The sequence below is a fragment of the Pristis pectinata genome, chromosome 15 (assembly GCF_009764475.1).
Source record: "Pristis pectinata isolate sPriPec2 chromosome 15, sPriPec2.1.pri, whole genome shotgun sequence".
Classification (NCBI taxonomy): Eukaryota; Metazoa; Chordata; class Chondrichthyes; order Rhinopristiformes; family Pristidae; genus Pristis; species Pristis pectinata.
Window position 1 is genome coordinate 14,674,457 of NC_067419.1, and position 72,089 is coordinate 14,746,545.

The following is a 72,089-nucleotide window of genomic DNA, read 5'->3' on the forward strand; positions in this document are numbered from 1 at the left end:
CAGTACATCCTAAGGGGCCCAAAACTGCACACAGTATTCCAAATGAGGCCTCACCAGTGCCCCATAGAGCCTCATCAACACTTCCTTACTTTTATACATTATACCTCTCGAAACGAATGCCAACACAGCATTTGCTTTTCTTACCGCCAATCCAACCTGGTGGTTAACCTTTAAGGTATCCTGTACGAGGACCCCCAAGTCCCTTTGCACTTCTGTACTTTGAATTTTCCCCCCATCTAAATAATTGTTACATACAAGCTTTTAATTATTTTTTAACTAATGATTTATATCTCTTGAGTTGCTGGTTCATCAGTCTAGGATTGCTTATCCATTATGCTGTTTTACCCTCAGATGCCATAATGAGATAGCAGATAGGGCTAAGTAGTGCTGAGCAGGGCTAAGAATCTCAAGAGCCTTTATGAGATCTAACACACGCACTCACCTTCAGGAATTACAGGGCCCAGACAAGGTCATCGACTATGTGGGTCACGTATTGTTATTCACCAGCAACCTTTTTCAAGGAATACAATTTGGCAGTACTTGAGTTGTTTTAAAAGATTGACTTTGGATATTGTAACAATAGGGTGTTTGGAATGCTATATATGCAGTTCAACAAGCAAAAGCTTTGTAGGAAGCTGCATTTGTTAAAGATATTGTTTTGGGGGTGTAAAGTAAGTGGTCTTTTTTTGTTTGGACTTTGATTTGATAGCAATTCTTAATGGTGACAGAGCTCCCCAAGAATCTTTATTTAACAATCAAGTTATAATCTAACAATTGTTAGCCAAAAATATAACCCAGGTTTACTAAATGTACGCTCCACCAGATCAGACAGCTGAACCTTCTTGCTAGACTTTCTAAATCTCCGAACTCTTTTGAATCTGTGTTAGGCTAGGCTAGGACAAATCCATATTTGGTGGTATCTTGCATGTGACCTGTGCCCTTTTGACATCTTTTGTCTAACATTACATTCATTTTCTCTGTACCTTCACATATTTTTCAGCATACATGCATTTAGTTTATCTTTTAACAATCTCAAGGGAATCTTGCTGAGTTCAGCAATTCATCTGAGTTAATAGAGTATCAAAAAACTGGGGTGTCTTGGGTAAATTGGTGTCTCCTTTGCTCTATTTACAGGTCTGCTTGTTTCATCATAAATGGTCACTAACCTTGCACTTTTAACTATGATTGCAAAACTGCTATGTGCCCTGCAAAGCTTTCTGCAGTGAAAAGTAAGCCCTCTCTGATATCTGGTCTAAACACATGATGGTTTTATCTATCAATAGGTGGGTACAGTCAATGAACTTTGTTTAAGGGAGATTGATGTATTAATATATGATGCCTGCTTCAAATATTCAAATGAGTTTTTTCCCTTTCATTTCTTTTGGTTGTTAGAATTCTCTTTGTGATCCTTTGCAGATAAAACCACCTCAGCTGCTGGAATTTGAGGCAAGTACCTCACCAAATGAGTGGAAGCACCAGATGGAGAAATTCTAAGAAAGCTAGTTCTGAGAAAGGGTCCCTGACCTGAAACATTCACTGATTTCTTCCTCCCCAGATGTGGCTTGATTGGCTGCGTTCTTCCAGCATTTTCTGTTTTCATTTCACATTCCAGCACCTGCAGTTTTATTTGTTTATCAGTGGGAAAAATTCTCTCTATTGAGTCCGCAAATGCTAATAAACAGCAAAAAAACAAAAAATGAAGATGCCATGATATCTGTTTGGTAACTGAGGTGGAGAACTTAATTAATCAATGTGAAACTGAAAAAGCCTTTGAGAATCAATCCAGTATTCTGCACATTGCAATGATGTACAGATTGAGGCTCTTCAGAAGGTATCAGGGAAATAGGGAGACATTGGTGTTGGTATTGGTTTATTAGTGTCACTTGTACTGAGGTACAGTGAAAAACTTGACTTGCATACCAATCGTACAGGTCAATTCATTACAGTGCAATTACATTGAGTTAGTACAGAGTGCATTGATGTAGTACAGGTAAGGACAATAACAGTGCAGAGTAGTGTCACAGCTACAGAGAAAGTGCAGTGCAAGGTCACAAGGTAGATCGTGAGGTCAGAGTCCATCTCATCGTATAAGGGAACTGTTCAATCGTCTTAGCACAGTGGGATGGAAACTGTCCTTAAGCCTGGTGGTATGTGCCCTCAGGCTCCCTTATTATCTACCTGATGGGAGAGATGACCCGGGTGTGTGGGGTCTTTGATTATGCTGGCTGCTTCACCAAGGCAGTGAGAGGTATAGACAGAGTCCAAGGATGGGAGGCTGGTTTCTGTGACGTGCTGGGCTGTGTCCACAACTCTCTGCAGTTTCTTGCTGTCCTGGGCAGAGCAGTTGCCGTACCGAGCTGTGATGCATCCAGATAGGATACTTTCTATGGTGCATCGATAAAAGTTGGTGAGTGTCAAAGGGGACATACCAAATTTCTTTAGCCTCCTGAGGAAGTAGAGGCGCTGGTGAACTTTCTGGGCCGTGGCATCTATGTGATTTGACCAGGACAGGCTATTGGTGATGTTCACTCCCAGGAACTTGAAGCTCTCAACCCTCTTGACCTCAGCACCATTGATGTAGAGAGGTGCATGTACACTGCCCTCTTTCCTGAAGTCAACGACCAGCTCTTTTGTTTTGTTGACATTGAGGGAAAGGTTGTTGTCATGACACCATTCTACTAAGCTCTCTATCTCCTTCCTGTACCCCGACTCATCGTTGTTTGTGATACGGCCTACAACGGTGGTATCATCTACAAACTTGTAGATGGAGTTGGAGCAGAATCTGGCCACACAGTCATGAGTATAAAGAGAGTAGAGGGCTGAGGACACAGCCTTGTGGGGCACCAGTGTTGAGAATAATTGTACTGGAGATATTGCTGCCTATCCTCACTGATTGTGGTCTGTTGGTCAGAAAGTCAAGGATCCAGTTACAGAGGAAAGTGTTGAGTCCAGGTCTCGGAGTCTGGTGACGAGTTTGCTTGGGATTATAGTATTGAAAGCATTGCTACATACTTGACTGAACTCAGTTCAGGCTGCCAATTATGAGTTCAGAGATCTTCAGAATTTAGATAATTCTGTAGGGTTTGGAATCCTGTTGGGTTTTGGAATTATCTAAGGCTAGAGTTCTTGGATAACCAACAACACAATTCAGATCATGCAGTCAAACAGAAATGCAAATGAGTGGCTACAGTGTAAAGTGTGCAAATATTACAGCAAATGGCATGAAAGCCTGAAGGAGAAATGCTCAGCTTATGGATAAACACGCCACAAGCATTAAAAATGTGAATCACTTTTCACCCTAGTGCAGAAGCAGGAAGACTAGCACCAAGCAAGGCAGTATAAAGCAGCAAGGCCAGTTCACAATGTCAGAGTATGATGAGGCCATACTCAAGACAATGAACTCTGAAAATGAGGAAATGGAACAATTCAGCAGAGAACAGAAGAAACAGAATTACAAGTATAGTTAATCAATGGTGTTACAAGTAATATCACTCCTAAAAAAAATTGTAAGGAAGCTTTAATAGATAAAAGTATTAACAAAGTACAATTGTATGACTGTGGTGCCACTACGCAAGACAAGCTGAAAACGAAAAATCAAAATTGCAGAAAAGAGCATTTGTTTCCAACTACCTTCAACATGCCTTTTTTGGAGATATTAGCAGCTGAAGATGCTTCTTGAAATCAACACCACTCCTGAAGAAAAGTATTGAGCTAAGGTTGCTGCAGACCTCTTTACAGTTGAGACACTACCTGGTGACAGTCCAAACATCTCCTGGACTTCATACTGAAGGAGGTATACATATAAGTTCTTAGACTGGAAATGTGCTTTTAAAATTCTATGCTCCTGGCAAAAGTGTTTATATAAAGAAGTAACTAGTTATATGGACACGAATGCACATATATTTATCTTGGTTTATTGGGAAACGAGGAATATAGACTCTTCAATTGTATTGTATGTGGACATCGAAACACAAACAAAATGTAAGGGATGTAGAACCATCCAGCACTGTACAACAGTTATGCAATATTTATAACCATCAAGTAGTTCTGGGTCAGAGGATGTTGCCAAGTTGGAGGATAACAATATTGTTGGCTTGTAAGTAGCTCAGAAATAATTGGATAAAATTGGATAAAATACCTCACTGAGAATCCTCAGAATATGACAATTAGTAATTATTTCAACGAAGAACAGCAACTTGGGACAGCAATACACAGAGCATACGATGGACCTTACTACCGTATGTTTTTAAACGGGACTGTGATTTAAATGGTCTCTTATATTGTGTAAATGGATGACCAGCCTGAGGATATAACTAAGTAAACAGTCTATTTCACCCATCAGACCTTTCATTTTTATACTACTTTGTGGCCAAAGCTCACATCCTTACAATTACTACTGCATACCCCTTTCACCAGTTTCCGAGGCAACAGATTGGTTTACCTGTTCACTCAATTATTTTGCTACTGTTCTTAATCTTAGGCATACTATATGGTTTCCTTCAATCTAACAGGAAACCCTGCTAAAGATGGGGGTAATTATCTAAGTGCTTTCAACAAGCACTCAGCTAATGAATCATGTTGTAGAACTGCTTCATTTAACGCATTCTCAGCTTCCTGATTTATCCCGTTCGATAACAAGTGGGCTGTAACAAGTCTTCACTGTGGCTTTGAAAAGCAGGCAGCCAATGGCATGATATGAGAGACTTCAACCAAGCTGTATTGTAGGGCATCCTCTGTTCTATTCAGACAGCTGAAGCTTTGCTACGTGTTCCATACAGATTAAAAGTAACACCGCCTATAAAAAAAATGACAACAGAAAAGGCTGTGATAGGTCGCAAAATGTTCAGAAATGGAAATTCAATCATTAATGGCAATAAACTAGCAGAACATTTTAATCTTTTTTACATCAAGTCTTTGCACTTTTATAGTTAATTGACCACCTTTTCATTATTGAAAACTAGCAGATGGATTTTGACAACAGCCTATGTGGCAAGGAACATAAAGTTTGGCCTAAAAGGAGAAACAAGCAGCTAAATGGGAGACTCTTCTGGGAGGATACAAGACAGCAATTTGGCCAAAGGATGCAGATGTTGTACACTGAGGAAGTCAAGAGGTGATGGGGTGACAAAGCCAAGGGGTCTGGTGAAGCCACATTGTAATGAATGGTAACACAACATTTATATTTAGCGATGGCATAAAGAGAATGCAACAGCATTCTTCAAGAGTCATGACTTTGCATTGCTGATTGTTCAGATATCTGCCAGCAAAGCCTGAACATATTCTCTTTCACCACGGGTCAATGTGCGAGGTAGATATTGTAATGGCTGTGAACGGCAAAAGTGGAAGATGTGAACAACAGGAGCATCTGGAGGCCAGCAAGAGGTTGAGAAGTAGTGAATGTTAAGCTATATTAGGTCGCGGTGTCCCATGGGGAAAGAAGCTCCAGAGCTGGGGTTAGTAGAAGAAAGCCCATTATGAATAGCCCAAGTCAAAATCATCTCTTGGCCATCTCAGAACGATGGGGCTATTCACAAACCTTGACTAAGCTAGTCAGAGGAAGAGTCTGTAATCTGTTTGAACCATGAGATCCAGTTCACAGGAGTTTCAGGGGATCAGCTGGGCCATTAGAAGAGTCCACAAACAAGAGAAGCAAAAGGCTCACACAACTTGCTTAAGATTGATCAAGTCTGGTGCAGACTTTACTGAGATGAGACTGCATGAGTTCTGGGAGAAACTCAACATCCACACAACTTGAGTTTACATCATTACTGAATGGACGGAAGTGCAAATGAGTTGAATGCTTTAAGAGATGACAGGACTGCAATATGGAGACAGATTAATAGATCTGACAATCCTGTGAAAGATGTCACAGTGCTTATGAACCCATAACATCAACCCAATGCAGCAAAGTCAAAGTGCAACAGAATAGCCTGGAAACAGTCCTGGCCAACATGGACAAAGTAGTATATAACTAACTTCTGGAGTAGTTAATAAACCATTAGCCTCTCTGTTAGGTTTTTGTGAACTATTTACATATTGATGAACACCATCTTCACATTAAATATGTATTCACAGATGTGAAAATGATTATACTGAAGTGACCTTCTCAGGTAAAAGTGCCTCCAGCACAATTTCAAAAAAAATGGAGCAGAGAAATTGTGCCTGGTGTTCTAGCCAATATTTATGCCTCCATCAACATCACTGCAACAGATTAACTTATTGTGATCATATTGTCTCATTCGCAGTATTCAAACTGCTGCTGCTCCTTTCTACAACAGTGAAAAGGCTAAAAGATACTACATTAACTCTACAGCTTTTAAAAATGTTCTGAAAAGTCACCATAAGTCCAAGACCTCCTTTAAATCCAAGAATAACAATACAAAACATTAGAAGCTGGGTTACCCAGGACCTGGATCTTCAACTCAGTTTATTGTGTAATACTGGTTCCTGTTCTAATATCAGGGCAACAGAAGCAAGCATGAGGCCATTAAAATAATTATATTCGACAGCTGTTCCAAGAGTGGTTCACTGAAGACCTATGTCACTAAACTACAATGGAGACCAAACCAGATCTGCCTACTTAACAGAGTTAGGATCTTCTCCTGTGGTACCTCCTTTAAACCTTTCTACACTTAGAATCAGAAGGTCTGAAAGACTACATGATACAGTTAATGCTGGGCACCATCATCTCCTCTTAAAGCTTGGAGTTAAAAATGAAATTAAGGCACAGCGACAGTTAGGTACAATACCACCAGTCAAGCTGCTAATGGGAGATGAGGAGGTTCAATCCACGGTTCGTGCTGAAAAATCCTCAACGCTGGCTGGAACACCTCAATCTAATTCTTCAAATAGAGACTTGAGCTGTCTCCTGTTGTATACATGTTTCTACAAATATACCTGGTTTTCAAACTTAGAAATGTACCAACTAGTCTTCTGTCCTGCAAGCTGCAACATTTAAACAACAAATACAACATAAGCTAATAATTTACATGTGGCTCAAAACTCCATATATTTGCATTTTTAAAAATATGCATTAAAGTGCCCATTTTGAAGTGATTGCATGCACTTTTAGCAGATGTCACATCGACAGGGAAATTGGACTGGGCGCTTCAGGCTGTCACTCTTACATAGGTTTCATTTGCTATTTTATTTCCCACATATGGTGATGTCAGTGGGTATGGCTCTTTTCAATAGTTTAATGATGGACATTTGATCAAAAAATCTCAATCTGTACATTCACAATAAATTGAGTACAAGACACATGGTAGACAATGCGATTTTAAAATGTCTTCCTCTGGATTTTCTTAATTTTCAAGAAGACCCTCCAGTGAAAATTTTATTTATTATAATACGGGCCAACCCATCTCTGTAAAATCCAAAGTTTCTGGGGAAAAGTAAATGTTTCACAGAACCCTCAGTCTGTGGCCCACATTCACCACTGCTCATGTTTTGCATCACCTGCAATCATAGGGCACCATCCACTTGCTCTTTGGTCAGAATGTGGAGGGTGTGCGCACGTCAGCAGGAGACTACGCATTTACTTCCCCCTCACTACTCTCCATAGCTGGTGTGACCCACAATGGCTGCCTCTCCAGCAAGCAGCTGTAGTTGGTGAAATGTGCACAGCAGCCTTCAAGAAGTGCAGACCATGATAATGATTACTAAAAGCTCAAATCTGTAGCAGTGGTAGTTCTTATCATCTGCTAAACCAAAAGATCCTACCTGCTACACTGATTATTTTGCAGTATGGCCAAGCCCGAACCATCTCTTAAGTGAAGATTTTGAAATTTGAAGAGCTGGTAAGCATCCATCTTGTAAAAGAAGCATCTTTTCTACCTGTGCCAACAATTGCAGGCATTTTCCTTTGTGGGTTCTTGCTGCTCTCTTACCAGGAATCTTTCATTCTGTGACCCATCCACTCCATGAATTAAGTGCCTATAGTGAAAATACTTACCCAGCACTTCTTCATCTGGTGGTTTTCAAATCGGTTTCAATTTAATCCTTGAATAGCTTTTGACCAGTAATGGCTTCAGAATCAAAATGGTACTCAAGTTTCCTTTCAGTACTCACAATATTTCATACACAAGATTGAAAGAACATCTGGCCAGCTGCTAGTAGGTTTTGAAGATGACAGTGTCAGAAAATCTATTTGGTTACTCAGTCTTTACTCTCAGTATTCCTGGATCATGGTGCTGCAAACAATTCAGTGGACAGAGGCTCAAAGCTGTGTAAAGGCACCTGCCATAACATATGCAAGAATCTCTAAGAGGAAAATAAATCACTTCAAGTCTGACCCATACCCAATGATAGAAAGAGTCCGTAAAATAAAAACAGGAAGTTAACTCATTTGGATTGCAGCTCAGATTCTAATGACCAATTCAGAGATCATGTCTAACCCAAAGACTGATGCTGGAAGTGGGGTTGATGACACCTCACAGTCGACAGTCTCTTCAGACACATCTTCAGATGGTCATTCTGCACCACTTTTCATCTGTCAGCTTTCTCATTCAGAACTGTTGTTATCCTCACAGCCCATGTACCAGGAATTGCCCACACACCAGCATGAACAAATTTTAAAACTGCATGTTAGCATTAATCAGAGAATTTAAAAAGTTGCACCAAGACGAATACTTTGGCAGATCCAAGAAATGAGAGTTATCACCAGAGATTAAAACACAACAAATATAAAATAGGGGTTAGAGAAAAGAGAAAGGAAAATGAGACATACCATAAATACCTACCTGGCCCTAAAGTATAAGAATTAAACTGTACCACATTCTAAAAGAACTCTAATGCTCAATTATCAGTGAGTAGGAAGTCTGTATGACTTGAAGGTGGTTGGATTTATGCCATGAAGCGAAAGTCAAGGAACTTATTCATGAAGTGTCCAGTGGCCTTGAAAACAGTTTCAAGGCTCTCTAGGCTGATGCTATCACTGGAAGTGTCTATCCACCAAATGATTTCAAAGCACGTCAACATTCAGCTAAGCTGCATTGAAAGCTTAATGCTTAGGAATAACACAGTAATTATAAAAAGCAATTCTGAAGACAACGCAGAGTAGAACTTATCCAAACCACGAAAATGTAACTAAGACCCCACTAGTTTTTACAGTGGTAACTTACAAGCTTAAATAGCAGTCAATATGTCTTTAATAAACTGTCTGACAGCCAAAACAAAGCAAATAACCACAAGCTATCAGGCATTAGTAAACTGTTGCATGTAAACACACTGCAAATTTTTTTTATACTTTTGTAATTATTGCAATGTTAAAAACTTAAGCTCAGTACAATAAAACAATTACAGATGCAAGTCAATTTATCAGTTTAGATAATTATACATTCTGAAAATACAACAGGCATTAGAACAGCCAGAAATAATCTAGCTACTCATTTCTTCTTTTGTAATAAGAAAGAAGATATTGTTTAATACTTAAACACAAGAAAGAAGTTTCAATTGTTTTGCTGAAACCAAATAACCTTGGACAATTTAACTGAGGTACTAGTTAAATCAAAATGAGGTAAATTTTCTTAGCTTATCAACAACATTGAAAAAGGAGTAACAGCGTCAAATAGATATGCTCTGCAATAACATATACTTCCTGTATAAACTTCAAAACATCTGACCATAATCAGGAATTTAATAAGACAAATGGACAATAAACCTCCTCAATTCTATTCTTGGTGGAGAATAATTATAAAAGCAGTTATAATGCCATTGAAAACAACTAAAGGTTTAAACACTGTGACAGAGGACACAAGTCGTTCATAAATTGAATAATCTTTTGTTAAAAAAGCTGAAGTCAAGTTCGCCAAACAAGAAAGGAACAAAAAACTTCATTGTTACAAGTATTAGGTTTTGACTTGGACTTTCTCCATTGCTTTGTGGGGCTTTCCAGAAATTGGCAGAAGACTAACAAGAACAGCATGCTCTCCTGATGAGGAATAGGTTTTATCCCGGATCATAATACGACAGTTATAATTAGGTAGAATTTTGGCATCTGTCACAGATTTAAAAAACTGATTAGCACTCAGTGAAAAGATCCATTGGCTTATTGAACAATTTTGTTTAGAAAGACAAGAGACTACAGATGCTGGAATCTGGAACAAGAAACAGAATGCCAGAAGAACTCCGCGGGTCAAGCAGCATCTGTGGAGGCAAAGGGGTAAGTTGACATTTTGGGTCAAGACCCTGCATTGGGACCAAGAGGAAAGATTGCCAGTATATAACAGTAAGGAGGAGGTGTGGAACAGAGGCTAGTAGGCAATGGGTGGAACCAGATGAGGGGTGGGGGAGGTTTGCTGATGATGGGCGAATGGAAAGGACTAGGAAAGATGAATGAAGGGAGAAAAAACCTAGATGAACAAGTGAGTGGGTGTGGGAGGAGATCACCAGGGGTGTGGGTTACCTGAAATTGGGTTGTAAGCTACCCAAGTGGAATACATGTTATTCTTGCAATTTCCGTTTGGCCTCTCTGTAGAAGGCCGAGGGCAGACAGGTTGGTGTGGAAGTGGGAAGGAGAGTTAAAATGACATACAACCTGAAGCTTGAGATCTTGGCCATCAGTGGAGAAAAAAAGAATTTGAGCTATGTCAAACAGGAATAGGAACCTAAAAGCTTGATTGCCTGCTTACCAGGTCTTAGTGTCGCTCGGTTTTAAGATATGAACATCACTTGGGCAATTAGAAGAGTAACTTGAACAGCTCGTGGATTCCAGTCTCCTTGCTGGAGACTGGAATCCAATAGTTTCTTCCCCAGAAATATCTGTTCCTCTATTACCACCATTGGGAAGAAGGGGATTGAGCTTTTTGATCTATGCAGGTGGTTTTCATTACTTGTTTTCACAATACCGCCATCAGTATTACCATCATTTGTACCAATCGCCCTTCAAAGTCAAATTGTGCAGAGTGCACATACAGCTTTTCCCTTATCAATACACATCATGTTCTACAAAACAGGATAAAAACAGAAACAAAGTCAATTGTGCAACTGTTTCTGTAATGTAGAGGTGACAGTATCGATACACAAAAAATAAAATCACAATCACTGACAGAACTAGAAAGTCACTCAAGGTTTGGGAAAGTATTTAACTGGGGGAGGGCAAATTACGATGGTATTGGGGCAAGAACTTGGGAGCATAAACTGAGAACAGATATTCTCTGATAAATGATCCGCAGAAATGTGGAGGTTGTTTAGGGACCACGTACATGGGGTCCTAGATAGGTTTGTCCCGATGAGACAAGGAAAGGACGGTAGGGTGAAGGAACCATGGTTAACAAAAGAGGTGCAAGGTTTAGTCAAAAGAAGGAAGCATATTTAAGGTTTAGGAAGCAAAAATCAGATGTGGCTCTTGAGAGTTATAAGGTAGCCAGGAAGGAGCTTAAGAAGGGACTTAGGAGAACTAGAAAGGGACATGAGAAAGCCTTTGCAGGTAGGGTTAAGGAAAACCCTAAGGCATTCTACACATTTGAGGAACAAGGGGATGACTAGGGTGAGGGTAAGACCGCTCAGGGATAAGGGGGGAAAAATGTGTCTGGAGGCAAAGGAGGTAGGGGACGTCCCGAATGAATATTTTGCTTCAGTGTTCACCGAGGAGAGGGACTTAGATGAAGGGGAGGTGAGGAACAAGATGACGACTAGGGTGAGGGCAAGACCACTCAGGGATAAAAGGGGGGGAGGGGGAATGTGTCTGGAGGTGAAGGAGTTAGGGGAGGTTCTCTCAACATTGATAAAACCCCACTGTAAAAACATTTTCTGTAAACACTCAGCAGTTCAGGCAGCATCCACGGAGAGAGAATCAGATTTAATAGTTTAATTTAATGACCTTTCAGCAGAAGTCTTACCCAGTCGTAAGGCATGGGGGAAAGAAACTCCACTGACAAAAAATAAACTTAAACCAAAAAAAATTCTTATCAAATCCTAGATATGAAAAAAAACTTGCTCCTAACTGGGCCATAAACTGTTAATGCGAGTAGGAATAATCTCATCACTGTCCTAAAGTTGTAGCTTTGCCCGTACACCAAGAGCACTCCAACCTGCTAGCTGATCATGTGTGCTTTGCCAGTGAAATATAATTATGTGAAAGCAGATTATGTTTCACATTATTTATACAAAGTAACTGTTCCTGCAATCTCTTATTTATCTGCTGCTCCTGCACGCATCTGCTCTCGCTGCTAATCTCCAGAATCACTCCTACCCCCATCAAATTTGGGCTAGTGAACCTTCAAGAAAACCTTATCCAAGTGATCTCCTCAAAAATTCATGATCAGAGCCAACTACTGTCACCCAGCACAATGGTTCAATCAGAAATTTTCCATTGTCTCCTGGGGGTGGGGGTGGGCAGCAAAAAAAAGGCAATTTGGAATGTTTCTTTCCTCTGGGCATGATTCACAGATCCCTCACTTCCCGGAGTTTAGACTCAGGCTGTTTGCATAGGTAACAGAATGATGGGAGTGGGGGAAAGAACAAGATCCTACCCATCTCATCATGTCAGCCCAGTCTCTCATGTAATAAAACTTGTTCTTTCAGCAAAGTCCTTGGGGTCTCCATGTCCTTTGCCCGTGGCCTCACCCTGTGGCATGAGAATTTTTTTGGAAATGAATTTGCAAGCCGGAATACTTTTAGAAATCCTTTTAATTACTGAAGTTCCATTGGAGACAAAATGACTACATGGAATTTTTGAGGAAAACCAGGAGGGCTCTGTACGTCCTGGCTAAAATGTATCAAATGAAAATGGCCATTGATCTCATTGCACCTTCCACCTTGGCACACTGCAGCCCTTGGAACTCAATAGTGAATTGAACAACTTCAGATAACCAGCCTTTCCTGTTTGTCATAGCACTGGTCAGTTCTGATGCAAGATCGTGTACCTGTAACACTAACTCAGAGTTTCTCTTTCCACAGATGCTATCTGACCTGCTGACCATTTCCAGAGCTTCCTGTTTTAAATTTGTGAAATATAGCTAGATGTTGAAGGCAGACAGAGCGTTTCGTCTTGGAGGAGAATCCCAAACTAGGGGTCACTGTTGCCCACTTAAAACAGAAATAAAATGTGCTTTTTTCTTCCTCAGGAGGGTCACAGGTCTTTGGAGCTCCAGTCTTTGAACAACTTTTAGGGATAGATTGAGATAGATTGATAGAAAGAGGGTGGACTTGCAGATAGACAGGGAGGCAACCACAGAGCTGAGGTTGCAATCAACTGTGATCTTATTGAGGTGTCTATTCCTAATTCATTGTTTTATACAAAAATAGAAACACAACTATAAATCCTCACCCTCAAAGTCACACTGTGTTTTCCTCTGAGAACTATCGTTGTTTTTCTGTCGACTGTGACTCCTCCCAGATATTTTCTTACCTGCAAGCAGCAAGTTTTATAAATAAAAAGTTCTTAGCACATGTCACTATCCTTTACCAATGCAATTTACTGAAACCATTAAGCTCCAGAGTCATTTAGAGAGCTTTTGTCCGAAAAGTCATTATTGTAACACCGAATATGGATGTGGACACCCACAAATAAAGGAGGACTATCATTAGGCAGTGAACCAGTTTGATTCCATTACTTTGCCAGAGAATATCAGCAAGTAGTAGTGACAGATGGTCATTACAGGGAGGTAGGTCATTCACCCTAAATGAATTCATCCATCTACATAGAACCTGGAGCTTCAGCAATTCAAGAACAAAAAACTGTAGGAGGATAGAAATCTGAAAGAGGGAAAATACCAGAATTATTCATCAGGTTAAGCAGCATCTGTGAAAAGGGAAACAGGGAAAGGTTATCTAGTCAAAACATTAATGCTGATTATCTCTCCACAGGTTGTGCTTTTACTCCTAGTTTCAGTAGATATTCTTCATGCAGCAAAACTTGAACAACATTCAGGCATGAGTTATACAAGTAGCAAATAGCAGTCACACCACCAAACTGCAAGATAATGACCATCTCCAATGACAGAGAGAGTCTAACCACCTAGATATTCAACTGTATTATAATCATCAAGACTCCCGGGAACCCAAGGGCGGGAGGGAAGAGAGAAAAACAAGGTAGCAGTGACCAGAAACATCTGAGCCAGCTGCGGAGATGCTGTGGCTATGAGAGCAGAGGTGGACATCCTGCAGCGACTGACTTGCCTCCTGACACCCCAAGGACTTTTAACCCTCTATAGAGGAATTTATATAATAAAATATTCTTCACTTGTCTGAATGAGTGCGGCACTCATCATCACTCTAAAAGCTCATCATCATCCGGGACAAAGCAGCCTGTTTGACTGGCACCCTTCTCACCACCCTCAGCATTCATTCCCTCTACCACCTGCACTCGGAGGCTGGAGTGTGTACCGTTTACAAAATGCCATTACTTGCATAAACTGCTCCAACAGCTTCTCCCAAACCCACAATCGCCACCACTAAGGGCAACATGCAAGGAAAAACCACCACCTGCAAGCTAGCATCCAGGTTACAGACCACCCCAAAACATATCACCGTTCATTCATCACTGTTGGGTTTAAATCCTGCAGCTCCCTACCCAGCAGCATTGTAGGAATACCTTCAGCAGAAGGACTGCAGTGGTTCAAGATGGCAGCTCACCACTACCTTCTCAAAAGCAACCAAATAATAAATTGAACTGCTTTTGTCAATTCCTATATCCATATAGTTAATTTCACAATAAACTTTTACAAAGTTTTCCAACATATAATTCCCAGATTCCAAGAAGTCTGTATTGCAATAAGGCCATAAGATACAGGAGCAGAATTGGGCTGTTTGGCCCATCGAGTCCACTCCACCATTTAATCACAGCTGCTATTTTTTCCCCCCGATTCCATTCTGCCTTCTCCCCGTAATCTTTTCACCAATTAAAAATCTATCAATCTCTGCCTTAAAAAAACACCCAATGAATTGACCTCCAAAGCCCTCTGTGGCAACAAATCCCACAGATTCACCGCCCTCTGGCTGAAGAAGTTCCTCCTCATCTCAGTTCTAAAGGGACATCTCTTTATTCTGAGGCTGTGCCCTCGGATCCTAGACTCTCCTACTAATGGAAACATCCTCTCCATGTCCACTCTATCCAGGCCTTTCAAAATTTGTTAAGTTTCAATGAGATCCCCCCTCATCCTTCTGAACTCCGAGTACAGGCCCAGAGCTATCAAACGCTCTTCATACATTAAGCTTTTCATTCCCTGGATCATTCTTGTGAACTTCCACTGGACCCTCTCCAGGGTCAGCACATTTTTCCTTTGATACTGGGCCCAGAATTGCTCTCACTATTCCAAATACGGTCTGACAAATGCCTTAAATTCCTCAGAGTACATCCTTGCATTAATATTCTAGTCCTCTCAAAATGAATGTAACATTGTATTTTGCCTTCCTTACCACCAACTCAACCTGCAAGTTAACCTCAAGGGAATCCTGAAGTAGGACTCTCAAGTCCTGTGCACCTCCGATTTCTGAATTCTCTCCCCACTTAGAAAATAGTCTACACCTTTATTCTTCCTACCAAAGCGCATAACCCCACACTTCCTTACGCTGTATCCCATCTGCCACTTCTTTGTCCAATCTCCTAACCTTTCCAAGTCCTTCTGCAGACACCCTGCCTCCGCAACACTACCTGTCCCTCCATCTATCTTGGTGTCGTCTGCAAACTTGGCCACATTGTCACCAGTTCCTTCATCCAGAAAATTAACATATGAAGTGAAAAGTTACAGTCCCAACACGGACCTCTGCAGAACTCCACTTGTCAACAGCAGCCATCCTGAATGGACCCCTTTATCTCACTCTCTACCTTCTGCCAGTCAGCCAAATCTTCTATCCACACTAGCACCTTGCTTCTAACATCATGGGCTCTTATCTTGTTTTGCAGCCTTATGTGGGGCACCTTCTCTGTGGCCTTGTGAAAATTCAAGTAAATAACATCCACTGACTCCTTTGTCTAACCTGCTTGTTACCTCCTCAAAGAATTCTAACAGATTTGTCAGGCATAATCTCCCCCTAATGGAACAGTACTGATTTTGCCTTATTTTATCATGTACTTCCAAGTACTATGAAATTTCATCCTTTAACATGGACTCTAAAATCTTACCAACCATTGAGGCCATGATATAGAAACAATGGTGTCACTTACTTAATTTCACCACACTTTTCCAGAATGCAGTCATTGAAACCCATGCCCTTGTGAGATAAAATGCAAATCATAAGAGCCGTAATAGACCTCAATTTGCAAAATGAAACAAACTGGAAGCCAAAATCTCATTAACTTAGTTAATGCCTGTGTATTGGCATACCATATGGGAAGCCAGGTATCTTCAAAACATTGCAGCACTCAGATGTCAGTGATGGCCGAGCTGAAGAGTGTTGATAGAATTACTCATCTATCAGTGAGCTACAGATTGGGGGTGGGGAGGAAGAAAGAAGAACAGGCTTCTATTTACAACCAGGTCCATATTCAGAAATCAGTGAACAGCTGGAAGGCTGCAAGAGTGCAAGACCATCAAACAAAAATGCTTCTTTTTTTCTCCTGCAACTCTTGCCGAGTAATTTACACAAGCAGTGTGTACCCCAATCTGTAGAGAAATGTAACCACAGCAATGACCCAAGAAGCCATCCCAAGAAAGCTAGACAGCAGAGCCTCATTCGGTGAGCAGCTCACAACCTCCGGTATGGTTTGTATGATCACCACAGCAGAAGTCGGATTAAAAATGCTAGTGGATCTCCTGAGATGTCAGTCATAAGAGCAAACCAAAGTGAAATCAAAACTCTGGTGCTGAACTCTGGAAATTCACATTGGGACCTTCATTAAGTTATCTCACAAATGGGTCATAACAAGAGCATGAATTGCATTTGTTTTATTATTCGAAGTTCAATTAATCCACGTTTTCATGCTGGACAAATGGCAGAAAAAGCCTTAGAAGTCAAATCATTTTGTGCTCAAGATGAGAGAGCTCCAGCATGAAGTTTTTGGAATCAAACCCAAAAGATCTACTTTAAGTGGAATTTCTCTAACAGGAACTGTATAAATGTTAGTGAATAAGAAACAAATCAAACAAATGAAACTTCAAAGTCAGGGTAACCAATACCACCAAGGAAGAACCATTGTATTGTCCCTCATGAAATCTAATCATAACTGTAATTTCTTTTCTTTCAATTCATATGATAAACTTAATTTTGCATTCTCAATACTTACAAATAAGAAAAAAAAAGTCTACAAAAAGAACCTCACCCTGAACACCAATCTTCCTTTTTTTCTGTGGACTCCGGCAACTAGAACTGTCAGTTTTCCTTTTCATTACTAAAAACAAAATCCAATGAATCAAAATCAGATTTCAAGTCCAGCAGTATTTTTGTTTTCTTAAACGAGCATAAATTGTTCCTTCCCAGTCTTGCAGCCACGCAAAACATTTAACATGATTGTTCTGCCATATCACGTGAAGTGGACTTGCACATTAACAGGTCTTTACATGGCTCAAGTTTGATACTTCATACAGAAATGTTTCTTCAATAACCTGGAGATTAGTATTCACTTACTCTAGAAGCATTAGATTTCCCTCTCAGCATTTTCAAGTGGCCACCTCCATCTCTTTTAAATAATCCACAGTCATTTTGTTTTAATAGCTATATACCGGGAATGTGTTATATACAAAGAAACAAAGCGCAAGCACATGGGTGGCACGGTGGGTAGAGCCGCAGCCTCACAGTGCCAAAGACCCTGGGTCAATCCTGACCTTGGGTTCTGTTTGTGTGCAGTTTGCACTGCGGCTGCATGGGTTTCCTCCGAGTGCTCCAGTTCCCTCCCATATCCCAAAGACATGCTGACTGGTACGTTAAATGACCTCTGTAAATTGTCCCTAGTGTGTAGCTGAGTGCTGGGATCTGGGGGTGGGGTGGGGGGGGTCGTTAATCAATGAGAATGTGGGGAAAATTTTAAAAGAAAGTGGGATGAATGTAGGGTTAGTGTAAATAGGTGATTGATGGTCACTGCGGACTCGGTGGGCTTGAAGGACTTGTTTCCATGCTGTACTCTCTATGACTCAGGAGTCATACACTCCCTTCCCCCTTGTGCAGCCAAGCAGTCAGGGTTATCCAAACACTGTTTGGAGTTGTCTCATTTGTTTTAACACATCACCCAAGTAGCTAAATGCTTAACTTCTTATCAACATAGCTGTTGTTGGAAATTTAGCTAAGAAGAATCCAAATTGGAATTCAAACATGAAATGATTGAAAAGTTAGAAAATTACAGAAGGTTTTTTCATCAAGAGATCAGATGCTGTAAAATGCATGGAGGAAGAGTTGAGCAGATGTTATACAATGCCAGACTTGAATTTATCCAATATGTCTCAATAAAATGTACAGTTTCAGTTGTGATTCTTTCCTTGGAGCGAGGGAAGAACAAAAAGTCAGTATTCTGTGTAATTAATAAGTATGCTGGAGTATCCTGGAGATAACCAGTGACTTATTCATTACATCTTAATCATAAGAAAGACCCAAGTGATTAGTCAGTTTCTCATACCCTTAAATCCCAGTTTAACAATGTGTTGCTTAAACTGCAGTGCATCAGTTTGGTCACTGGCCTTCTCACTTAATATATTCAGAGAAGGATCTCTTCTCACATTCTTACTTTTATCTTCAATGGGTTCCTTCCCCAAAACAGTGTCATCTTCCTTATTTGGTCCAATTTCAGCAGCATCTAGAGAAATGTTGTTTTCCTCGATTTTCTTTTGATCAAGTTCTCCCTCAAGTGTAACTATGCCAGTTAATCTATCAGAGCCTTCTGATGCATTTAAAGCCATGTAAATTTCTATTTCCTGGTTTGCACAGGTTTTCTATCTCATTTTCTTCTATTGCTCTTGCTCTGACTTCACTGGACAGTTGGACTGCATCAACACCACACACTTTTTGTGGCATTTCTCCCAGAATTTTTTCCTGATTATAACCAGGAACAAGACTGGGAGTGGAATTCCTCTTTTCAGATACTTCCATGACATTCTGATGAGTCACAAGTGGCTCACTGTTTAATGTGGGTTGCATCTCCATCTGATTTACAATACAATTTTGAATGCTTGTCTCACTGCTACTTTGGATCTTGTGTACGGCTGTTGGCAATTCTGCCTGGCTTTCAGGTTGATTTCCCTGTGATAATTTACAGTTGCAATGAATGCCAAGCACACCAGATGCAACCAGCCAAGCATTAATGCAGCAATATACTTTCTTTTCTTGTTGTTTTCCCTTCTTAGTAGTGCTGTTCTTATTGCTATGTCCCTGCAAGGGAGCACAATTCTCTTCTCCCCTGTACCTACTTTCTTTTATCTCCAGCACCTTGGTACTGTTTTCATTAGACTCATCACTGTTTGCATTCTGTGAAGCTTTTTGTTGCGTTTCCTCATTCACTCTCACAATGGAATGAGTGAACCGTTCAGACTCTGCACCTACTACGGGCAGCCTCTCATGTGAATTTGACTTTGATATCTCAGCAAGTAGATTCAGAATTTCAACATGTCCAAGCACCTTTACATCAGTAGATACATCACAACCACAGTCCTCGGGCAGGTCAACTTCATTAACCTTTTCTGGCACTTGTATAGCTCCACAAAAATTCAAAGCAGTTTCTTCAATGTTTGGCAATTTACTCTCACAAGTCCCTCGTTGCAGATTATTATGCTTGCAAGCCAACATTCCAGTGTTACCAGAGGCACATGGAGGAAGAGCAGGATTCCAGAAATTCAGCAAAGTTTCAATTGCCATCTCAACTGAATGCAATAGCCCATCAAGATCCTGAGTTTCCTTGTCAAAAGACAATAAAGCATATTGACCATCAACCTCAAAAGGCAAGCAACTTCGTCAGAAAACCAGCTTTGTCTTATGTTCTCCGAGGGCAGGTGGTAATGCAGAATCAGTAGAAGAGTCATCATCTTTAGTTAGATCAATTGAAAAATTGGCTGGGTCATTTGAATCACTGGACAATTGACCAATGGTTTTGTCAAATGAACTTTCCAACGCTGGCTGCATATGTACCATTCTACGAGATTCAGTTACAGAGTGACATTGACTGCTTTCCAGGTTAGAGGGAGGTACACACATCATTGGTCCATTTTTATCCATGACAGCAGTGTTACATTCTTCAGCTGGACTTATTTTGTCACTCAAACGGGATTCTACAGTTACTGATCCTTTAGGTGCAGATGAATTGTTCACCTCATCACTAGCGAGAATAGTTGAACCAGTGGTTGGGTTATTGAGATCCACAAGAGAACTTGCCTGAACAGATCCCCACTGTCCTGCATCATCTCCGAGTGAAAAAACTCCAGTGATACAGATCTCCGGTTTAACTCCCACATCAGCTTGAGCCACATTAATAGCCCCACTTTTATCCGACCTTTCACTGTGTAGCAACTCCAGAGAGTTTATCGATTCCTTGTCAGGACACAGAATTATATTTTTACAACCATGTGTGTCTTGTGAGGCAGCTTCCAGGGCAGAGGCCAGAAATCTTTTGGGAGGCGGGACTATTATTCACAGCCAATTTTCCTGAACCTCACACAATGTGGGATCAGTGTGGGAAATGTAAATTCTGTATCCGAAGTTAGGTTCCTCCTTTTCCATTTAATTCAAAAGATGAAGACAAGACTCTGGGTGGAGACTGCCCAATGAGTACTGGTGATGATTGGCACAATTTTTCTGCTGCTGACTACATTCACCTACAGTTGATGAGCCATGACCCAACATGTCTTCACGGTGCTGCCCAGCCGAGCCTGACAGATTAGCATCTGATGATGCCAAATATTTAGACACCTCCAACATCGAGGTTGGCATTTCCACAACTGTATTAGAGGTTTCAACTTGGCCTCCAATTAGCTTTACTGGGATATCCTTTTCATAAGTTAATGTTGAAGGAGGGGTGTAAACTGTGCTACTTTCCATAGTTTGGCAATTATGCATAACCACCGAAGGTGGAACAACAAGTAGAAGACCTGCTGTGCTCTGCTTCCCACAGTCATCTCTGGATGAGAGCTGAACAGATGAGGATTTAGAATTTTCATTGTTGAAACCAAGAGGGGGAGGATTGGAACCTGAAAAAACCATGTCAACTGATTGCTTCCCTTCATCTTTAGATTCTTCTCTGAATGTAGAGCACAACATATTCGTCGAATGTGGAACATCCGAAGGTGGCAGGACATTCTGATCACCATTAGGACGCAGACTCTCAGCTCCAACTGAAGATACAGTCACGGTCTGTTGGGTGACCATATCTGAGCTATTTGATGAAACACCAAAGTTGCCATGTCCAGCTGACAAAGGAGATACCTGGGAGGCTAAAGGATCCTTTGAACTTATGTTAGAAATTGAAAAGTCACTTCCTGGGCCAGTCACATTGTGTTGAGCTTTCAAACTCAAGGATGACATTGGAGAAGTTACTGTACATTGTTCATTCACAGTTGCAGGGGGATAAATGAAGTGAATATTTTGAACACTTTGTTGTCTGTGTAAACTTGGCTTATGTGGAAGAGGATGCACAAATGGTGCAATGGGAATATTTCTCTGCACACTTATCCTTGGAGCAGATAGCTGAGAACTTGTAGTGTTTTTCTTTTCAAACAATTTTTCAGAAGTTGAAACAGCACTGCTCTGTTGACCACTTCCTAATTTATGATGCAGCTGGGCATCTTCGACCTGCGAGTTCTTCAGTTTATTTACGTCCATAGTCGAAAAAGTATTTGAGTTTTGCTGCAAATTTCTCCAGTCATGGGACATTGGAGTCACACGTGCAAGCACCATTCTCTTCTGCCCATTTGAATTTGGAAGCGAGAAACAATTAGTAATATTATGCTGTCCATTTTGCTGTGAACTCAAGCTAACCGATGATCCAGCCCATTCAGAAGAGTCACCTCTTGCTCGTTCTCCATATACATGTGCAGGAACAGATGCATAGTTTGTTGGGGCTGGCCAAATTCTATGGAAAACTTGGGCAGGTGTGGCACCAGCTACAGTTGAAGGTACTTTGCTCTGATCTTGAAAAGCATCCTCCTTTCTAAAGGCACTTTGAATTTGTATCTGGTCATTACATCTCAAAAAGTCATTTGCTGTCAGATTTAGCGCTGAGTTACGATTTCCTTGGGAATCCAAAACATTTAACTGTCCTTGACCCTCTGAAATTTGAGGAACACTTCCACTTGTAGGGGCAATTGATATTAGTGTTTTTGATGACTGTCCTACATTATGATTCTGAACCACTGGATTATAAGATTGCATCATTCTAGCAGGATGAACACCATGGACATTATTAACAGTTTGAGCCATTTGGCCAGCAGTCGTCATCCACGCAACTCCATTTAGAGCAAGCCGTTGGACTTCTTTATTGGTCACTGCACTGCCTTTGTGTTGTAATGTAATCTGCTTTCTTCCTGGAGCTGGAATTGTTTGACACATTGGCTGTGAAATAGTCTTATACACAAAAGTGTTTTGTGTTTGTAAGCTGGCTTCATTACTGGAATGAACTTGCAGAGGCTTGTACACTTGTGCCTTGTACACTTGTGCCTGTGCTGTTGGCTGAACTGTCCCAATCATTTGGTTGAAGGCTTGAAAGGCAACCGTGGCAGGTTTAGTACCAGTGGCATACTGAGTGTGTGGAGGTGTTGGATGTACAAGTGCTCTACTTGCAACAGCGGATTCATCAGGAATTGACTTCGATGTCGTATATGGCGGTGGTGGCCCCTTCGAGCAATCGTAAATCCCTCTCTCACTGTGATTCCGAGCAAGAGGCTTCATGTTTCCTTGCAGTCAAATCATAATCGGCCACTGGCTGGTTAATGCCCTCAGCACAAAACTCGACTAGTTGCTACACCACATGAACGTAGGAATTCTGAAAAAATTAAAAAAGGGAAGATAAAACATCAAGAATTTAAAGCACACCCCATTACAAATATCAAGTGTAAAGTAATGCATTTCATTGACGATATAGTGAAAGGTGATATTAAAGTGTACAGTTTTAAGAGGAATGCGGGAAGAAGCATGACTACGTCTTTAACAGTGACAAGACAAATTGTAAAAAGCACACAGCTACCTGGGCTTTTTTAAAAGGACAGAGTACAAAGAGAAACCATTCTAAGTCACTGGTTAGGTCTGGATGACAACTTGCTTTTATTTAGCATCTTCACTGCAGTTAAAGTGATATACTACAGATGTTAAAAACCCAAGAAGAAATCATTGCTTGGTCCACAACTATTCATAATGTACATCAATGATTTGGATTTGAGAACTGAATTTCTGATGAAGGGTCTCAGACCTGAAAAGTTAACTCTGTTTACCTTTCTACAGATGCTGCCTAGCCTGCTGAGCATTTCTAGTATTTTTTATTTTTATTTTATATAATATTTTTAAGTTTGCCAATAACACTCAACTGGGCAGAATTGAAAGTTGCGAGGAGGATATAAGAGGCAAATACATGGCAAATAAAATATGAGTATATGTGAAATTATCCACTTTGGTGGGTAAAAAAGAATTTCTTTTAAAATAGCGATACATTGAGAGATGTTGAACAAAAGGGGATCTGGGCATCCTTGTACACCAGTCACCGAAAGCCAACAAGCAGACAAAACAAGCAGTTAAGACAGTAAATGGTATGTTGCAAGAACATAGGAACATGGATGTCTTATTACAATTATACAGGGCCTTAATGGTTTTGGTCCCTTTACTAAAGAAACAATATACTTGACATGGAAAGAGTGCATCAAAAGTTCACCAAACTGAATGCTAGTATAGCAGGATTATTGTATGAGGAGATATTGAATCAATTAGGCCTGTATTCACCAGAGTTTAGATGAATGAAGAGTACAAAATCCTAGCAGGGTTCGACAGGGCTGCACGTTCCCCTGGTTGGAGGTTCTAGGCTACGGAATCAGAGTCTCAGGAGAGGAAGGAAATGAGGAGAAATTTCTTCACTGAGAGTGCTATTCAATTTTCACCTTCGATTATTTAAGTTAAAAAAAAGCTCATTGGGTCAAACATCCTAACTTTTTGTTCTGCTTTAAAATATTGCATATTTCTTATTTCTGGTTTAATTTCTTCATGTTTCTTGTTCTCCACCCAGAACATCAAAAAACACAATTTCTGAATAATATTCTCTCTTCCCTTGTTTGCTTTATACAGTGGCATGCAAAAGTTTGGGCACCCCTGGTCAAAATTCCTGTTACTGCGAATAGCTAAGCGAGTAAAAGATGACCTGATTTCCAAAGGGAATAAAGTTAAAGATGACACATTTCTTTAATATTTTAAGCAAGATTACTTTTTCATTTCCATCTTTTACAGTTTCAAAATAACAAAAAGGGAAAAGGGCTCGAAGCAAAAGTTTGGGCACGCTGCATGGTCAGTACCCCTTTTGGCAAGTATCACAGCTTGTAAACGCTTTCTGTAGCCAGCTAAGAGTCTTTCAATTCTTGTTTGGGGGATTTTCACCCATTCTTCCTTGCAAAAAGGCTTCTAGTTTTGTGAGATTCTTGTGCTGTCTTGCATGCATTGCTCTTTTGAGGTCCATCCACAGATTTTGGATTATGTTTAGGTCAGGAGACTGTGAAGGCCATGGCAAAACCTTCAGTTTGTGCCTCTTCAGGTAGTCCATTGTGGAGTTTGAGGTGTGTTTAGGATCATTATCCTTTTGTAGAAGCCATCCTCTTTTCACCTTCAGCTTTTTTTTTTACAGACAGTGTGATGTTTGCTTCCAGAATTTGCTGGTATTTAATTGAATTCATTCTTCCCTCTACCAGTGAAATGTTCCCCATGCCACTGGCTGCAACACAAGCCCAAAGCATGATCGATCCGCCCCCGTGTTTAACAGTTGGAGATGTGTTCTTTTCATGAAATTCTGCACCCTTTTATCTCCAAACTTTCCTGCGTCCTCACCACAAAATTCAGCGTCAGAAGTCTGCAAAGGAACATCTAAACAAGCCTGATGCATTTTGGAAACAAGTCCTGTGGAGCGATGAAGTTAAAATAGAACTTTTTGGCCGCAATGAGCAAAGGCACGTATCTGTACTCGAGCAAAGAAGTCAAATCTGGTCTGTTCAACAGAGTATATGAGTTAACAGAAGGCACCCTCTTTCCCCCCCCCCCCCCCCCCCCCCCCCCCATGCTGGAATGTGGCAATTGGAGATCATGTGCCTGCTGCTAGCACTATTAATTGACCAAAGACATACTTTTGGCATGAGACTACCTGTCGAGGGATTTGCAAGCACAAGATAATCTTGCAGGGATGTAACCTCGGAAGTGATTCATCATGCACCTTCAGCCATTCACTTGAAGAACCACAAACTTCCCACTCTCGTAATGATGGCAACGTTTTACCTTCTCTTTAAATGCGCGAAAATGCCAGGCTTTGTATATTCAGACAGAGAGTGAGTGGATCGCACTGGCAAGGTGAACAGGCCTCTCCCCCTCTCCTCAATATGAAAGTGATTGAACTGCAAATAGACTAAGTGATTCTCTCGCTCTAACACAATTCCTTGCTTTTACAGTCACGCTGACCCAGTTAAGTTTCTAGTCAGCAGTGATGACCAAGATGTTGGTGTTAGTGGATCTGACATTTTGAAAGTGTTACCATTGTCAAGGGGAAGTCATTAGGGCTTCTACTTGATGATCATTGTCTGGCACAGATGTTACTTGCCACTTGCTAATCCTAGCTTGAACACTGTACAAGCTGTGTTGCAGGTGAGCACTGACTGATTCATAACAAGGATTTGAACACTGCAACCATAATTCAACATCCTACTTTTCAACTTGATCACAGGGAAGGTGAATGATAAAGCAGCAGAAGATGCCAGAGCCTAAAGCACTGCCCTGAAGAATTCCTGCAGCAACATCCTGAGACTATCATTGTTTGTGCTAGACCCTACCCGGTCAAAGTTTTTCACTTTGATCCCCATCAAAAGTCATCTAACCTTTAAAAGAGTGCATTTTTACAAATCATAAGATCTGTGTTTTCAATGCGTTCTTAAAATTATTTTTCAGATGTAATTTGATTATTTTAAATTAAGTGAAGTTAACATGCAGAATCAGATTTAGTATCGCTGATACGACATGAAATGTGTTGTTTTGTGGCAGCATTACAGTGCAAAGACATAAAATTACTATAAATTACAAAAACAAATCATACCAAAAAAAAGGAATAATGAGGTAGTGTTCATGGGGTCATGGACAGTTCAGAAATGTGATGGCAGAGGGGAAGAAACTGTTTCTGAATCATTGAGTGTGGTTCTTCAGGCTCCTGTACCACCCCCTTGATGGTAGTAATGAGAAGAGGGCATGTCCCAGATGGTGAGATTCCTCAGCAATGGAGTAAAGCAGTACACTGTATAAATAGAATTTTCTTACAATTAATGTTTGGAACTGGAAATGCATTGAGGCGCCCTGACAAAATTGCTTCATATTCTTAAGAACCGGCATTATTACAGGAAGTTGGCATTATACTGCAGACAAGTATTTGGATAGTCATTCATAGCCTGCATTTAACATGGAAAAAAAAAGCACATTTCCCAGAACTCCAGGTCTCCACCCCGCGGCTGCGTTCTCCAGGGCATTACTCCTGCTTCCCCCAAACCCCATCCCAGTGTTGCTGCCTCTACTTGGGAGGAGCCATTTGCTGAAGTGCCTCTCAGGGCTCAGGGGACTGTAAGACCAATGCAGCATTTTACAAACATGCTTATTATTCTTTTGGGCTTGAGACAGTATTAGATCAAAAGGAAAAAGCTAATAATCTTGCTAAAAAGGCAAACGCAAGGGGGGGCTGGGGAGAGGTTATTTTCAGAATTCAAAGGAAGACCAAGATCTTGATAAAAGGGAAAGAGAAAGTAGAGTGCAAGTGAAAAGGGAAAAGATTAGCCAAAGTTAATGTGAATCCTTTACAGACCCTGGGAGAAACTATACTGGAGGATAAAGAAAAATTAAACAAACATTTTGTTGTTTTTTTTGTGAAAACACAAATTAACTCCTGGAAATAGACAGGTTTAGAGTAAATTAGGCATTCAAATAAATTTATTGTTAGAGAGCAATTAAATAGGGCCAAAAGCCAGAAAGTCCCCGGGAGATGAATCCCAAGGTTTTGAAGGAGGTGGGTATGGGGATAGTGGATACACTAGTTGCCACCCTCCAAACTTCCAGATTCTTCAATGGTCCTCACAGATTTAACAGGTAAGAAATGTAACTCTTTTATTTAAGGAGTAATACAAAAAATAAACAGATCCAGAGTGATAGGGAAAAGGCTGCGATTTATTATTCAGGAAATAGAAATAGGAAAACTAAAAAAAGTACAGAGCCGAGTCAACAAGAGATCACGCTTGCCAAATCAATTGAATTTTTTTTAAGGTTGTAACTAGCAGAATAGGCAAGGGCAAACCAGCTAATGTGGTGCATTTGGACTTTTAGAAGGCCCCTGATAAGGTGCCACACAAGAGATTTTTTAAACAAAATTTGAGTTCATGATAACAAGGTAATATACTGCATAGATTGAAGATTAACAGATAGAGGCAGAGAATAAATGGTTAATGTTTATATTGGATGGCTGTTAGTGGAGTACTACAGGGATCCAAACTGAGACCTTTGCATTTCACAATCTATAGCAATGATATGGAAGAGAGAATTTAGTAGTAGTGATCCAAGTTTCTTGATGATAGAATGCTGGGTGGCAGTATGGACTACGAGGAGCTTCAGAGAGATAAAGACAAGCTATGAGAATGGGCAAGGTCATGGCAGATGGAATATAAATGTAGAAAAAAAATTGAGGTCATTCACTTTGGTAGAAAAAATACAAAAGCAGAATTTTGTTTTTTGTTTTAAAAAGTCACAATTGAAAAGGTGACAATCCCTTTCTCCAATTATATCTGGCTCTGGTGACTGCATCTGGAATATTGTGTCTGGTATCCTAATCCAAGGAAGTACATAATTGAGCAAGAGGAAGTGAAGCTATCATTCACCAGACTGATTGCTGTGGTGAGAAGATTGACCTACGAGGAATTATTAAAGCAGACTAGGAATGTACTAATAAAGTTTAGAATGAGGAGCAATCACAATGAACTGTTCAAAATTCTGACAAGTTTAACTAGGTAGGTGATATTTCCATTAGTGTCTGGAATTGGGAGTTATTATAAGGGGTCAGCAATTCAGAATGGAGACAAGGAGTTTCTTCATCCAGAGGGCGGTGAACTTCTGAAATTCAATACTGAAAATGGCAGAGTGACACTCAGTCACTGAGTACATTCAAGACGGAGGCAGAGAGAATTTTAGATTTTAAGGAAGAGATATGGGAATAGTGCAGGAAGCAACACAGAAGCCATAACCTTACTGGATGGTGGAGCAGGTATGAGGAGCCTACATGTCACCACCCCCTGCAGAGTCCAAGTCCTACAGCCTCTGCTGCACAAATATACAATGCATACATATACATTATTTGATAATGTTGATTAAAATAGTTGTTTTAAAAAAAGCAAGCCAGGTTCACAGTCTGCAAGGGTTCCGTTCCTCAGAACTGCCCCTAAACTGAATTTTCTGTAAGTCTGAAACAAATAATTTCCCCCAAAACCAAGATACCTGGAGATATTACAATCTGGTATATGGACTTAAGAAAGGCTACCTTGACAGCAAATTTTGTTTGCTGTATAATGTTTATTATTAATTGATTAGTTGAATTTGCATTTGGAAAATGTCCTCCGTAATTGGACTGCTGATGTTTGAATTAAGAATTTCTATGAGGATGCTTTTAATTGTTGTTTGACCCAAGAAAGAAATATTAAATTATTTTCTTGTGGGATGATAATATTTCCATTTCTCTAGTTTATGTGGGCTAACAAAGGTACAGGACTAACAGCTTCCTCAGATTTTCCATACACACAACTACTGCGTTCTTTTCACTGTAGTGGGTTATAAGGGAAGAAATCACTCTTTTCCTGATTTGGGAGGAACAAAAAGTTCAATGTCCTTTTTGTGAAATGAACAGCAAACTTATTTTTGACAGAGGAGAATTTACGCCAAGGCTGTTCTCTGCAAGTCAGGTCTTGTGTGACCTGGGGACTGCCTGCAGCTGCTGAGATTATTTAAATTGGTCGGTATGTTACAGTACTCTATTTTTCTGATATATTGTTTGATTTATAAGATTTACAAAAGTAGAGCAAAGGAACCTTGGTTGTGTCTGTGGTTAATTGGCAGAAAACAAGTAGTCTGTTCGGCCTTGTAATTCAGAGAATACTACTTGTTGTGGCGAGTGTAATTATCGGGTTTCAAACCCTTAGGAAGAAACTGCAGTGAAATTTGTATGTTAGGAATGATAAACCAAAAGAACTAAATAATCCAGGTCCATTCTACAATGATCCAGAACAAAGGAATTGATTGCCCTGTAACTGCCAAAACTTTGCATTTGGTACACTGCAACAGTGGTGTGAAAAAATGTAATTTAATCATGTCAATACTTGAATAATCTCTTATGTGTTTGAACACCAGATAACTAAATCACTGCAACAAATGTTTCATTTAATTTACAAGGCCATACGGCTATCATTCATAGGACCTTGTAGTGCAAAGTTAAAAAGACACGTTGAATATTATGGATGGTCGATTTAGACATGTTCCAACTAGATAAGAATTTCCTTGCTCTGTTTACATTTACACATTGCAATACTGAAGCTACAAGCCTGATCATTAAGGAGCTTTATCAACCACCTCCAAAAATGCCTAACAGATTTTGCAAAGTGACCATCCTTTAACTTCTTGGCTGACCAAGACGACAGCTTCACGATATCTATGGTGCCATTGCTCTTAAGCTATTTAGTAATTGGCCATGAGCAACTTCTACAGTTCATTAATCCAGGTGCCTCAGAAGTGGCACAAAATGGTGAATCTTAGCAAACTCCAGAACCTACATTCACCAGTATCAAGGACATCCTTCACTGCAAGCAGAACTCAGGACCACAGCCTAGTTCAGACTCCATACAGCTCAATGATTCCTCTGTCTGCCCATATAAAAAGGTGTTCCTTTTCGAGTTCACTAAGGTCACAAAAACCCAACAGCATGCAATGCACTTTTTGGTACCAGCAAAGTCCATTCAAAGTCCTGTGGCTGCAACAATGGTGCACAGTGGTGCAGCTAACAGAACTGGTGCATCACAGCTCCAGTGACCCAGATTCAATCCTGGCCTTGGCTACTGTATGTGTGGAGTCTGCACGTTTTCTCTGTGACCACAAGAATTTCCAAGCACAACCCGAAGATGTAACGGTTGGTCCGTTAATTGGCGACTCTAGGATGTAGCTAAGTAGTAGAATCTGGTGAGGGAGTTGGTGGGATTGGCGTGGGTGAATGAAGCAATTGAATAGTTCGTTTTTCTCTCAGACACCGAGGCAAGAGACAAATTCCAAACTGCTCACTCACACCTCAACTTACACTAGCCATGCAGGATGCAAGCTTTACGTTGCTGACAATCAACAGATAGTAAATGAATCTCTTAAGGTTCAGGATCAACATGGCAAAGCTATTAGAAAATAATGTACTTTAATATACTACCAGTTCAGCAAACAAAAAGACAATGCAATCCTTGATCAGACTTCAGTTAGATCATCTCCAAAATGTATTCTTAACAAACCAATGGTGAACAAAGAGAAATGGAACTGGCCTTATTCCCTTGAGATTACTCTGTTATTCTCCAAGATCACCTCAACTCCACTTTCCTGTCTTTTCCTGAAAGGCCTTGATTCTTTTGATGTCTAAAATTTCTATGTGGTGCGAAATAACGTTCAAAGGAGAGCTATTTTATTGATGGGCCCAGCTACCACAAAAGGCATCGAGAGTTGATACTTTTACTCAAAAACCACAGATATTAAGAGTCATACAAAACAGAAACATGCCCTTCAGCCCACCAAATCCAGTGCTGAATCAAGCACCCATTTATATTTGTCTTACACCAAACCACTTTATTCCCCTGCAAAATCCCATCAACTCTTCCCCACACCCCAAGATTTCATCACTCACCTACACGCTGGGGAAGTTTACCTACCAATTTGGGATGTGAAAGGAAACCAAAGCACCTGGGAGGGAAAAACACGTGCATTCATAGGAAGAACCACAGGATCAAAGCAGGGTTGATGGGAGTTGAGAGGCAGCTGCTAACATAGAGTGAGATATTGAGGAGATTTGATTCAAATCTTTAAAAAAATCTCAAGTGTGCATGGGTTAGATTATTTTTATGTTGATAATTCCATTATACAAGTAAATTCTGCCTATCAGCACATTGGTGAATAACCACTGCAACTCTGTTGATGCTTCTAGGGTTAGAAATCGCTGTAACTCAATTTTTCTACTGTTTCCTTAAGATTGGTAGGTTACAACATGTCCCAATGTAACGTCCCAAGGTTAACAGGAGACCGCCTTGTCAGGTGTTGAGGGGAGCATTAATATCATTGCCTCAGTATTAAAAAGAGCCCAATTAGTGAACAATAAATTTAACAATAATGAGATGAGCCTCCATTTCCAGGAGTGTTACATTTCTGATGAACCAGATGGTACATCCGAGCTCGGTGCCCAAACTAATCTGTTGGAGGTTCATTCTGCAGGCAAGATAAGCTTCTGATTGACACTGCACTTGCTCATTGTTTGACTGGTAGATTGATTGGCAGAGAGGATGTTGAGATTCCTGCCCAAAAAAAGTTTAAATTGTAGAGGCAGTTCTCCACCCACTCTCATTTGTGAACATTTTAATCAAGGATATTTTGTGCTGAAAAAAAACAGAATCATTTCAGATGCTTTGGGGGTTTAGGGAGCTTCCAGGTCTGAAAGTGGAAAAAAGTCAGGAAAATTCTCTTCGGCCTTATTGGAGGATGAATTGCCAAAATTAGCGGTAATATTACTTTATTTTATATCTAGATATAAACAAGGTGAAGAAAACCTAGACCAGGCCTACTCCAGGACCAGCAACTGAAAGCCTACTGGTGCACAAAGAGATTTCTTTGACTCTGTTGGGTCAGATCTGTGGGTGTTGCACCCATTGTCTGAAAAGCAACTGTTCTACTACTGTCCACTAGGACAAATGATGAAATTATCTGCTGTATCCAGTCAGCAAGTAACCACAAAGATCAGACTGGTTCAAAAATGCTAGAATACTGGAGCTCAAAAGAGAAACAGAACAGAAACCAGAACCTGGTCTGAGTGAGATTGATGATGAATGAACACGAGTTATCTTTGCCAAACCTTTCACCCCAATAAAAGCAAAAAATAGAAATAAAAAAGGTGAAAGCCCTGTTCGGAGGAAATGTTCTAATGCTGCTGTCCGAAGGCGACAGCTTTTCATGCAAATGCATTTTTCTACTCTGATCCCCCGGATAGTAATGGCCCAAGGACAATGTATGAGGCTGAATCTACCCATGAAAAACTAAAATACATTCCAAGCAAAGCTGGAGCCCTGTTGATTATATATTGAGAAATCAAACAAATACTGGGAAGGCAGTGGATATACCTTGCACAAGCAATCCAATGACTTAAGAGAAACACCAATTCAATGAGAGTGGATATGGGAAACTTTTCTCAGAGCAGAAAGAGAGACAGAGACAGAGGAGCTACAAGAGATCAAAGAAGCAAAAGGTCCAAAAAAATTAAACATGTAATCCTGAAGGTGATGCATTTGACCAAACACCACGGGTTCCAGACACCTCTTTAATAAAAGAGGCCTTTCAAGCTCCAGCAAAAGGAACTGAACCACCACAATGGCAAAATGTAAGGAAATGGATCCTTCAAGCCCTTGAATGATATCTATTATTGCTTCCCTATGGGCATTAAATCTAAAAATACAGTGGATGAGCAACTCATTCTAAGCATGTTAATCAAAATCCCACTTCATTGTCATTCTTTGCTCTACTCTCACTTGAAATGGAAATGGTGGGAAACTTTGACTGCTTGCAAGGTTGCACGATGAACTCAACTTTGATTAATGCCATTGTTCTTTTGGTTTTTGATTGTTGGTTCTCGTATAGTCTTTGGGCAGGATTTTCTTGTACGAGAAGGTTTAGCGGCTTATGACGTAGATGCCATGGCCAAGAAAGTGTACCAGCACCTCTACTTCCTCAGGGGGCTAAAGAAATTCAGCACATCTCTGTTGACCCACGTGAATTTATTTATTTATTTGTTTGTTTGTTTACAGATGTCATAGAAATCACTCCATCTGGATGCATCATGGCTTGGTATGGCATCTGCTCTGTCCAAGGCAGCAAGAAACTGCAGGGAGTTGTGGACACAGCTCTGCATGTAACACAAACCAGCCTCCCCTCCATGGACTCTGTCTATATTTGTCACTGCCTCGGTAAAGCAGACAACACAATCAAAGACCCCACCCAACCTGGACATTCTCTCTCCATCCCCAAACCGGGCAGAAGATACAAAATCTTGAGTGCTCGTACTACCAGGCTCAAGGACAGCTTCTATCCCCTATCCCGCCGCTAATACTAGTGAACAGTCCCCTGCACTGCATTTTCTCTGTAACTGACACTTATTCTGTATTCTGCTGTTGCTTTTCTCTGTACTTTTCTCAATGTACTGAAGTGATGAAATCATCCGCATGGATGGCATGCAAAACAAAGTTTTTCCTTGGTATATGTGACATTAATAAACCAAAGGGAGTGCAGGAAGCAAATTTTTTCAAAAACATAACCACTTTCTTTCTTACATTCTTTTAATAAAGAGTTTTACAATGCACCATGATCTAATCATATTCCCTATTAGATTGTGACCATGGGGGGGGGGGGGGGGGGGGGGGGGGGGGGGGGGGGGGGGGGGGGGGGGGGGGGGGGGGAGTAATATATTTTACAGAAGAGACATTAATACGTAGAGCCAAGGAAGTAAAAGGTGTAAGTGGGAGAACCAAAACTAGTCAGTATCCATAGGAAAACCATTAAGGAAAAATACTATTACAGCACCAAGCCAAACAAAAATAGGAATAGATACAACTTCCTACAAAACACACACTGGAAATAGATATGGTTTATCCCCACGAATTTAGACCCACTAATTAGCCAGGCAAAATGACACATACATACTCATGATTAACTGTGAAGGGACAGAAGCTGAAGAATAAGTAATCAGAACTGATAGACCGCTACAGGTGAACAAACCAGAGCATCAAATCCTGTTCGTACATCAGCAATGAACATCCTGATGAAATAATATCCTAACCGTAAAAAAAAATCACCAATTTTCAAAACCCTCCTTTAACTTTGTCCTACCCCTCCATGCTTTTAGTCACCTGTCACCCACCCATTCCACCTCTAACCAGCTCCCTCCCTATAACCTCGCAACACAGCTGCCATATGTCACTTAAAATTTAATTGTCCCTACACTAGCAGGCATGTCTGTAACATTGTAGTCATCCCCCCTCCCATCTCTCCCTCTTTTCCCCCCAAGTTTTTTTCAGTCACCTCATCTGAAATCCCCAAAACTTGACAACTTTTGTTTGGAATCCCTCCTTGTTGTGTGAAAAGGTTCTTTTGGGTCTTAAAGATGGAGGACTCTGGACACAGTCTTTGGACTTTAAAAATAGTTTAATCATAAAGGCAAACATGGAGACAGAATGAATGGGAACGGATGCACACTCGCACACACACGCAGGAGATCGCAAACGTGAGGGAAATCACCAGAGGGGTGAGATGCACACACACACACACACAATAAACTGGTTACAAATGATCAAGGAATAAACAATACAATGCCTGAACACCTTGACTACTGGACAAGCATTGGCTCTAACGTTCCCTGGAATCTTTAACTAACTACCCTGAAGTAGTGCACAGCTTACCTCAACATCCTCGGAGAGAGAGCGAGAACCAAACATGCGGCACTTTTTATATTGCAAGGGGGCTGGGTGTCCAGCAAGGACAAAAGGTGTTTAAATGAGCCAATGGTTAGGTGTGCCCAGGAATAAAGGTGCTCACAAAGACCAATCCTTAGGTGTATACCTACTGGGTGGGGTGGAGCCAAATCTTGATTGACAGTGGTGTCGCTTCCTACCCAATAAGCAATGCTATCCTCTGACCAGAGGGGTCAGTGTTGTCACTGTCACATGACAGCAACGTGCTTTCACAGTACATTCCACCCTTCGAAATTAAAGCACTTATCAATCGTTACATGGAGATAACCATTTCTAAATCTACAATTATGTGTCAGTATATACAGGGCAGACGTGCTCTTAATAATCCAACAAGCACAGAACAAAATACAAAAAACTATAACAACTAAAACAAGGGTAGTGGCCCAGTGGATGACAGTTGCCCACCATAATCCCCAGAGACCCAAACGGCCACCAGTTTCCCCATGAGCTGTCGTGCTGGAGGAGCCAGTCCCTTGCTTTCTGAATTTTGGCCGCCGAGTCCCTAATGGGAGCAGCCAGGTTGGTGGTGTTGCTGGATCCATCAGGGATAAAAGTGCAGTACTCCTTACTAATCACTGCACATGTACCACCATCCACCACGAGTATGTTATCCAGGGCCATCCGATTCTGTAGGGCTACCAGCCTGACGGCAGCCAACTCCGCTACCATCCTTGTTTCGTCAGCCAGCGTCTGAAGCACACTGGTCATTTGTATGACCTCACAGGACAGTCGGGCCACGTCATATGTGGGGAAGGCTATCATCTAGAACCTCTCCGCCTCTGTGACGGCCCTCCTGTCCCTGTGGCCGCTGTATGCCAGGTGTTCCCCAAGTTCATTGAGAGCGTGGATACAGGACACCACAAACACTGGAAAACAGCAGCCGTACCAACTCGTGGGGAGCCACGGGTAGGCACTGTAGCCGCAAATCCAGTGGGTCCCGTTCAAAGTCCAGGGAGCCCACAGCTTAGCGGCACAATTGGCAGTGGTCACTGAGGCACCTGGATACGTTTCGCTCACACTGACTATGGCCAACTGAAAAGGTGGAAGTGTGCTCATTCTGGAGTCTGCACCAGCATTCCCTTACTCAGGGTCGGGACTCGGGTGGAGGTCAAATTGTAGGAAGGGAAATACCAGCTCCTGAAACACCCATCCCATTGGGAATCGCTGGAAGGAACGTGCTGTAGTGGGGAGGGGAGTGGTGGGGAACTGCCATCCGGCACCCCCCCCCCCAGACCGATTATACCGAACCTGACAGGCGCAAGTAGTTTATGTAAACAGTTCATTCGAAGATCATCCAAGGGAATCGTAAGTGGCAGAGCTTCACTGGCATGTGCTGGGGTTCAGACACAAGTCCAACAGTCTGATTTATTGGAGGCACTGGTGAAATCATAAGCGTCTCTGCGCCCTTGGATCTTCTGCCCGAGGCTCCATTCGGCGACTGTCTCATTGGCCGAGACCTCAATATAAAAGGGACACCTGCCTGGCGGGGAGCAAGTGGCAGGGCTCGCTCCACAGCTTGCTTCACTGTCTCGAAAGCAGCCTGCTGTTCAGGCCCCCAGGAAAAAGGTGGCCTTCTTTCCAGAGACCCGAAAGAGGGGTCTCATGAGCACAGTGAGGTGGGGAATGTGCTGCCGCCAATAGCCAAGGAGGCCCACAAAACTCTGGGTGTCAGTCTTGTTAGTGGGGACGGTAAAATTTGAAATCTTGTTCCGTGCAGTTTCAGGAATGTCTCTCCTGCCTGCTTGCCACTGGATTCCTAGGAACAATACATTCTGGGCTGGGCCTTGTACTTTTTCCATATTAATGGCCCATCCCCGCTCTCTGAAGGAGGATATTAACATATCAAGAGCCTCTAAGACAATGGCCTCGGGATGTCCTTGTAGGAGTACATCATCAATGTAATGGGTGGCTGCCACCCCTAGGGGAGTTGAATGGCTTGCAAGTCCCGTGCGATTAACCCATGACATACTGTTGGACTACGGATATACCCTTGTGGTAGATGTTGAAATGTATATTGTCTCCCGTCCCATGTGAATGCAAATTGGTCCTGGGAAGTGTCGTGAAGGTCGTGAAGGGGGATGGAGAAGAATGCATTCGCCAAGTCCACAACGGCATACCATGGTCTGTCTGGGCACATTGAAATATCCTCCACCAAGGCGACTATATCGGGTACTGCGGAAGGGGGGGGGGGGGGGGCAGTCTTGTTCAAGTGCCGGTAGTCCACTGTCATGCGCCATGTCCCATTCTTTTTGAGGACGGGCCAGACGGGGATATTAAAAGGGGAGGCTGCGGGTCTAATGACTCCCTTCCGCAGCAAGGCTTGGACAGCTCTGTGATGTCTTGGCGTCCCCCTGGGACCCTATACTGCCGATTGCGGACAACCTTGGAGGAAGGGGGAACAACAACCGGTTCCCACGTGGCCACTCCAACCACCACCGTAGCCTGGGCGACTCCGAAAGTGAACATGCCTCAGTTGGTGTGTAGGGACTGTCCCTTTAAGACATTTATCCCCAGTATGCATTCAGGCAAGTCTGCAATTAAAAGAGCTACAGTTCGAGGAGGTTGGTTCCCAATGGCCATGCGGACCTTCACTTCCCTCGCGGGCAAACGGGAACATCCCAACCCCTCTATCTGCATCTGTGCCCCCTTCCACGCAGCAGGGTTACCCAGGATGACAGTGTGTTGGGCACCCGTGTCGATGAGCGCCATCTGCCTCTGTATGTTTCCCTTTCCCCAATGTATGGTGACGGGCATGTGGCCTCAGGTCTCCCAGGCAGGAGAGGGTGGTGGAACAGATGTGCCGGGACCCCTGGCCTTCATCCTGTGGGAGGGGGTTGGGGGTCTGCCACCCTGTGGGTGAAGATTCCTGCTAGCAGAGATGGGCTATTTCCTGTCTCAGCAGGTCCCGGAGCTCAGCCATGAGGGCAGGAGAGAGTTTCAAGTGGGGGAGGGACAGGGGCAGTGTCATCAGGGGCAGCCCGCGTGGCTTAGAGGTTGGGGGCAGCCCCCATGTCGAGCTTGATCCCAGGGTGGTTGTGGGTTTTCCCCCGGCCAGATGTCCCCTCACAACGCTCTTTCCAGAGCGTGTACATGGTGGCAGTCAGGATCCCATCTATGCTGTCAAGGTCCACCCCTGCGCACAGCAGGTCCCAGAATAGCCTTTTGCATGTAAAACAGGGGATTGTATCTCTAGCCCTCGTCTTTGCCCTATGGACCTGGGTGGGCTTCCCCCACTGCAAGAACTCTAGCCCTTCCAGGAGGGTGATGGCATCCCGCACGGTCTTCCCATTAGCCGGTCCCATGAGGGGCAGGACCACTGGCCTCAAATCGGGGCGGGCAGTAGTGACCAGGTATCCCATTAGTGCGCTGGTCACCCTGGTGTTTTCTAACAACCCACAATCACCGGGCCTCTCATAGATGCTGGTCACCAGCGTCCATTCCCTGACGACCCTGGTGCCCTCATTGACAGTGCTCCACTGCGGTCACCTGTATAAGTCCCATTCAAGGAGGGTAGGATACCAGACCCTCACTGCAATCATTACCCGATCCCTCAGGGTAGCGTTGTTCCCAGTCCCTCCATGTGGCACCCGCAGGGCATTGTTAATGCTCTGTTGGACAGACAAGCTCCCTAGGGCGCTCGCTTCCTGGTGAGAGAGACTCACATTGGGGGCTCCCTCATCCCACAGTCAGAGCAGCCATGTGGCCAGCTGTTCGCCTGACCGCTGGCGGTACCAATCCGCCAGCTGGGTGAGTTCCTTGACGGAGAAATCCTGGGTCTCTGTAGTCTCTGAGGGACCACGGGCACTTTCCCCTGCAGGAGCCTCATCCTGACTCCCCTCCCCTCTGTGGCGGACCTGGGAAAGCATGGTCACGGGTCGAGCATGCAGGGGTTCGGGTGGGTGGGAGGGCGGGTGTGATGAGGCCCTGGCTCTTCAGGCACCCCCTTCTTGTCCGTATCCATCCATATATCCCCATCCCCCAACCATGCGTCCAGTATGTCACCGCGCCGGAACAGGGTTCAAATTTTAAATGGGTCTGGCTGCCAGCCAGACCTGCGGGTGGCTAGTGCCTGCTGTACTTGAATCAGCCGACAGGCGACCTCCGTACATCTGGCCTTGAGGTCATTGGCCCAGGTCTGGGTAGTCTGAACTGCCTCCTGCAGTGTGCAGCATCTCTGCCAGAATGTCTCTATCTCTTTTTCCTTCTGCAGGCAGGTATCCTCCAACTGACCAGTAATCTCGACCTGGCACCTCAGGAGGGACGTCAGAAGCCAGAACGCACCCCTTTGGCACTGGGGAACGCTGACTGCTGGAGGAGGGCCACCACGTGGTGTCTCAGTTTCTCACCACATGGATCTAACTGCTCAGCCCAGTCCACTGGCTTACCGTGGTCTGCCAGCATGCTGGCCAAGCTCCCAAATCCCTCACTCTCATCTGTCCACCCAAGGATTCTCTCCTGTGTCTGCACTAGCCTCTTTCCCCCAGTTCCAAAACATCCTCCCCACGTCTGTGTTCAGCCAAGACCTTTAAGACCCTGCTCACAGCATCAAATGTTGTGTGAAAAGGTTATTTTGGGTCTTAAAGATGGAGGACTCTGGACACAGTCTTTGGATTTTAAGAAATAGTTTAATCATAAAGGCAAATGCAGGGACAGAATGAATGGGAACGGATGCACACTCACACACACAGATCATCGCGAACGTGAAGGAAATCACCACAGGGTAAGATACACACACACACACACAAAATAAATTGGTTACAAATGATCAAGGAATAAACAATACAATGCCTGAACACCTTGACTCTGGACAAGCAGTAGCTCTAACGCTCCCTGGAATCTTTAACTAACTAACCTGAAGTAGTGCACAGCTTACCTCAACATCCTCAGAGAGAGCAAGAACCAAACATGCGGCACTTTTTATACTGCTGGGGGGCTGGGTGTCCAGCAAGGACGAAGGTGTTTAAACGGGCCAATGGTTAGGTGTGCCCAGGAACAAAGGTGCTTGCAAAGACCAATCCCTAGGTGTATACCTAATGGTTGGGGTGGAGCCAAACCTTGATTGACAGTGGCGTCACTTTTGACCCAATGAGCAACGCTATCCTCCGGCCAGAGGGGTCAGTGTTGTCACTGTCACATGACAGCCACGTGCTTTCACAGTACACTCCTGAAAGAATCCAAGGATAGTCCGCTAAAGTTTGGGTCATTGGGGGGGGGGGGGGCAGGGGGAGAAATGCAGGAAGGGAAGGTATAGTCAATGGAAATCAGGAAAATAATGGACTAATTCTCAGTGCAGTACTGGGTGTCAGCTCAGAGGGGCCAAGGAGGTTTCAAAGCTAGTGTTCAACTTCTCCAAGATAGAGACAATTAAAATGGCAAACACCCAATACTACAGTCCCACCTTATCATCAGGTTTAATAGCTATTACTGTGTTTCAAATTGCTGGTTAAATATACAACGTGATCTTAGACTTTGGAAAAAGGTAGAATAATACTTCACTGGACCTTGGCTTGCTGTGGATTCTGAAGAGTCATTCAACGAAAAGGTAGCAGGAAAACTGTAAAGAGTGGTTACCGATTTATTCAATCAATCATCGAAAGAAAGTAACAGTGGCACCACAATGTTAAACATCAATCCAAAACAAAAGGACTGAGGGAGAAAAGGTGTATCTGTAACATTACTGATCAGAGCAGGAGCTCGACATCTATATGGGGCAATGTTCTCATTTGAAAATAAAATCACTACCTCTTTTAATGCAAGTACTTTGATGCATTTTTGAAGACAATTGCCAACGAGGATGGGATCAGCAGTAGTTTTTCTTTAGGATCGCTGAAGGATATAGATGGCCCTCAGGAACCTCAAAATGTAGAACCAAACTCAGGAACCATTCACCTTGAACACTCTGGTACCCCACTTAGTACACACTGCTGATGTTATTGTGTTCTTGTTCCTCCAGTCATGTGCTTCCTAAAAAACAGACTTCTGGCCTATCTGGCCCAATTTGATGAATTACAAAAGCACAAACAGGCTCCTTTATAAGGAACAAATGATTGCAGTAATTGCAGAATAACACTAGCAGGAATTTGAAGGGGTTAAAATAAACACATACTCCTTTGGATAACACATGACTAATAAACCTTCAGGATCATGTGGGAGAATGAGCAATTAGATGCTATCAGAAAGGAAGCAGATGTGTTATGTTGTCCAGTGCTTGAACAGATGACAACTTGAATGAGATTTTAGATTCAGAGTCCTGGGCTGGGATAAGAACAAAGAAAGCCTCAAGAAGATTAGAAGAAATATCATATCAAAGGGCTGTCTGAAACATCGTAATGACAACCCAGGAAAAACCATCTCAAGAGGAGGGCCCCCGAGTTCAGAACTCAGAGAAGACTATCATCCCAGCACAGTGAACCTGGACAGTTTATCTCAGGTAATACTTGAGTCCAACCTGAGTCTTGTGATTTCATGTTAGTGACAAGTTGGAACAGTGAATCAAATCTGAAGTTGTTTAGACATCAGTGATACACGTACACATTTAAGTAATTCGAGTGCTAATAAGGATTAAATTGTACAAAACCTTGCTTTAGTCTTGCTTTTTGTTCAATGTTCAAGTTGATAACCTATAGAAGGTAACTGTGTCAACACATGGAAATGCCACTTGAGTATTTTGTCCACCACTGGTGACTGATACACATATAGTCCACAATCAGAAACTCTAGAAAAATTCAACTCCTATCAGTTGTTACCATTGCAAAAGCCACCAATTACCACAAAACAAACTTGTCAGTTTGGAAAATTCCTTTGATTCAGTTGCCAAAAGGTCACATTTCAAAAGCCAGCCTCTTTTGAAAGGACAATCCACTCATCCAACAATTAGCCTGATGAATCCCCTTTGGACTGTCTCCAATGCTATTATATATATTTTTTAAGGTGAGGGGGCCAAATCTGTGCAAAATATTCCAGGTGTGGCCTCACTAATAGACTGTACAACTCCAACCCTTTTGCAATAAAGTCCAAAATGCCATTTGCCTTAACTAATTGTTGGACCTGCCAAATTTGTGATTCATATACTGGAACACCTACATTCCTCAAAACTTCAGCCAGTTTCAGTCTCTCTCCACTTTAGATAATAGTTCACCTTTTGATTCCTCTTACTGACCTTTTGATTCCTCTTACTGAAGTGCATGACCTCACACTACATCACATTAAACTCCATTTTCCAGGCTTCTGCCTGATCACTCAATCTATATCTCGTTGCAGAATTACAATGTCCTCATTGCAACATTCCATCTATTTTTGTATCATCTGCAAATTGGGAAACCTTACATTCCGTTCCCTCCTCCAGGTAATTATTGTAAATAGTAAACAACTGAGTGCCAAGAACCGATCTCCCGAGGTACTCTACTAGTTACATCCCTTCAGCCAAGGAAGGACCTATTTACTCCAACTTCCCGTTTTCTATTTGAAAGCCAATTTTCAATCCATGCTAACACATTTCCTCTAATACCTTGGGCCCTTAACTTATGCACCAGTCTCTTACATGGCACCTTGTCAAATGCTGTTTGGAAACCGAAATGCACTTCATCTACAGGTTCCCCTCTATCGAGTCTCCCTGTCAGATCTTCAAAGGAATTTCTGCAAATTTGTCAAACGTGATTCATCTTCCATAAAACCAAGTTGACCAAGTTTGATTTTATTTAAATTTCCTAAATGATTAGTTATTTCCTTTTGATTATTGACTCTAGCATCTTGCCTACAACAGATGGTAAACTAACTGACCTATAGTGCCGTGCCTTGCCTTTAGTCTTCCTCACTTTTTGGTCAACCAATATTGGAGGAAATGTTCAAGAGATCATATGGGAACAATGTGATGTTGAAGTAAATCAAATATGAATTTTGTAATGTACGGGCAGTACCCGGGTTACCTAGGGATTCCATTCCTGAGAACAGTCAGTAAACCGATTCTTCCATAAGTCAGAAATGAACGATTTCAATGAGGGTTAATTAACATGAACATTTATTTTTGGTCTTCCCCTGTAATGGTTACAATGGTACAGAATCAGAATGTCCCTCACCCAGTGGCTAGTTTCAGTGGCCCTGGAGTATCAATGTATGTTACATTGTTTGATAGAGTATTTTACAGCTGTAAATAGAAGACACTGCCTTGTCAGCTTCCAAAGATCTTTTAAGTGGTCTCCCGCTGTGATCCGGCAGTCTACGCTGCATTTTTAAACAAATTATGGTTTCTCTTTGGTTACTGCAAGGAAGTTTCACACAAGAAGTTTTTGTTTGAAGACTCACTGTCTTTTGAATTAACTAGCTGCTCTCCCCATTCCATAACTCTTGAAGATGCTTGCATTTCTGTAACTAAACTTTCCCATATTGAAAAAAATCTTTAAAAATTTATGGAGAATTTGCATAAAGTCAGATTTCTGTAAATCAGATTTTCTGTAACCTGGGAGCTCCTGTATCTGGGATGCCAAAAGCCTACACCCTTTGAAGGTAAAAGCAGAAGCCATATATTTAGAATTTAAATTAAATTTTATTTATTTACAGCATGGTAACAGGCCCTTCGGGCCCAACGAGTCCGCGCCACCCATTCTAAACCCAAATTGACCTACCCGTAGTTCTTCTTTTTCCAGTCTTGAGTGTCTCAAGTGAGTCAGAGTGGGAACCTACCTCAATTACACACTTATGCACAACAGACCGACCACCCACCGAGGGAGGCCTACTTCCAGAAAGCCAATGTGGTTTCTGTGAAAGGCGTGGAACAGTAGATATGATCTTCACAAGACAACTTCAAGAGAAGAACCAAAAGAAAAAGTGCAGCTTGTTCACCATCTTTGTCGATCTCACTATAGCTTTTGACACAGTTTGCGTGAGGGCCTATGGAATATCATGGCAAAGTATGGTTGCCCCCAGAAGTCCACAATTGACCAACAACTCCATGATGATATGATGGATGACACAGTCTTCAAGCCCACTCCTGGTCACCAGTGGTGTGAAACAAGGCTGTGTGCTTGTCCCCACACTGTTGAGTATGTTCTCTACGATGCTGTCTGATGCCTACCCTGATAAAGAAGATTGAATCAACATTAGATACAAGATTGGTGGTGCTCTTCTTAACCCAAGGAAACTCTCAGCCAAAACCAAAGTACAAGAAACTACCTTGAGGTTCTTCCGCTTTGCTGATGATAGTGCACTCAATGCAAGCTCAGAAGCTGGTATGCAGGAAAGCTTGAACAAATTTGCCAGTGCCTGTGGCAACATTGGCTTCATAACTAGCACAAAACAAAACACAGAAATTATGCACCAACCTGCACCAAACACCCCATAAACAGAACCAAACATTGTGATATGTTCAGAGGCTTTCAATAGCAGACAAGTTCACATACCTCAGCTGAAGTCTCAAGATCAGTCATCATTGATGAATTCAACAAGAGGATTGCAAACGTCATCTGCTTTTGGAAGGCAGAAGTGTGGGATCAATGGGGAAATCAGCCTAAAGACCAAGCTGAAGATGTATTGGGCTATTGTCATACCCATTTTATGCTTGAGACATGGCAGTGTACAACAGACATGGCAGATCGCTTAACCACTTCCACATGACCTGTCTGCCAGAATGCTTCATATCAAGTGGGAAGACAAGATTCCAGTCACACAGATTCTGTCCCAAACAAGCCTCCCCAGCATTTATACATTGCTGAAATCATAGATCAGGTGGGCAGGATGTGTCAGAAGAATGTCTGAGGACAAAAAAACCAAAGCAGCTACTTCATGGACAACAGACTGAAGGCAACTGATCACATGGTGGGCAGAAAAAGGAAGTTCAACATCCCTGGGTTTCAACAACATCACACACCTGTGGGAACAAGCAGCATTGGATAGCCCTGCTTAGCGTATCCCCTTAAAAAGTGGTGCTTGCTCGTGTGAGGAAGTTAGAATGGAGGAAGCAAAGAGGAAATGAGAATCTTGGAACTCAAGAACCATGGATGCTACAGCATCCCTATACCTGTCACATGTGTGAATACAACTTTTAAGCCCAGATTGGTCTAATCAGTCATCTCTGTACACATCACAATACTATGGACTAGGTGTCATGGTCTTACTCGAGAACAAGTGGCAGACAACAACTTCAATTTCTTAGCAAGAGAACATGCTGGCTGAACTAATACTGAAAATGGAAAGCCAGTTTAGGAGGCAGCACTTACTGGTCCTGTAGTTAAGCAGATGTAACGTTTGCCAAATCCACAGAAGCAAGCCAAAAACCATTTTGCAGTCATGGCCATGGAACTTTACGGGGCGTGCCGGTACATGTATGTGGAAAAAAAGTGACAATCCCCTGGGATTCACTCAAAGTGGATTGAAGTGAAACAGTTTGGTTCAGACATGTTGAGGTATGTGTGTGCATGTCATGGCTTACCATTTCTGACAATGGTACTCACCCTCGACCTGTTCCATTTACAAACAATGAAAACAGAACAGAGTTAAGTACATTCATGTTCCTCCACACCTGCTTCAAATATATGATATATTGAATATGATATATTCAAAACCCAACATGAAACATCACTTGGTCGTTTTCTTGCTGAAGTGAGCTGAACTTAAAATCTGTGTGATGAGGGCAGTTAGAGAGAAAATACAAACAAAGGAATGTGAAAAGCTGACAAATGCAGAGCTAAAAGGGAGTGCTAATCAGATCAACACACGCAAACAGAGAGAGTAAAATTGAACTGATGTTACAGATGGACAACCTACAGCAGAATTGGCCATGAAATGGTATCTAAGTTGGAAGCAGTGGAGACTTCAAGCAGTACTAAATTCAAGCAACTCTGACAAAAGCAGAACCTTCTTTGAATTCAAATCCAGAACCAAACAGTTCAGGTGGATTCAACACCAATACCTTAAAAATATAAGGAAGACTCCAAAAACTTGTTGCTAGATTACATGTGCAGTTGTTAATTTAAATAAAGAAAGCCAGTAACACAATGCAGTGTGTATACTGATAAAATATATTACAGTTAAAAGTGTACAAGAGAGACAGACAACAATACCTTTAAAAAGTCTAAGTTGGGTTTATTGTCATGTGCAGAAGTACATGTATGCACAGGTGCAATGAAAAACTTACTTGCAGCAACACCACAGGCACACAGCATCATACAAGCTTAATTCATAAAAAAAACAAAACATACATTATACACATTTTTTTCTACAAGAAAGAACACAATTAGAACAAAAAAAAGTCAATTTTAGTGCAAAGTGGTCATAGCGTTGCTAAACTGTAGTAATTAGCGTTTTGCCAGTTGGTTCAAGAACTGGATGGTTGAAGGGAAATAACTGTTCTTGGACCTGGTGGTGTAGGACTTCAGGGTTCTGTACCTCCTGCCCAATGGAGACTGCAAAAAGATGGTACTGCCTGGATGATGAGGATCTTTGATGATGGATGTTGCCTTCTTGAAGCAGCGCCTCCTGTAGATACTACATATGATGGGGAGGGATGTACCCGTGATTTATTGGGCAGAGTCCACTACTCTCTGCAGTTTCTTACGTTCCTGCGCATTTGAATTACCGTACCAGACCATGATGCAACCAGTCAGGGAACTTTCAACAGTACATCTATAGAAGTTTGTTAGAGTGTTTGGTGACAATCTGAACCTCCCAAGGATAGCAGTGTAGTATATAAAAAAAAATGCAGGGGTAAATAGTGTGGGAGTTTGTGTGGAACATAATCGAATCCTCTCAGTCAATCACGTGGCATGTCTGCTTTGTAACAACAACACTGACTGGAGCACAATCTGTAGAAGTTTAAAGACTCAACAAGCATAAAAGGTTGGAGAGACAAGAGACTGTAGACGTTGGAATATGAAGCAAAAACAAACTGCTGGAGGAATTCAATGGGTTGAGGAGTATCTGTGGGGCGGGGGGGAGGGAGAAGAAATTGTAGACATTTGGATTGAGACTATGCATAAAAGATTACTATACAAATAAACCACAATTTTTGTTCTATACATGCCGTCCCTCAATGCTTTTGTGAAGCCAGTACCAGACAATGTAACCATACCAATTGAAAGTTAAGCGTGAATTTCAAACTTTAATGGAATTACTGACCAAATCTTCTTCCTTCTGGGGGTTTGAGGATGATGTGTTTCCACTCCAGTTCCGAGGGTTCCCACGCATGATCCATAGACTTGTTGAAAAGTGAAGAAGGGGCACTGGACGGGACTAGATGGGTAGTTTGGGATTCAGAACACTCCTTCCACCTCCACATGCTGCCATCATACAGACCAGAGAAGCTCCATGCCTTCTCCATTTTGAGCAATCACAGTACAGGTATTCCCACACAAATCAGTCAGAACGTTACATTTTTCAGGAGGTTTTGGGAAAGTCTTTAAAATGCTTCAAAATCTCTTCCAGCAGCAGAGCTCTGTCTGGAGTGTTTGCTTTGACACACCAGTGCTGAGCACGTGGACAAAGTGACCTGCCTACTTGGATGGGGCTGGCTGAACTGGCCCAGAGTGTTGACATTGGCCTGGGGGGAGAATGTTGATGTTGGCTCACCTACCCAGCCAATTGACCTGAAGGATTTTGCACAAATAAATTTGTGGCATTTCTCCACAAGAATACAGGACAGCTCAGCAGACCACGCGCTTGGTGCCAGGTTTAAGATCTTGGACCTCAAACACGCTTTTCTTTAGTCAGCTGAAGGCTTTAGTGGTGCACCAAAGGCAGGGGCAAACTTCTTCACTGATGTTCGGCATCCACTGAGAGATGGCTCTGGAGAGATAGAAAGGGATCCATTTTCCAATGTCTCCTTGTGGAACTTCATTGTCGAGGATGGGATGTGGTGGGCAGTGCGGCAGGTCTGTACAGGACTTTCAGCTGCAGATACTGAGTGTGAGCCCCATACTTTTGTGCAGTTCAGTAAAGGCATCAACGTAGACTGAGAGATGCAGAGGAGTTTGCTTTGGATGAGCTGTGTACCAAACAAGCTGAACCACATTCTCAGGCTTGGTATCAGTGTAAAAAAACATTGGCAGACGCTTTATTTGATATACTAATAGCCACAAAAACTGATCCCTTCCTGCAGCACAAGCCTTCACACTGATTTCACTTTGTGCTGTTTTACACAATGACACTTTGTCTTTTATCGAATCCACCCATTGTATCACAACTTAGTGTGGTGCTGTCCCTGTTATAAAACCCTTAACAGCCAGCATTCTTCGAGAAGAATGTAAACAAATAATTAAGCCGTAAAATAACAACACTTAAACCCATGTGATTCCATCTTCATTTTTGAAATCAAACCCATGATCTCCGTAATCCAACGTGGTTTGTTTTTATTTACATTTATCATGTGCGATCCTGCAACCCCTTCACAGCCTCCAAATTTTAAAAAAAATTGCACGCATTCAAACCCCACCGGTCACTTCAAATAATCCAAGTCTACATAAAACAATCACTTGTTTTTTTGCTGACTCAATTAAACTATGCATTGTTTCAAAACACAAAAAAAAATGCAGAGGTTCCTGCAACCCAAACTTCACAATGTAGGAAGGCAGCAACCGTTCCGTGGACTAAAGCAGTAAGACCAGAAGTACAGAAGTTTAAACAAACGCTGATGCCGCCGACTGGGGACGGAAATGGGACATACCCCATCCCCCAACAACGCACAGACCAATTGTTGAAAAATCTCACCGAAAAAAAGGTTTAGAATTCAACAGGACCAGGAGAAGGAGGGGAGGGGGGTGCAACAGAGCTCGGAACTTTACCTCAGTTATCGTTGCCGCCATAAAACTTGCAAAAGCCACACGCTCAAACGAGCGGAAACAAAACGAAACCCATTACCACGCTGCAAGTGTCCTGACCGCAACCCGGCGACTCCTCGGCCAAAAGTAACGCTGCAGCCGCCCAGCCGCCCGCCCGGCCCGCCTCAGCGACGCCCAGCCATTGTGACGTAACAATCCAGCCCGGCCCGCGGCTGGGGCAGCCGGGCCGCCAAAATTCGAAGGAGCCGGCACGTGCGACGGAGGTCCGCCCGCCCGGCGCCCGGGTCGCAAACCTCAAGCAATCCCGGTTAAATCCTCCCGAGCGCTAGTATAAGCGCACTCCCAGAGAAACAAAAATGGCAGAAGGGGTTAAAAAAAAATCGCTTTTATTTCCATTCGGGACACTTTTGCTTATTAAAGCTGGAAACAAAAGGGGCTGTTTGCATGCGAGCGAAGCGTCACCCAATTATGCAACGTAGATCGCTTTCACATTAGCTCCGGAATTAATAAAAGCATGCAACAAATATTATGGCATTGAAGATGCAGACAGAAGAGACTGCAGATGCAAGAATCTGGAGCAACACACGATGTGCCGGAGGGTCAGGCGGCATCTCGGTAGGAAAATGGGCAGTCGACGTTTCGGGTTGAGACCCTGTGGCACTCAAGACTGCAAAATACCCAAATCAGATGTTGCTACCTCAGGATTTAAAGGAGGTAACTGAGAACCATGCAGGTTCTTGTAATCTTCCAAAATATAACAGTTATAACTATTTGGTGGGTCATTCAGCTGCTGTGGAGACAATATTTAATATTCAGCTCAGTGGCCTTTCATCAGAATTTGGAAAGTTAGAAATTTTAAAAAGTTACATTTTTCGGGGGGGGGGGGGCGCGGGGATCAGAGAGAACAGGTATGTGACGGGGTGACTGATTGATAGAAGTGGTGGTGGGGCAAGGTGAAGGAGGGAAGTAAAGGTCAGTGAATAAGAAAGGTCTGCCTAGGGGAAGTGAACATAGGAAAAGATGAATTAAATCTGAAAATGCCAGAAGAGAAACAAACTGTGAATGCCGGAAATATGTGCTACAGGACTGGAACAAGGAGCTGTTGAATTCACTGTTGACCCTGGAAGTCTGTAATGTATCTAGTAGGAACAACACTTCCTGATTCTTGAACTTATGTTGGGCTCAGCTGAAATGGTTCAAGAGACTGAAGACAGAGGTCAGAGCGGGAGTGGGATGAAGAATTGAAATGACAGGTACCAGGAAGCTCAGGGTCACCTTAGCAGACTGAATGGAGGTGCTGCACAAAGTGATCACCTCCCAGAGACATAAGAAATTCTGGAGATGCTGGAATCTGGAGCAATACACAAAAAGTGCTGGAGGAAGTCAGCAGGTCAGACAGCATCTATGGAGGGAAATAAACAGGTGACGTTTCGGGCCAAGACCCTTCATCAGGACTGGAAAGGAAGAGGGCAGAAGCCAGAATAAGAAGGTTGGGGGAGAGAGAGGAGCACACACAGGCAGGTGATGGGTGAGTCCTGGTGAGAGGAGGAAGGTAGGTGGGTGGGTGGGGGAGGGGGAGAAGATGTAATAAGCTGAGAGGTGATCGGTAGAAGAGGCAAAGGGCTGAAGAAGAAGGAATCCAGTTGGGGAGGGCAGTGGACCATGGAGGGGGGAAGGAGAGGAGATGGGCAGGTCATCAAGGCGGGGGAAGGGAGCCACAGGAATAAGGGAAGACAAAGGAGTTGGGGGTGGGGGTGGGGGAAGAAGGGGTGGGGTTACCGGAAGTTAGAGAAATCAGTGTTGAAGCCATCAGGTTGGAGACTCCCAAAGCGGAATACGAGGTTGGAGGAACAACATATGGACAACAGCTAAACCTTTTCAAGTATGATGGGAAAAGTAATAAACTTTATGTGAATACTGGAAAAGGATTCCCCTTTACATGAACTCTCTAGCCTGGTATAAAGAGGAAGTGGAAATAGACAGTCACCTTAGCCAGTTTAGCCGATTGTAAAGGATTGCTCAGTATCAATGGACACAAAGGTTGCTAAACTAGGGAAGGAAAAGGGAACGATGGAAAAGATGTGTCCTGTTTACCTGACCCATGGATGAATGATCTCATGGTCATGAGGATTCTGGGCACAGGTGTGTCAACGAACCTTCTAGAAGATCAGAAGAAACTATATAAAAGAGGGGCCACCAAAGAAATCGATGGCAATAATCAAGGAACAATCATGGCAGAAGGAAAACCCTGAGTTTGGTACTCAGAAGAGATTACAACCCCCATCGGAGTGATCCTGGCCAGTTCACTTCGCATGGGTAGGTAGTACTTAAATCCAAGCTCTGAGTCTTGTGACTCAGTATATTGAGTGATAAGTTAGAACGGTGAAAGAAATGTGGACTTATTGGAAATTAATTGTAAGCTGGCATGTCTATGTAACTTGAGTACTAATAAAGACAAAGTTGTATTAAACCTAAGTTCGAGGGTCTCTTTGTTTGATACGCCAGTCGATACCGTCCAGAGGTAATAGGGTCAGCAGTGTGAAGGAAAAGAAAAGAACAGCAGTGGAGAAAATGAAACAATCATGGTTGGCAGCCCCATCACCTGTGGTGGAATCCATGGCTGAGGAAGACGGACATGTTTAGGGAACACTTGCATGGATAGGTTTCTTCCACTGAGACAGGGAAAGGATGGTAGGATAATGGAGCCATGGAGGTGAAACATTTGGGCAAGAGGAAGAAGGAAGCATACTTGAAGTTTAGGAAGCAAAAATCAGGCAGTCCTCATGAGAATTATAAGGTAGCCAGGAAGGAGCTTAAGAAGGGACTTAGGAGAGTGAGAAGGGAGTATGAGAAGGCCTTGGCGAGTAGAATTAAGGAAAACCCCAAGGCGTTCTATACATACGTGAAGAACAGGAGGATGACTAGAGTCAGGGATAAAGGGGGAAACGTGCCTGAAGGTGGAGAAGGTAGGGGAGGTCCTTAATGAATACTTTGCTTCAGTGTTCACTAAGGAGAAGGACTATTACGAATGTGAGGTCAGCATAGAACAGGCTAATGTGCTGGAGCATATTAAGATTATGAAGGAGATAGTGTTGGAGCTTCTGAAAAACATTAGAATAGATAGGTCCCCAGGGCCAGACATGATATACCCCAGGTTACTATGGGAAGCGAGGGAAGAGATTGCTGGGATGTTGACAATGATCTTTGCGTCCTCCCTGGCCACAGGAATGGTACCAGAGGATTGGAGGATGGCAAATGTTGTTCCCTTGTTCAAGAAAGGTAATAGGGATAATCCTGGCAATTATAGACCAGTGAGTCTTACGTCAGTGGTGGGCAAGCTATTGGAGGGGATTCTTGGGGACAGGATTTACGAGCATTTGGAGAAGCATACCCTTATTAGGGATAGCATAGCTTTGTGAGGGGCAGGTCATGCCTCACGAGCCTAATTGAGTTTTTTGAGGAAGTGATAAAACAAATTGACGAAGGTAGAGCAGTGGATGTTGTGTATGGACTTCAGTAAGGCATTTGACGTGGTTCCCCATGTTAGACTCATCCAGAAAGTCATGAGGCATGGGGACTTGGTTGCGTGGATTCAGAATTGGCTTGCCCACAGAAGGAAGAGGGTGGTTGTAAATGGAGAGTATTCTGCCTAGTGCTCGGTGACTAGTGGTGTTCCACAGGGAACTGTTCTGGGACCCCTGCTCTCTGAGATTTTTATAAATGACTTGGATGAGGAAGTGGAGGGATGGGTTAGTAAGTTTGCAGGTGACATGAAGGATGGAGGTGTTGTGGATAGTGTAGAAGGTTGTCATAGGTTACAATGGGATATAGACAGAATGCAGAATTGGGCAGAGAAGTGGCAGATGGCATTCAACCTGGAAATGTGTGAAATGATACACTTTGGAAGAACGAAGGCAGAGTACAAGGTTAATGGCAGGATTCTTAGCAGCGTGGAGGAACAGAGGGATCTTGGGGTCCAAGTCCATAGCTCCCTCAAAGTTGCCGTGCAAGTTGATAGGGTGATTAAGAAGGCATATGGTGTGCTGGCCTTCATAAATCAGGGGATTGAGTTCAAGAGCCACTAGGTAATGTTGCAGCTCTATAAAACTCCGGTTAGACCACTTGGAGTATTGTATTCAGTCCTGGTTGCCTCATTATAGGGAGGATGTGGAAGCTTTAGAGAGGGCACAGAGGAGATTTACCAGGATGCTGCCTAGATTAGAGAACACGTCTTATGAGGAAAGGTTGAGCGAGCTAGAGCTTTTCCCTTTGGAAAAGGGAAAGCGACTTAATAGAAGTGTATAAGATTACGAGGGGCATAGTCAGAGTGGACAGCCAGCACCTTTTCCCCAGAGTGGCAATGGCCAACACTAGAGGACAGTAGTTTAAGGTCAGAGGAGGCAAGTTTAGAGGAGATGTCAAAAGTAGGGTTTTTTTTCACAGAGAGTGGTGGGTGCCTGGAATGCACTGCCAGGGATGATGGTAGAGTCTGATGCAACAGGCAAATTTAAAAGACTCTTAGTAGGCACATGGATACAAGAAAAATGGAGGGTTATGGGCTGGTAGGAGGGAAGGGTTAGATTGATCATAGAGTAGATTTATATAGGTCGGCACAACATCGTGGGCCAAAGGCCCTGTACTGTGCTGTACTGTTCCATGTGTAGGAAGCACTGGTTGCAAGGTGATGTCAATAGAACAGATGTGATAGAGATTGGAAAAACTGGGAGAATGGAATGGAATATGTATGGGGTGGGAGGTGTAGTCATGTTACCTGTGGAAATCTGTGGGCTTACAATGGATACTTGTCACCAATACATCCGAAATGGTCAAGAGAGGGAAGGGAAGAGCCAGAGATGGAGCACATGAGCTGAGGTCACGAGGGAAACTGGCATCAAAGGTGATGAAACCTTCTAGCTTTTTGCAAGAGCAAGAAGCAGTGCCCATATGGTCACCAGCTGACAGAGAGGACATGCAGAAGATTGAAGCAAATAATGTTCCATGTTTCCACAAAGAGACAGGCACAGCTTGAACCCTTATAGGTTCCCAAAGTTAACCTTTGAAATGCAGGAAATTACGGGCTAAAGGAGAAAATTTAAAGAATGTAGATGCTGCAAATCTGAAGTGAAAACAGCAGAGCTAACGTTTCAGGTCAGAACTGGGAAAATTCAGTGAACAAACATGTTTTAAGTTGCCAGAGGAAGTGGTAGAGGCAGATGCAATTACAAACTTTAAAGGGTATTTGGACAGGTATTGGGATAGGAAAGGACTGGAGGGGTACGGACCTACCTACAATCTCTATTGCAGACCAGCCATAGAAAAGCAATATGGGCATTGGCAGTAAATGTTAATTAAGGTCATAGGTGAAGGTGGCTCAACGAAGATTTCTTCCAGTCCAGATAAAGGGTCTTGACCTGAAATGTTGACTGTCCATTTCCCTCTACAGATACTACCTGACCCTCCAGTAGTTTGATTTTTTTTGCTCCAGATTCCAGCATGTAAAATAGATAAGCTATCTATATTAGTCACAGGCACATCGAAGCACACAGTGAAATGCATCTTTTGCATAGAGTGTTCTGTCACCACGCTTCCGGCGCCAACATAGCATGCTCACAACTTCCTAACCCATACGCCTTTGGAATGTGGGAAGAAACCAGAGCAACCAGAGGAAACCCACGCAGACACGCGGGGAGAATGTACGAACTCCTTACAGACAGCGGCCAGAATTGAACCCGGGTCGCAGGCACTGTAATAGCGTTATGCTAACCACTACACTACCTTTTTTTTATTCAAAATAAACTTTATTCATAATAAAAGACAAACTATATACAATTACAAAACAGTGCAAGCCTTTACATTATTGTACAGATCATTCATTAGTGTTCCCTTTTTATATATATAAAAAAAACAGCAGCTACCCGGTCCCGTATTTACAATATTTAGGGGCTTTCTCACCTGTCCCCGCCCCTCCCTCTCCAGTGGCAGAAGAACCCTAAACTGTAGTCCTTCCCCACTGAGCTACACTACTGTGCCTGCCCTGCAGATCCTGTGTCTCCAAGATCTCTATTTACTAGGTTGACAACTGTGCTGAAATAAATGTTGATGACTAATGTAATTGGCTATTGAAATAAACCTCTTAGTGGGAAATAGACTACTATTGGTTGTAGCAGAATCTTCATTTGAATATATATCCGTTCAGGATTATTACAGACAGAAAGTCTGATGTGGCCATGAGACATCATGGGATGTTTGGCCAAATGTACGCAGCAAACCAAGATGGAACAGATAACATAAGGAGTATGCAGAACATGAATGCACCTAAACAGTAAGACCCATCGAAACCCAGAGCCAAGAATACTGATAAGGGAACAATATCTGTGGAATTTCCCAGATGGCTGAGAATAGCCAAAAGGAAGAAGCAAACAGGTGTGAATGGGCCCAGTGACTAGGAGACAATGCATGTGAGAATGGAGGCATTTGAAATGATGGTCTCCGAAAGATAGTACTAGAGATTCATTATCCAAAAAGTGTGATTGGACAATGAGGTCTCCCAGGTAGCTAACCGTATCCTAGCCACACCAAACATGGTCATGGTCACATCTGCTGTCAATCAGCTATTATTGATTTGTATTGTGTGAAAACAGTATAAAATAACCTGTATTTTGATGACTGGGGCGATTTTCACTCAGACTCCCTTGCATGCTCATATCGGTACTGAATAAAGGCTCCTTACAATCTATAATTCTGGTCTCCGTGTTGCAACATTGGGCTTCTTTGGAACAGTACAAGAGGCCAAAGAGTGAGGGGTCAGTGTGGGAGAAAGTAAACTCTATACTGTATGTGATTCTGATATATGCTTCCCTTTTTTTCTCAACCATGGATCTACCACCAACACAGTTTCACAGAGCTCACAGTTTGGTTTCATTTCCTCCACTTCCGCTCTCATCCCTTCTCCCTGCACCCAGAACAAGGATTGTGTTCCCTTTCTCCTCAACTTCAAGGCCACCAACCTACACATTGAATGGTTCATCCTCAGCACTTTCAGACACATCCAATAATGATGACTCACTTTGCCTTCCCCTTCCTGTTCAGCATTCTAGAGAGATCGTTCACTTCTGGAGATGTTCTTCCACCTCCACCCATATCCATTTCCATTCTGATCTCTTTGTCTTTGACCTCATACACATAAGTCCAAGGAGCTACATTTGACATTCCATCTAAGTACAGTACAACCCTCAGGGCTCAACATTGAATGTAACAATTTCAGATAATCATCCTTTCTAGTCTGTGTCAGAACTGGCTAGTTCTGATGTAAACCCAAGGAATTAAGCAGGGCAGCATCTGTGGGGAGGAGTTAGGGTTAGTGTTTCAGATCAATGTCATTTTATGATCTGGGGCTTTACTTCTTTCTTTGTGGATGCTACCTATTGGGTGTTTCCAGCAGTTTCTTCTTATGTTTCAGATTTCCAGCACTTGCAGTTATTTTGCTTTTCATTCCCCACTGAGTTCAGATGTATGTCATTTTTATTCTCTCCACAGGTACTGCCTGCCCTTTGGGATTTACCAACGTTCTCCTTTGTTTCAGATTCCTAGCAACTGCCGTGTTCTGTGCCCCTCAGTTCCAACATGTACCTTTCTGTTTATTTTTGTTTCTTAATTCTCCATCTATTAACAGCTTCTCCTGAGAGATTAGCTGCCATTAATCAGTTTTCACTACACTGTCTCAGTTAACACCAATGTGCGCAATCGTTTTTAGAGTCATAGTTCTGAAACTGAAGATTGTTAAGTGGATGTTCCTCTTGGTCCCCATCTTATCGCTGACATTCCTTTTTCTCTCCCTCCCCTTCCCCTTTTCTGCAACTTAAAATATGCCTATTTTATAACTTTCCACACCTCTGGTGTTAGGTCATTGATCTAAAATGCTGATTCTCTCTCCCCATGGACATTGCCTGACCTGCTGAGCTAAAGAAGAACTAGTTCAGCCAGTTGAAGCAGGGTGGTGGTGAAGGAGACTGGTTGGGTCTCTGTTTGAGGAAGAAATGAAGGACCCTCAAGTCATTCTGATGTGGGCTGGAAGTACAGAGGGATCGAAAGATGAAAATGAACTGGTTGGGGCCAGCGAACTGAAGACTGTTAAGGTGACAGACAACATCAGGAATGTTGTTCATGGAGGTGGAAAACAACTTTATGAGAAGAGTAAAAATTGAGTCGAGGTGGGAAGAAATATGCTCTATGGGGCAAGAACAGGCTAAAATGTCTTGGGTCTACCATGAGAGTTCTCCTTATGGATCTTGAGAAAGAATAGAAGTGGGTTCTGCATGAAACAGGCCCTTTGTCCTACCATGTTCCTGCCAACCACATATACTCATCTCATTTACCAGCACCTGCCCCATAATCTTTTATGCCTTTATGTTTCAAGTGATTGTCCAAGTACCTCCCTCCATCACCCACGCAGACACTGCGTTCCAAATTCTGTGCACCCTCTGGGTGAAAGTATTCCTCTCCTATAACCTGTTACTCCTTACCCTAGACCTATGCCTTCTAGTTTTAGACACTTCTGCTATGGGTAAAAATTCCCTACTATGTACCCATCTGTGCTCCTTGTAATCTTATATACCTCTATCTGGTCCCCTCAATTTCCTCCGCTCTGAGGAAAACAAACACAGCCTATCCAGTCTCTCCTCATAACTGGTACCTTAGGAAATTAATATAATAGAGCGGGGAAAAGGACATTCTGTCTCAGGCCTACATTGCAGATTCACCTGCCATTGCAACAACCATAAATGGTCACAATAGTATTTCATCAATCGTCAACAATTGCCCTTAATCTCAGTGTATTCTAACACTTGGAGAGATTCTTATCACCACTCTCCCCCGGATGTTTGTAACAACTAAATAAAAAATTGTTGCATCTAGACCTCCAGGCCCTGAGTGCTATTTAGTCCATAACAGCACTTTCCCAGGCAACTGCAGGAGATGCAAAACCTGCCCTTTTACCTCCTCCATTGCTGCCATCTAGAGTCCCAAATGCTCTTTCCGGATGAAGCAATGATTTAGATTTAGATATTTATTTATTAGTCACATGTACATCGAAACACACAGTGAAATGCATCTTTTTGCATTACAGAGAATGTTCTGGGGGCAGCCCGCAAGTGTCGCCACTCTTCCAGCGCCAACATAGCATGCCCACAGCTCCTAATTGGTATTTCCAGTGGTATGATTTACACCAGTGATTGCTGGTACTTTTAGTGCTCAGGATGTGGTCCCCCACCACACGGGGAAAACAAATGCAGATTGGGGACTGCTTTGCAGAAACGCCTCTGTTAAATCTACAAGCCTGACTTCTCACTTGCAGCTGTCTGGCAATTAGGCACTTCACCCCACTCCCCCACTGACTTCTCTGTCTTTGGCTTCTTATAGTGTTCCATCAAAGTTCAACATAAGTTACAGGAGCAACACCGCACCTTCTCACCAGATACATTGCAGCCATCCGAGCTTAACAATGAATTCAACAACTGCAGATAATCATTCTATTTCAGCCTCATCTTACACCATTCCAGCGTTCACTGTTTGTTGCTCTCTTCTGCTAGTTTCAGATTTCATGTTGGTCTTGAGCGTTGTTCAGACATATCCTTACCACACTTTTTTAACTGGCTGCAATACTGTATATCTTGTCATTCAATCTTCCAGCCCTCCCTCAGTTATATAGAAGTTCCCTTTTGTCCTCTCTGTCACACACATCCCCCACCTTGCTTTTCTTGCACTGTCAAACTTATCTCTAATTTTTCCCAGTTATGTTGAAGCGTCATCGGTCTAAAACATTAACCCTATTTTTCTCTCCATAGATGCTTCTGACCTGCCTGTTCCAATATTTTTTTCAAATTTCCAGCATCTGCTTCATAAACTTGCAAAGTCTGTTAAGATTAGAAAATGATGCACGTCACACCACTTTTTAGGAATGTTAGGGAATGAAACTAGAGAATATTAAGTCTGTTAGCATGTCTGCCATCAAGAAATTATAATTTATACTTAAGGATACAGTAATTGAACATTTCGCAAAAGTTCAATTGATCAGAGGAAGCCAGCATGGATTTGTAAATATACTATACTTGCAACATGAAAGAACATACCTGATAAATTTGATTTTAAGGCTGTGTCCCTTTACCCAGGACTCCTCCTCTGGTGAAACTTATCTAATTGTTTAAACATCTTCAAGGTCTCAGTATCACACTGTAAATTATTCAGACAATGCTATCATCCTCATTAACCCTTTTAGCTCCAGTATATTCTGGTCAATCTCAGAATCAGGTTTATTATCACTAACACATGTCATGAAATTTGTTGTTTTGTGGCAGCAGTAGAGTGCAAGGCATAAAAATTACTATAAGTTACAAAAATAAATAGTGCAGAAGAGGAATAAGGAGGTGGTGTTCATGGGTTCATGAACCGTTCAGAAATCTGATGGCGGAGGGGAAGAAGCTGTTGAGTGTGGGTCTTCAGGCTCCTGTACCTCCTCCCCAATGGTAGTAACATGAAGAGGACACGTCCCAGCTGGTGAGGGTCCTTAATGATGGATGCCGTCTTCTTGAGGCACTGCCTCTTGATGATGACCTCGATGGTGGGGAGGGTTGTGCCCATGATGGAGCTGGCTGAGTCCACAACCTTCTTCAGCCCCTTTCAATCCTGCGCATTGGAGCCTCCATAACAGGTGGTGATGCAACCAGTCAGAATGCTCTCCACCGCACATCTGTAGAAATTTGAAAGAGTCTTTGGTGACATTACAAATCCCCTCAAACCCCTAATGAAGTAGAGCCTTTGGCATGCCTTCTTCATGATCTGCACTTGTTCTTGAGACATGAACTGAATGCAGTAGTTCAAGTATCTGGTAACGTTGTGGATAAATGAACTGCTTCTCTGTAAGGACAGTCTATTCCTCAGAACTGTCCATTTACTCTTGGGGTTGACAAACCATTTGCCCATAATGGTGGGTTTTTATTTGAAAATTGAAATTAATAAAACCACATTGGCAGGAGGAAAGTAAAATCAATGAAAAGACAGGGACCTTCTAATTCTAGTCTGGTTTGATTATAGAATAAATAGTTGATCAATGTTGAAAACAATAGAGAAATCAAAGCTGTAATAGGCAAGACTAATCCACAAAGTGAGCAAACAATAGGGAAGATTGAGCAATTTTATATATTAGGGTGATGTTATAGAATATTGTGGGATATAGCAGCTTTAATCAAAAATAAACCAAATGTCTAAATTGCCAAGGCTGATGATTCTGGGTTAAAAGGCCATTAACTGCTTGGCAGATTGCTGGTGAACAGACATATTTTGACTGTGCTACTGTTATGGAATCAGAGAACCATAACAGTCAAATAGGAGACCACGAGCACTGAGTCCATGCCAGCTCTCTGTAGAGCAACAGAATCCTTCATTCTTTGCTCATAGCTCAGCAAATTATTTAAACATTTAAAAAAATATCTTTGTTGTAAGTAAAATGTTCTGTAACACACATTTCCCTACCGAATCAAATCAATCTGAAGTGAAATTTGATGGTAAATGAACAATTATTTATTTAAACTAAAGCTCTCTTTATCATGATTTACACCGCTCAGGGTTATGCCTGGATTATCCTCTCCCTAACTGGTGAATCACAGTCTGGTGTAGCAGTGACTGATCAGTTGTAAGATATTCAGAGATCTTTTGTGAAAAGTTTTCTGGAAGTTTATACATTTGTAGCATAATTTTTATATTTCATATTGTTTGCTTCATTATCTGTAGTCTAAAACTGTTACCCAACATTTTTATGTTAACATTACAAACTATTGGATAGATAGTACTTAATGCTTGATCATAGCCCCAGCAGCAGTTCAATTATGAAGTTGGGAATAGGGAAATGAATAAATTGTATGTACTATATTTGCATCAAGAAAGAACTGGCATATGATTCTGTTTGAACTTATGCTGTAGACAGCTCACACATTTTCAGAAGAGCAAAATACCAGCGATCGGGGTTCGATTCCCGTCGCTGTCAGTAAGGAGTTTTTATGTTCACCTATGTCTGCGTGGGTTTCCTCCGGATGCTCCGGTTTCCCCCCACATTGCAAAGATGTACGGGTAGGTTAATTGGGTTTAAAATGGGCGGCGCGGACTCATTGGGCCGGAAGGGCCTGCTACTACGCTGTAAATAAAAATTTTTTTAAAACTTTAAGTTTAAAATTTAAAAAATAAAACCAGAAAATGCAGGGGAGATTCAGCAAGTCAGGCTCCATCCATGCAAAGAGAAAAAGTCTTAGCTCTTCATCGCAATGAAGGGTTATTGACCTGAAACATTAACTCTCTCTCTCTGCAGAAATTGCCTGACTTGCTTGAATATCCCCAGCATTTTCTGGGTTTTTATTCAGAAGGAACTGAGATCAAATTACACTGCAAGCTACAAAGTGCTTTAACATGAGCTTTAAATTGTGCAGAAGTTTGCAATTTTTATCTGAGATTATTAGATATGTTTATCTAAAGAAAGTAAAAGAAAATGTACAGTAAAGTTCAAGGACACTTGGTTGTCATAAAATGATTAACATACTTAAAGAAGGGTGCAACAGGCTAAAAGAAATCTAAAATTATGGAAAGATTTTAATCCCTTTGAAAGTGACATTAAACTTGCACTTTTATTGATCTGCTTTGAAAATAATTAACAACTTCATGTATATTATACTGTAAATTCAATTAAATAACAGTTTTTACTGCTGTATCTAACTGAAATTTGACTTTACTTGAAGTGAAATGGGATAGTGACCATTTTCTGCTCATTTCATGTCACTCTGAAAATTCTACTGGATATTCCCTGTGAGTGAAACCCTTGCACATTCAGAGTAATTTCCACATTAGTCACTCGTGAAATAATATCACTCCTTGTGAATCACTCCTTTGGAGCATTGCAGGGGAAATTAGATTAAGTTGTCCTGGTAGTTTTGGTCACCATTGGGTCAACATATTTTGCCAATGCAAAGCTAGATTAGTCCCCTGTAAAATAAACAGCTTACTTACCTTTTGGTCCTTCTATCCTCCCACCAGTATCAATAAAGTCCACTAATCTCACTGCCTGTTCCCAGTGACACCAACACCCCAACCCTCCAATCAGCCAATCCTACCCAAAGCCCTCTGAGATCCCACTGATGCCCAACACTTCCAATCCTCTGAGGTCCTCCCGCCTGAATCCAGTCTCAGCCCCAGACTTCCGGAACAACTGAAATTTGCAGTGGGACGGGGGAAAAGTGGGGCACACCAGAATTTTTATTAGCACCCAATTATCTAATGCCCTCATGTGGATGCACTAGAGTTTATAGGATGTATTGTTTATATATTGAAATCACACATGATGTTTATCTTTTATACTTATGATCCACAAATGTGACCTGCATTCCAAGGTTTCGAAAGAGGTGGTGTTGGGAATAATAGAAGCACTGGTTGTTACCTTCCAAAATTTCATACGTTCTTCAATGGCTCCTACAGAATGCAACTCCACTCCTTAAGGAAGGTGGGAGAGAGCAAACAGGGAACAACAGACCAGTTAGCTTGACATTAGTAATAGGGAAACACAAGAATCTATTATTAAGGACGTGGTAACAGTGCACATTAACAACAGTAATAGGATTGGACAGAATCAACATGGATCTATGGAAGGGAAATTATCATTGACAAATCAGCCTTTTATAGTTACAACAAGCAGAGTAGATAAGAGAGAATCAATAGATATAGTACATTTGGACACAGATGGACTTTAATAAGATGCCATATAACAGTTTATTGGGCAAAATTAGAGCTGATGAGATCAAGGTGATACACTGATGTAGACTGAGGATTGGTTAAATCAAGAGAAATCAGAATAAATGGGCCATTATCAGGTTCGGAGGCTGTGATTAAGGGAACTGAGGGATTGGTGTTGGAGATTCAGCTGTTGACATTCTATTTCAATAATATGGATGAAGGCACCAAGTTTAATATATTCTAATTTGCTGATGATACAAGGCTGGTTGCTGCTGTGGATTGTGAGGAGGCTTCAGGGAGATATAGAGGGGCTCAATGAACAGGCACAGACATGCCAAATGGAACATTATATGGAATAATGTAAGGCAATCCACTAAGGTAGAATAAAAAGAAAAACGAACAATTTTCTAAATGGCGTGATATAGCTGTTGTTTTAACATATAAAATAAGCTTGTAACCTTCTGTATGTTAGTCTGGGTGACAGTGGAGATTGCTGCCCACTCTCCATGGTACCATGTAAAATAAAGCCTTGGAACGAAACTCGGAGTTATCGTCTCTTATTGTAGATTAAATTAGAGTTTTTACAACCGATTGGCGTATTTGGCAGCATCCCTAGTTTAAAAACGGGATCCGAACAATTATTAGAAGTAAGAAAGAGTGAAAACAGAGATTGTTCCAGCTGAAATGGGGACAATCCCAAAGCCAAGATGCCAGGAAGGCTGAGGCAAATACGGCAACCTGAGTAACCCGGCCGGTGACTCAGTCCAAGAAAGCAAGACGCTTCCTTCCCTCAGAGAAAGGGAAGGCAAAAGGCCAGGCCAAGTCGCCAGTATTGGAAAAGCTGAGGCCGAATAGTGAGGACTGGGAAGAGTAAAAAAGGGTGCCGAAAATAGAATAGAATAGAGATAAGTAAGAGAAATGAGACCTAACTCCAAGAGTCGCGAAGAGGCAACACCGGTGAGCGCTCATTGTATGTAAGGTAGAGTTAAGCTGTGGACGATATTCCTGTTGTATAATAACTTACGATTACAGAAACCAAGATGGGAACCCGAAGCAGTTGACTGGGCGTTGCATGCCCTGGTCCTGCTTGGCGAAAAACTTGTTCCAAGGTAAAAAGTAGACTGGGAGAGGATGGCCAGCTTCACGTGAGTAAAAAAGTAGATAAGCGAATAAAAAGAATTATAAGACAAAAAGTGGGAGATCCGCTTGTTCCACCCGGATCCCCAGCGGACACTGTTGTCAGGGAAACTGGAGATGATCAGTATGCGGTAACACTTAGTAGTGACTTGTACGGATGGTCCCATGGTAAATGGCCATATGGGGGGAGCTTTAATTTAAAGTTAATTGCCGATTGGGAGGACAGTGTAAGAGGCAGGGCTGGGGACCCCACCTGGGCTAAGGGCTACATGTTGAGATGTTTCCAAAAGTGGACTGAAGTAGGCGAGCGCCACCAACCTCCCAAGAAAAAACCTGAAAAGGAGCGACCAAAAATGGGCTCTTATCCTAGACTCCCTACCCCGGCGAGCGCCCCTTCGGGCCCTGATAGTGAGATAGATGATTTGATATTAATGACTGCTGCTCTGCCATGCCCCACACCAGGGATTAACCCACCACACCCGGATCCAAACAGGCAGCCCCCTCCGTATCAGCAACAACCCGGTCCACTAGGACCTTGGGGGGAAGCAGAAGAAGCTGGAGGCCAGCAGGGAGCAGTAGGAAGAGGAGGAGACTGGTATAGTCTAAGAGAAAGAGCAAAAAGAGGGGAAGATCCTGATAGCACCATGCATCCTGAAAATCTTGAAGGACCTAAAAAACAACTGCACCATATAATGATTGGAGAAATCCCAGTGCTAAAACCCTGGACGCCCACTGAAGCTCCAGCTATGGTTGCCGAGGCACCCGATCCTCTAAAGAAGCCGATGGCCTTCCACAATTGGCTGGTACAAATATGCGCCATTTACTCGCCTCTTCCCGGGGATGTGCAGATGTTATTAAAATGTGTATATGGGTCCTCCTGGCCCTCTTTAAAAGATGGGTTTGCAGTCCTCCCCCGGGAAAATGGGGATTGGAGGCAAGATGATGCATAACAGCTCCAAGGAAACGAATCCTTAGCTCATTGGTTGGGAAATAGAGGAAAAGAGGCTATCCTAAAGGGAGCTCGAAAACATAGTGATATAGGGGAGGTTACACAATGCCTGCAAAAGAAGGGGGAGTCCATACCAGATTATATTGCACGTTATAAAAGTAAATGGGAAGAACATGCAGGAATACCTCTAGAGGAGAACGAACCATTAGCAATAACCGACATTGCTTAATTGTATGTTGCCTCAACAGGCACAGGCATTTAAATTGGCAAATTTAACCTGGCAGCAGCAAGGCTGGGCGGATGTTGTCACCACTCTGATGAATATGGATAGGGAGGGTTTGTTTGCCTCTCGGGTTGATAGTAGGCCAAAAGAGGCAGAACAGTTCTACAAAAAGAGAGGGGGACTCTCCAAAAGGGGAGGTAGAGGCCGAGAACGGGACCAGTACCCGTATAGGAACCATTCACAGGATCAGTGCAGGAATTGTGGGGAGAGAGGGCATTGGGCCAGAGGCTGCCAATTTGTATGTTCTCCCAAGCGAAGCTGGGATTGGCAGTGACCATGTAGAGGAAGAGGGTACCCCAGTGTAAGAGGGGGTCACCAACATGGCCCGACCTTCTCGTTCAGTCACCCTAATCCATCTGATTAGGGGTGCCGCGGAGAAAAGGTGGTGCAGGCGGCACTGATCAGGCTGTCCAGTGATATGAGGGAGGAGCCCATGACTACAGTGAGGATAGGTAACAGTTACCTGGATTGCCTGATCGATACCGGTGCCACTATGTCCTCTGTACCCCCTTCCGCGGATATCCCCGCCAGCAATCTAACGGTTGAGACCATTGGAATAGCCGGTATTTCCATGACCGAGCCCGTTTCTGTTCCCTCCTCCGTACAAATGGAAAATCAGAAACTAACTGATACGTTTATCATATCCAAAACGGCTCCCCTACCTCTTTTGGGTAGACAAACACTATGTAAATTGGGTGCTATTTTGCACCGCACGGCTGGAGGCATATACATGGAGCTCCCTCAAATTAGAGTGCCACAAATGTTGAAGCAAATGCGGAATTGAGAAGAAACATTGACACCCACTTTATACTGTTGGCAGTTGAATGCAATCCCTGTGCATGGATAGTGCAACAGTTGCATGAAAATTTGAAAAAGGACAGATACCCCTTATTAAATAATCTCCAGTATCTTATTGATACCAGCAAAGAAAAGAAGATCCTCCATTGTACAGCATATTATGCAAGACTTTCAGACCAAGAGTATGAAAAGAGGGTGTGCCCATACTTAGAAAAACAAGAAGAGATTGAAGGAAGGTGTCTGTATTTTGGACCCCAGGGACTGGGAATTAAAGTCCAGCTAACATCACGGCAGGAGAAGCAGTTCCAGGTGCAGGATTCAGTGCCTCACTTAACAGTGGCAGTTAAACCCCCAGCGAAGCCCAAGGAAGTTGGAACCATGATAGCCAGACTGTTGTCTGAGACCCTCCCTGTGTATAGTTTTACAGCACATCTATTGGGACAAAAGGTGAGGGTTGAGTTCTTTAACCAAAAAGAGGGGAGAGTGATACTCGAGCCTCAACTCTGGCCTACAAAGTTTGAAAGACAACACTCGCCCAGAGAAGATTCTTTTGTCCTACGGGGTATTAGCAAGGATACCCGAGAACTTATGGGCACAACATAAGAATCACGTCAGAAAAGTCTGCACTGCCCCTGAACACAAAATGACCCTTAAGAAAGGTGTCCAACTCCCGTGCATTAGACAATACCGCACGACGCCAGAGGCGGAAAAAGGTATCGCTCCTGTGATCGACTCCCTATTGCGACAGGGTGTGCTTATTCTGACACAGAGTCCGTGCAATACTCCCATTCTACCTATTCCCAAGATGGGCCAAAAATATGAATGGCAGTTTGTGCAAGATCTGCGAGCTATCAATAAAATCGTCGTTCCAATAGCTCTATTGGTCCCTTATACCAATGTAATACTTCCATCCCGGCAGAGGCGAGCACGTTTACAGTAGTGGATCTATGTTTGGCTTTCCTTTCCATACCTTTGCATAAAGATAGTCAGTACCTCTTTGCTTTTACACACAAAGACCAGCAATACACCTGGACTCGCCTGCTTCAATGTTATACGGAAAGCCCTGCAGTTTATGCAGCTGCTGTAAAAAATGACCTAGACGAATGCCAGCTCCCTGAAGGATCCACTCTGATACAATATGCCGATGATATTCTAATAGCTTCAACAACTGGGCCCCAGTGTTTGACAGACTCTTTAACACTGTTTGAACATCTGGCGAAGCGAGGTCATCATGTGTCATTGGAAAAGATACAGTTTTGTCAGGAAACAGTCCAATATCTGGGATTCCAGCTCAGTAAAGGCAGTCTAAAACTGGGGGAAGACCGAATACAAGCAGTCAACCAGGTCCCAATCCCCAGGACGAAAAAGGACATTCTCTCCTTTCTGGGAATGATAGGATATTGCGGGTAGTGGATCCCTGCGTACCGGGAAAAAGATGCAGTGCTGCGGTCGGCAACATTGCAGACTGAACCGCCTATCGTTGAATGGAGGACACCCAAAAGGGAGATGGCCTTTCATGATTTAAAACAGGCTCTGATCACAGCACCCGCATTGGGGTTGCCTAACTATAACAAGCCTTTTCAATTATACGTAAATGAGTCGTGTGGTTTCGCAACAGGCATCTTGTGCCAGGAGCTTGGAGGGGGTAAGAGACCTGTAGCCTATTATTCAGCAGCGTTGCCAGCCATCATAAAAGGAATGCCAGCTTGTCTGCGTGTGGTAGCTGCCACCACTGTAATTGTGGGAAAATCTATCCCTATTGTGCTGGATCACCCATGTACAGTATGTGTGCCACATGCCGTAATATTATTGCTGAACTCAGCTGCAACTCAGAACTTTACCACAGCTTGACGAACGAGATGTGAAGTGATACTTCTCTCCCGATCTAATTATACCTACAAGCGTTCGCCAGCCATTAACCCAGCTACGTTCGTCCCGCTACCCTCCTCACAGCACAATATGGACAATCACGACTGCCTGCTGGCAGTGGAGGCCACTACCACCCCCTGGCCCGATCTGAGGAGTGCTCCCATTGACCACCCCAATCTAATCCTTTTCACTGATGGTTCCTCGCATCAACCACGCGACAATTTACTGTTAGCTGGATATGCCGTAGTTACACCCTATAAAATAATGGAAGCCTATGCACTGCCGATTGGGACTTCCGCTCAGGTGGCAGAACTCTATGTGGTTACCCGTGCCTGCATTTTGGCAGCAGGCAAGACCGCCGACATCTATACTGACTCTCGCTATGCCTTTGGGGTGGTCCATGACTTTGGTCAGTTAGGGAAAAATAGAGGTTTTATTACCTCCTCTGGGAAAACCATTAAGCATACCTCTCTGATTCTTAATTTCTTAGATGCCATTCAACTGCCACAGGCTTTGGCTATCATCAAATGTGAGGCTCATACCTCAGCTGATGATGAAGTATCAAAAGGCAACAGCTTTGCCGACATAGTTGCTAGGAGCGTTGCTGCCAAACAATATCTCATGTTGCAGGCAGCTCGCACCGAATCAGGGGGGCAGGTTTTCCCTGAATGTATCAGTAACGAGCAGTTGCAAACAGCCCAAAATCAGCCTACCTGGCAGGAAAAACGCTACTGGCAGAAAAATGGTTGCCACCCTGACCCAACTGTTTGGCGACACCCTGATAGTCTGCCCCCTCAGCTTGTTTTTGCGCCTGGCTCGCCTAGCCCATGGTCAGGCTCACACGGGCAAAGGAGGGATGCAACATGCCATTACACAACAGTGGGATGCTCCGGGGATAACGGTAACGATAGAAAAAGTTGCTAGAACTTGTCTGTCAACAAAACAATAAAGGAAAAACACCCGCTAAATTTGACCACTTGCCCCAACCTGAGATGCTATTCAAAAATCTGCAAATAGACTTTATGCATATGCCACCAGAGAAAGGATTTAAGTATATACTTGTCATAGTAGATATGTTCTCCAGATGGGTAGAAGCATACCCCACAAGGAGGGACAACACTAGAACTGTGGTAAATGCATTAATGAAGGAAATTATCCCTAGATTTGGAATTCCCTTGGGAATGAATAGTGATAAGGGAACACATTTTGTAAATAAATTGGTAACAGGACTAACAGAGGTCTTAGGGTTCCAGTGGAAATTACACATCCCCTACCAACCCCAATCGTCAAGAATGATAGTGCGAGGAAATGGCGAGGTAAAAGCAGCCTTGGAAAAGGTTTGCCAACAAAATGGGGGAGTGGCCTGAGGCGCTACCTCTTGTAATGTATACCTTGCTCAACCGAAAGAATAGAAATACTGGGTTGACCCCTCATGAGGTTTTAATGGGAAGGCCCACGACAACAGGTACAAAACCCCCTATAACCCCAGAAAAAGTAGCCTTAATCTGGAACGATGAAAAAATGTTGAGATATGCTCAAGCCCTGTGCAGGGAAGTAGGTAAGCTACACAAGGGAGTATGACAGACCCAAGCCCCGCTGACGGAAGGTAATATGCATCCGTTTAAGATGGGAGACAAAATATATGTAAAAAATATGAACAAAGATTCTTTTTCTCCCAGGTGGAAAGGCCCCTACCTAGTGCTGCTAACGACTCGAACAGCTGTCAAAGTGAAAGAGAAGCCTGACTGGATACGGGCTACGCGGTGCAAACCACACTACGAGTCAGATGAGTGACTGAAATGGGATCAACCCAGAAAGTTATTACCATATTGGTCCTTTCGCCAGCTACACTTGCTCCACGGTGCTTGGCTATGAATACGGTTTTGCGAATGGTTTATAAATACGCTAACAGAAGTAGTGTGTCTAGCTGTTGGGTATGTATGGCTATACCAATGCATGGAGGGGGAGAAGGGGGTATCCCGCTAATCTCTATACCTCTGAATGAGACAGAGATGGAGGCATTCAGTTCAATAATGACCCGCTTCCCCAGCTGGTTCTTTGGCCAAACCTTGAATTTGACAAGTGGTATAGTTAAAATGGGACCATACAGTCCGAGCAGCTTGGGGCCAGATAACGGCACGACCTATCACCGTTCCTCTGTAGACGGAGGACTCTCCATGAAAGGGTGTTTCAAGGGATGGTGGTCTCCGGAGTATAATTTAAGTAAGAGTAATCCTCCTGTACTGCATGTGATCCCACGATCAGTGAACACGTGCTGGTGTAAGGAGCAGAGGGAAGGAAAAGCAGTAGGGAGAGCAAAGTGCAGGAATCAGAGTACAGAATGGGTATATGGAGAAAGTACAATGAAGGGAGTCCCCTGGACTTTAAATGGGACTTATTGAATATGTGGTAATAGGGCATATCCCTGGTTGCCATGGAATTGGAAAGGTTGCTGCTACTTGGGGGACGTAGCGCCTCTCATGTATCATGTGATTCAGTTGGGTGAAAAACCAAAACGCCCAAGAGATAGGAGAGCAATTATGGAAATAAACCGATTTGGGATGATAGCTTTTCCTTGGTATGGAACTGGAAAAGCGGCCAGGGAATTGATCAATATGGTATCTGCACTAGAAAAACTAGCTAACAATACTGCTGAGGGGTTTGAAGAAACACAGCAGGCCTTATCTGCCGTAACAGCTGAATTGGTTGCTACTAGGACTGTGGCCCTGCAGAACAGGATGGCCTTAGATTTTATCTTGGCTGAGAGAGGAGGCACTTGTGCCATTGTGGGCCAGGAATGCTGCACCTATGTGCCTGATGAGTCAGAAAACATTACGCACCTGACAGATTATATCAAGGATTCAGCAGAGAAAATTAAGAAAATTGGAAAGCAGTTTCACAACTGTAATCCCCCTGGTAGTAGCTGGTGGCCCTTTGGAAGTTGGTGGCAGACCCTGACGCATTATGGAATAATCCTGATTATTGTAGTTATCTGCGTAGTGGCTGTGCGATTTCTATGTGTTCTGTTGCCTTCGGCAGGAAGGGATAGGCCTGTGTACATGTACCCACGGTTAGAAGCTCGTGAGAGAGATGATGATAGTTACGATGAGGAGGAATGTTTGAAGATGTGACCGTACCCCGTAGGGTATGAACCTCCTTTTCAGCAAGAGGAGGAAGAGTGTTGATCCAGAGGATCAACAAGGAGGGATTGTAGAAGAATAAATGGTGTCTTTTGACTATACTGAGGCTGATGCGATATTTGACTTTGTATAAGAGAACTATGTTTGCAGTCAATGGTAAATCTTGGCTTGGAGCCAGAAGGTCTGCAGAAGACTGCTGAAACCAGACTTTGAAATAAAACAGGGTGCGAGGTCAGCCTTGAGTGCACTGATAAGGGGAACTGATTGGTGTTGTTCTTTGTCTTATCTTGATCTATGTGATACATTGATTAAGTTCCTAAGTGTGTAACAACTGTAACTGGAATAGTCACGTGATATAGCTGTTGTTTTAACATATAAAATAAGCTTGTAACCTTCTGTATGTTAGTCTGGGTGACAGTGGAGATTGCCGCCCACTCTCCATGGTACCATGTTAAATAAAGCCTTGGAACGAAACTTGGAGTTATCCTCTCTTATTGTAGATTAAATTAGAGTTTTTAACAACATTAGGTTTCTTAAGAAAAGACAGAGGACCTGCGGTATTTAAAGATACCAAAACAAGTCCAAAATCATCAATAAAGAGAGATCGGGACCATTTCAGACCTTAACAATTGTTTCCACCATGATGTACACTTCATCAGATCCCACTAATTTTGATACCAACAGGTCATCAGCTTGTAATGTGAACTGAGTTTTTCTATCTCTACAAGTGTTGCTAAATATTTCCAGAATTTTCTGTTTTCGTCCCATGTTACAAATGATTATTCGACTCATTGTTCCACTCAGTGTGACAACCCAATGCCACATCCTTATAATCATCATTCTAACTTGCTATTTGTGGTTTCTGGTTAGGAAGCTAGAAACACAATCAAAAAATGTGGAAGTAGTTAAACTGATCAGGAGATTATTGTGAGAACTTGCTAAGGATATCTCACTATCAAGGTGGGGAACTATGTGGGATTTTAGGTGCAATGTCACAAAAGTGGTGCAAATTAGGTTAGAAGCTAACCAACAGGAATATAATCAGAAAGGTTAATATACTCCCTGAACAGATATATTGATGTATACAACTTAATTTTAGTAGCCAGGACACCATAGACGAAGAAGCACGCCAGTGGCTCTACATTATTAGGAATTTGAGGAGATTTGGTATGTCACCAAAGATTCTTACAAATTTCTACGAATGTACAGTGGAGAGCATCCTGACTGGTTGCATCACAGCCTGGTAATGGAGGCTCCAATGCACAGGATTGGAAGAAGCTGCAGAGGGTTATAGACTCAGCCAGCTCCATCTTGGACACAGCCCTCCCCACCTACGAGGACATCTTCAAGAGGCGATGCCTCAAGAAGGCAGCATCCATCATTAAGGACATGCCCTCTTCTCATTACTACCATCAGGGAGGAGGTACAGGAGCCTGAAGACCCACACTCAACGTTTCAGGAACAGCTTCTTCCCTTCTGCCATCAGATTTCTGAACAATCCATGAACCCATGAACACTACT

General features: G+C 42.7%; 1 protein-coding gene across 5 annotated transcripts; it reads right to left on the bottom strand.

Moving 5' to 3' along the window:
• Window positions 1-3,586: 3,586 nt before the first annotated feature.
• Window positions 3,587-48,813, bottom strand: LOC127578637 (uncharacterized). Of its 5 annotated transcripts, XM_052030833.1 has the most exons (5): window positions 48,629-48,782; window positions 18,599-22,837; window positions 17,204-17,272; window positions 13,271-13,351; window positions 3,587-4,795 (listed from the first exon to the last, which is right to left on the bottom strand). In XM_052030833.1, the coding sequence occupies exon 2, from the start codon at window positions 22,741-22,743 to the stop codon at window positions 20,581-20,583; it is 2,163 nt and encodes a 720-aa protein (XP_051886793.1). In that variant the 5' UTR covers window positions 22,744-22,837; window positions 48,629-48,782; the 3' UTR covers window positions 3,587-4,795; window positions 13,271-13,351; window positions 17,204-17,272; window positions 18,599-20,580. The 5 variants fall into 5 exon arrangements, with proteins under 5 accessions (XP_051886793.1, XP_051886795.1, XP_051886792.1 ...); XM_052030835.1 differs by lacking the exon at window positions 13,271-13,351 and having other exon boundaries at window positions 48,629-48,813; XM_052030832.1 differs by lacking the exon at window positions 13,271-13,351.
• Window positions 48,814-72,089: the final 23,276 nt, after the last annotated feature.

Bases quoted from the DNA above. Each gene is read 5' to 3' on its own strand.
- LOC127578637 (XM_052030834.1), bottom strand. From the start codon at position 22,743: ATGAAGCCTCTTGCTCGGAATCACAGTGAGAGAGGGATTTACGATTGC.